Source organism: Prunus avium, chromosome 3, assembly GCF_965620075.1.
Source record: "Prunus avium chromosome 3, drPruAviu1.hap1.1, whole genome shotgun sequence".
NCBI lineage: Eukaryota > Viridiplantae > Streptophyta > Magnoliopsida > Rosales > Rosaceae > Prunus > Prunus avium.
In genome coordinates, this window is record NC_142286.1 from 8572499 (window position 1) to 8644050 (window position 71552).

Genomic DNA, 71552 nt, shown 5'->3' on the forward strand with positions numbered 1-71552 from the left:
GTCTTGAGGACACATCACATACCAAGTTGAGAAATAAAATTTGTTACATGGGGCATCGTCGTTATTTGAGAAAGAATCATCCGTGGCGTAAAAGTTGTGACTTTGATGGAAAGTATGAGATGCGTGATCAACCGAGGGTATTCTCTGGTGATGAGATATTACTTCAATTCAATCATCTCAGACCTTGTAAGCCTGGTAAGCACCCTGATAATTATGATAGAAAGAGGAAACGAATGCCCATGGAATTAAATTGGACAAAAAAGAGTATTTTCTTTGAATTGGAGTATTGGTCTAAGTTGAAAATAAGACATAATTTGGATGTAATGCACATTGAGAAAAATATATGTGACAACATTGTTGGGACACTATTGAGCATAGAAGGAAAGACAAAAGACACGATCAATGCACGTTTGGATATGATAGACATGAATATACGAAGAGCTTTGCACTTACATAGAGATGAAACTAACTTAGTTAAGAAGTACCCAGCAATCTACACGTTGTTACCACATCAACGTCAATCATTTTGTGAATTTTTGAAATCTGTAAAATTTCCAGATGGGTATGCAGCCAACATATCAAAGAATGTTAAAGAAGATGGGAAAATATCTGGTTTGAAGAGTCATGATTGTCATGTTTTGCTTCAACAACTTCTACCTGTTGGGATTCGTCCGTACTTGCCAAAAGAGGTGTGTGCACCTCTTATGGAATTGTCGAACTTCTTCCAACAAATTTGTGCAAAGACATTAAAAGTTGAAGATTTGGATAGGTTGGAGGTTGATATTGTGTTCATACTATGCAAACTTGAGAAAATATTTCCACCTGCTTTCTTCGATGTTATGGTTCATTTAGCTATCCATTTACCACGTGAGGCAAAACTTGCTGGCCCAGTAGCATATCGATGGATGTACCCGATAGAGAGGTATTGCTTCTTTTTTGTGCTATTTTATTAACTTTATCTTGAATTATTTTGTATTGTCTACATAATATATTATTATGTGGGATACAGAATGCTAGGGAAATTGAAAGGTTATGTACGTAATAGAGCTCGGCCTGAAGGATCCATTGTTGAGGGATACATTGCAAACGAATCATTAACTTTCTGTTCAATGTATCTCCGTAATGGTGAAATTTTTTCCTCTCATCATGAGCGAAATAATGATGGTGAAACCAATGCGAAGCTATCAGTTTTCATGCATAATGCACGCCCGTGTGGTGGCTACAAAATGGTTCAATGGTCAGAGTTGGAAATGGAATCAGCTTATTGGTATATCCTCAACAATTGTGATGAAGTTGAACCTTTCAAAAAGTGTGTAAGTCGATCCATGTTTAATGTGCTTGTTTTAATCTTTGGTTTCAATTTATTAACTAAGAATTTTAAATTGAATGTCATTCTACAGTGAGTTTCGCCAACTGTTAGAAATAGAAAGCCCAGATAACTTGGAACAGAGACAAAGGAAATTGTTTCCGCAATGGTTAAAGACTCGTGTCAAAACATTGAGCAAACAGGGATTGGGGGATGCAACTAACGAATTATATGCATTAGCATATGGTCCAGATAAAAGAGTTGGTATGTATACAGGGTGTGTTGTAAATGGAGTTCGGTGGCAAGTAAAGCATATAGAAGAAACACGCACAACTCAGAACAGTGGGGTTATGGTACCTGGGACACATGGTGATCAACAATCTAACTTTTATGGTAGATTGGTGAATGTTGTGAAGATAGGTTTTCAAGATGGGTATCATGTTATACTTTTCAAATGTGAGTGGTTTAATACTCAACCAAGATTTTTTAGGAAGAAAAAGATTCACCGGATTCGTCGTGATTATCATCTCACTTCAGTGAATACAACCAATGTATGGTATAAAGATGATCCGTATGTGCTTGCTAAACAAGCCCAACAAATATTTTATCTTGACGACCCTAAATTGGGTTCTAGTTGGAAAGTAATTCAGAAGATTCGACATAGACATGTGTGGGATGTTCCTGAAAATGAAGCCGCTCATGAAGTTGAAACAATCTATGATGAAGGAGTAGACCAAGATGGTGATGATATTGTGATAACAAGTCGAGATGAGAATGAATTACCAAGCACTTCACTTCGTAGAGATGATGCAGAACCTGAAATAGTTGAGGAGGAGATTAGTTTGGAACCAATAGGAGTTGATGATTATGAGGAAGTTTTTACTGATGATGATTCAATTGAAGAACAATTGTCAGGGGATGAGTCAAATAGTGTTCACAGTGATGATTATAGTGATTTGGATTGACATTTTTTTTAATACATGTTCAATTTATATATTTTTTTTATATGTACGAGTTTGATTCTTTTGGTAGTTGAAAGTATGAGTGGCACTCTTTCCTACCCCGGAGTTTTGTCCTACATGGTTTTCTCCGGGAGGTTTTAACGAGGCCACCTTTAACTTGTTGTTCCTCACTATGTATTGTTTCATGGTTTTTTAATGGAATTTATTTTTTTACTCCAAAGAACTTATCTTTTTGTTTTTAGTGGTAAGGTTTTTCATGTCCCCCAATTTGGTGTACTACAATTTTTAAATGAGAGATTGGTTTTTATTAATTTTATGTGCAGATCAAGAAGATGGTAGGTAAACATAAGAAGCAAAAATTTGCTAAACAACCACTTGCTCCACATTCATTAGCACAACCACCATCTAGTACACCACATCAGTCGCAACCACCACAACCTGATTCTTCACCGCCACGAGATCAATTAAGCATGTCAAGTACGTGACTGAAATATTTTTTTGTATATATATATATATATTTATAATTAAATTACTAAAATTTCTTGCCGGTTTCTTTTGTGTATAGGACATGGAAATTGTGTAGTACCTTCTTTGCAGAAGAAGAAAACATGTGATCCAATTATAGGTGAGAAGCAAAAATCAACCCAACAACTTGTACCACATCCACTAGCACAACCACCCAGTGCACCACATCAGTCACAACATGACTCTTCTTCACCACCATATCAGTCAAGCACAACAAATAAGTGATCGACTTTATGTTTATATTTATTTATTTAAAAGACTAAGTTTTTGTTGGGTTCTTTTGCTTTAGGGCATGAACATTGTGCAGGGCCTTCTTTAAAGAAGAAGAAAACTAGTGATCGAACTATAGGTCAGAAGCAAAAATTAGCTCAACCACCACTTCCACCATCTTCACTAGCACAACCACCATCTAGTGCACCCCATCAATCAGAACCACCACAACACGAGTCTTCTTCACGATCACCAGATCAATCGATCATAGCAAGTGAGTGATCGAAATATTTATGTTTATATTTTTTGTTGGTTTCTTTTGCTTATATGGCATGGAGATTGTGCAGGAACTTCTTTGCATAACAAGAAAACTCGTGGTCCAACAAAAGGTGCTGGCACTTACGACGTGGTTAATAAGTCCCAGGGGCAAATTCAGATTCGGTTGGATCCAGAGCAGAAATTAGTGGAGGGTATAAAGACTCACCCATTGTTTGTCAATGAGATTGGAATAATCACTCGTGCGAAAGCTCCACTGAATGTTCTAGGATTGAAGAAAGTTCCTAAAGAGGATAAGCAAGAATGGGCAGAGGCACTGAAGGTGAGTGAGCAATTCAATGCTGTGTAATTATGTTTATAGTCAATTAATATTAAGGTAAATATTTTTATTTTTTATTTTTGTAATTGTGGGTAGTTCAACTTTGATGTTGACCTCATGGATCCGGCTATGTGGAGGTTTATTGATGATCATATGTACTCCACTTATAAAGAGTGGAAATCGAAGCTCCATAAACACTTTAAGAAGTTTTATCCTGACATTGAGCTTGCACGGGCTACACCTCCCCCCAAAGAACTATTTGGTACGACACGAACAATAGAGGAATGGCATTGGCTTATTGATAACTTGTACACAAATGAGCAATACCAGGTACCGTAAACTTTGAATCAATTTGGTTGACTTGAAAATTTCCAATATTTCTCTCCAATATTTCCAATATACACATATGTATTAAATATATTATAATGTACATATAGACACTTATATACGCATATATTGTTGTTATAATATATCCATATATATTATATATTATAATATACATATATATAATTAATATATACCTATAATAGATCCTATTTTTTCTCGGCTATTGGTGTCCTACATAGATCCTAGCATTAATAATTGTACAAGGTTATGAGCTAATCTTCTAGTGTTACAATGACCTAATTGGAGATGACATGACAAATTTTTTTTGTGTCGGAACATGACACACCGTATACTTTGTTCTTTGTTGTAAATTTCAAATCCCAACCTCTATAATTGTTGTCGTCTGTCTTCCATGTTCATATATCGGACCTCAAACAGTTGAAATGAAAAATAAATTGACTTGATTTACAAAGTGGCTCCGTTGTTAATTTAATTAAATAGTAATAAGAAAAGAATTATTAATGTGATTGAATATGCAATTTTTATACATGCGCTCTTAATGCAGAGACGGTGCAAAGCAAATGCCAAAAACAGGCAAAATATAAAATTTAATCATACAGGGGGTTCACGTCCATTCCTGAAACATAAAGAACTTGCTGAAACGGTAATTTGTGTTCTTGGTTTAATGTTTTTCAGATATGTGGAAATACTCATTTTCTTTTTTATTGTTGAGAAAATGTAGAAAGGAGAACACCCTACTTATATCAGCAACTGGCAAGCCATGCATCAGTACAGAAAGAAGGGCGGCGTATACGTCAATGAGGTTGCTGAGGCAAAAGGGGTAAAGTTAAATTGTTAAATGTTCTATAAATTTAGTAATTCACAAGTTTATTATAGATACTTTTGACTTATGTCTAACATGTTAATTTTCTGCTTGCAGAAGAATATGGCAGCCGAATTGGAGAAAGTGAAAGAACAACTGGCCTCAAGTGCACCGAATGATACTCCACCATATCAGATCATGGTGCCTGAGAAGCTACAATTAGGGATCTTGTCTGCAGAACTTGGGGTTGGAAAGGACAAAAAGATACGTGGTGTGGGTTCTAGTCTTCGTGTGCAGGGTACTTCCTGTAGAATTTCTGAATCTAATGCCACCAACACCTCTTATGATTCAAAGCATAAAGTGGATGAGTTGTCAGGCAAAGTGGATGAATTACTTGGCGTCATCCGGAAGATGCAAGCCCATATCAAATACTTGCGTAAGAAAGGTAAAAAAAACCATGATAACGACGACGACGACGACGGCGACGACGACGACGACGACGACGACGGCGACGACGACGACGGCGACGACGACGGCGGCAACGATGACAGCGGCGGAGACGACGACGACGGCGGCGGCGACGACGACGACGGCGGCGACGACGACGACGGCGACGACGACGACGGCGACGACGACGACGGCGGCGACGACGACGACGGCGGCGGCGACGACGACGACGACGGCGACGACGACGACGACGACGACGATAGTGGTGATAATTTTGATGATGAGGATGGTGTCGAGGTTGGTCATGATTTTGATGATGAGTATGGTGATATTGGTGTGGCTAATTAGGTTATGTTTTTATCCTATGGTTGGTTGGATGTACCTGCTTTATTTGTTTTCTTTAATGCCTCTCCTAATGAAAGGGTCGATAAATATCTACAAACTCACACACAAGCATATGTGGGGGGTCAAGCCTAGGAATGCTACTGGGAAGATGCAAAGCCCCAACCACTACACGGTGGTGCCCATCCGGATATATGTGCTTAACTTAGAATTGAATTGGACTATGTTTTGCTCTTGGTTCCTATATTATTTGCTTATATTTGAAGGACTATATAAGGAATTATAAAACACGTCCGTGCTTATTCAAAAAGAAACCGTAAAACGTTTCCCAAACAAACCTTAAATATTATGTTTCTTCTTGAAAATATATATATATATATAACTTTTGTTTCTTTCCGTTTTAAAGTGAGAATCTTTCATCCACATGCCCTCTTAAATTACTGTAATATGCTCTAGTTTCTTCAAAGAATTTCGTTATTTTAAAAAAAAAAACACTTGAGAATTTCGTTACATAAAATAAATATTTTCACTTATTCTTTTTTAAGTATTTTTCTTTAAAAGATTTGTAGTCAAATTTACAGCCTACAGAAGTGGATTGGGCAATCAAATTGGAACTCCTTTACTTAGAGCCTAGCAGAAAAGAGAACAAACAGACATTTGTCATGACTCAAATAGAAAAATAATTAGGTTTCTAATTTTTGGCCAAATTGCATGAATCATCCTTTGCTTAGAATTCTTTTTTCTTTGAGTTTCATCCTTATATAGTTTCATTCGTTACTAAGACAAAAACCAACTAAATTTTATTTTTACAAAATGAAAATAAAATAATTACAGAAAATTAGCTAAATAAATAATAAATAATAAAAGCACCTTTGAATCAGAGTTGGTATGTGGCTGAGCACATTGCAGAGAATCTCTAGTATATGTTGCCGTAGCAGCAAGTGGTTGGCATTAATGAAGGATGATTTTGGGAAAGAGAGTGAGAAATAAAGGCCATGAGAAATCTGAAGAGGGACGAAGAGATAGTGGGTATATAAGTGATTGGCCAGCATCGTTGGAAGATTTCATTGCGAGCGTCCGTGGAGGACGGAGTTGAAGGCATCGATGGTGTGGAAGATGGAGAGAGTGGATACGAGAGAAGTAAATTGGGGGAAGTAACCGGTTAGGGAAATGTTTTTAATTTATAGTCTCCTAGAATCAGCCACCAAGCTATTTGGTCGGCAGCCCCCAAATAAGGAAAACGACACAGTTTTAATACTTTATATTCTTTTTTACAGGAACCGCGACCAAAACAATTGGTCGCCAAGTTTCACAAAATATTTGGGCGGCATCTCACAAAGTATTTTCGCGGCATCTCAAATTTAGAGACGACGCAAGCAATCTTAAAGACGAAATACTGTGGTTGCCAATAATTTTCAAGCTTAAAGGCGACCAATCTTAATATTGGTCGCCAATTCCTCCCCTAGCGACCAAATATTTTGGTCGCCATTCGGACATATTTTATGGTCAATTAGTTCATAAATCTGACGAAATTATTGGCGACGAATTAAAAAACTTCGTCTCCCATAACCCTGTTTGGCGACCAAATTTGGATTGGTCGCAAAAGATTTCGTCGTGAAAGACCTTTTTTCTTGTAGTGGTTTGATTCACGAATATGTCACCAGAGGAATTATAGGAAATCTGCAGACCTAAGAAAAAGGTGAGTTGCCCCATATCTTTCATTTCAAACACCTCACTTAAGTCTGTAACCACTTTTTGAATCAACTGATCACTAGAACCTGTTATAATGATGTCATCAACATACAATAGTAAAATGATAATGTCATTCCCAGTATGCTGCACAAACAGACTTGGATCAGAATGTGAAGATTTAAAACCAAGAGCAGGTAGGTAACCTATGAATTTGGCATTCCAAGCCCTTGGAGCCTGTTTAAGACCATACAAAGATTTTTTCAGTTTGCATACAAACTGTGGATGAGAAACATCTTCAAAACCAGGAGGTTGTTTCATAAAAACCTCTTCTCCAAGATCGCCATGTAGAAAGGCGTTCTTGACATCAAGTTGTCGTAGTTTCCACTGGTTTATAGCAGCTATGCTCAACACTAACCTCACAGTTGTTTGTCCAACAACTAGACTGAAGGTTTCCCCAAAGTCAAAACCAGGCTCTTGGCTGAACCCCTGAGCAACAAGTCTGGCCTTATACCTCCCAACTGTACCATCTGGATTTCTCTTTATTTTATAGACCCACTTACTTCCAATAATATTTTTATCACATGGATTAGGAACTAAGAGCCATGTGCCTTGCATATGAAGAGCATCAATCTCCTCTTTCATTGCTTGTCTCCACTCAGAAGAAAAAGAAGCCACCTTAAAACTAGAAGGCTTATCTAATTCAGGAATAGCATAAAGACAAGTAAAAATAACCTTGATAATCAGGAAACTGTTTGGTCTGAACTATACCATCTTTAGCCCGAGTAATCATGGGATGATTATTGATAGGCACCAATGAAACTGATGAGTCCTGAGTACTGATAGACGAGGAAGAAGCATCTGAGACCTCAAAAGGAAACATAACCTGTAACTGTTGGTCATTCAACATAGGTACAGAACTTACAGAAGCTGCTGGAGTGTCATTCAATGAAGCGTGATGTTGGATGTGAGATAAAGACCCATGAGTAGATGAGGTGGACTGAGACTGAGATGTGGATACTTGTGTATCAGAGGCGAGAGATGATGGAGGAACTTGAATAGGCATTGAAGGCAAAGAAACAATGACAGGAGCCACTGATGCAGGAGAAAGAGACTGAGAAGATTGCACACATATACCAGGGTTGATTTGCTTAAAAGGAAATACAGCTTCATCATGAAGCACATGCCGTGAGATCATGCATTTGGCAGTAATTCTATTGTAGCATAGAACCCCTTTGTATCCAGGTGCATATCCTAAGAACACACACTGAGTGGTTCGAGGTTGTAATTTATGCACATTATAATGTCTCAAATACGGATATACCGCAGTACCAAATATTCTCAAAGAAGCAAGATCAGGATGATGTCCAAATAAACGAAAATAAGGAGACTGATTATGTAAGACAGAACTAGGCATTCGATTTATAAGATACACAGCATGAGCAACGGAATGAAGCCAAAACTGACCTGGTAAGGCTGCTGCAGTTAACAATGTAATGGCTGTTTCAACAATATGCCTATTCTTCCGCTCTGCCAGTCCATTCTGCTGCGGAGTATATGGGCAAGACAAACGACGCACAATCCCTTTGGAAGCCAAGAAATCTATAAAACCTTTGCTAATAAACTCACCACCACCATCACTCTGAAAACACTTAATGGCAGCACTAAATTGATTTTGTATCAAAGCATGAAATTGTAGGAACTTGGAGAAAACTTCCGATTTATTAAAAAGTGGATAAAGCCACAAATATCCAGTACATTCATCAAGGAAGGAAACAAAATATCTGTAACCCTCAACAGATTTGTAATGGGAAGGTCCCTATACATCACTATGAACTATATGAAAAGGAATTTCAGACCTACTATGTCTAACGGGAAATGGAAGTCGATGCATCTTCCCTTGAAGACAAGCTGAACATAAGAGATTTGAATTGGAGGAATCACTTGCACACTGCAAACCAGAAGCTTTAAGCATTGATTGCACCACTTCATTTGTTGGATGGCCAAGTCTATGATGCCAAATGGAAGTTTTAACATGTTGACCAATCAAAGCCACCTTCTTGGACAGACAATGCAAGGATACATCACAGGGAATAGGATACAATCCGTTGTTACTCCGACCTTTTAGAAGGATTGTCTTGGTGACTCGATCCTGTATCACAAAACCAGAAGCATCAAAGCTGATAACACAATTATTATCTTTGCACAGCTGATGCACAGACAAGAGATTAGCAGATAACTGTGGAACATGAAATACAGATGGTAGTTTAAGAGAAGTAGAAGCACAGGCAATGGCAGTAGTGCCAATGTGTTTAATTTTCAAACCTTCTCCATTACCAACAATCACTTGCTCTGTAGATTCACAAGGAGCAACATGATTTAATGAGGAAATATCAGACACCATGTGATGTGAAGCTCCACTATCTGCAATCCAGACTTGATCAGGCACATAGGAAGTTTGTGCAGTCATAGCAGAGAGGTTGGAAGGAGGAGCTTGACCCTGATAAACATAGTTGGATCTATGGAAACAATCCAAAGCACCATGACCCCTCTTACCGCAGATTTGGCATTCAATAACCTGAGATCCATGCCTAGAAGAGCTTGCCTCATGAAGAAAATAACAGTTAGCAGATGTGTGACCCCGTTTGCTGCATATCTGACATTCAGGAACAATTGCAGATTTCTGAGAAAAATTGGAACCAAACCGATTTCCTGAGTACGATGGAGCTGAGGCTCTGCTTTGAAATTTGCCCCTTCCAGAACCAACATGATTAGGAAAACCAGAAACACCTCCATGCTGACTATTACCAATACCGTGATGCTGAGGATCATTAAAACGACTAAAACCACCATTGTTACCAAGAACAGGTCTTGAACCAAAATTACCATCCAATGAATTCAGAGCAGAACGATCATAAGACCCCATATAAGCAACTGGTAAAGAAGATGGAGAAGGCAATAAACCCATACCAGAATTAGACGGGCGGCCCATAGCATTCACAGAAGCATACGACGAAGGAGATGAATTCACGAACATCGCAGAGTGAGGAACCAATCGAGCTTCTACGGTTTGCTCTGCAGCCAACAATTGAGCACGAAAATCCTTCAAAGAAATTGAAGAATCCATAGCAATCAAGACAGTCTTGATCATATCATATTCAGAAGGCAGCCCACTAAGGGTAGCAATCATGAAATCGTCATCTGAGACCTTCACACTTGCTTGAGCAAGCTGATCTCGAACATGCTTTAAACGCAGAAGAAATCTTTCGATAGAATCCCCCCCTTTTTCAGCGATTTGAAGCTCAGTCTTCAAATGATTAATACGGGCTCGTGAAACTGAGGCATAGCGATCCACCAAATTGAGCCAAGCATCTCGAGTCGTCTTAGTCCCAATGACATATTCCAGGGCTTCATCGGACAAAGTGGCAATTAGCAGGCTGAGAAGTGCCTTGTCAGTCTTCAGCCATTCCTTGTAACCAGCGGTGACTTGAGATGTAACACCCTCTTCGTCCAAGATTGCAAATTTTGGTGGCTGGGAGATAGAGCCATCAAAATGCCCAAACAGCTCATACCCTGCAACACAGATTCCAATTGAAAACTCCACTTCAGGAAATTGTTGTCATCGAGACGAATGGTAACCATACTAAGCAGGCCATCAATTTTGATGGAGGGAGAAGAAGCCATTATGAAGCAGGAACGAACCCTAGAATTTGGGGAAGAACCCTAGAATTGAAATTGAAAGAAGAACAGGAGGAAATCAGGAAGAAAAAGAAAGGAGGCAAGAAGTGAAATGGCAGCCAGAGAAAGCGTAGAAGGATCGATTGATTATGTGAAAGCCACTGAGGGCTCTGATACCAAGTTAACAAGAAGAAGAGAATGAGATTTAAGAGAGAGAATGTAAGAAAGAATATAGCTTTGTATTTCTGTATTTCAGATTCTAATGAATTGAATAGGAATACACAGCTTTAATACAAATGCTTATCTCCTAATATCACGCTAACAGACTTAACAACTACAGCTACTCTCACTAACAGACTTAACAGAGAGCACGTGAGCTGCACATGATGAACTAACAAACTCATGGTTAACAGTATGCAAACAATAAAAACCATTAAGAATTCAAGAAATTATAAGCATGCCACCACTCATTTGAGAGAGAGAGAGAGAGAGAGAGAGAGAGAGGTGTTTCATAACGAAGAAGGTCACTACTTGTGCTGGCATTGGTGTGCCTTTTCCCAACCTTTTCGTGAAACGTTCTCACACGAATTCTAATGATAGGGCCCCAGACAGTTGAAAAATCTGCACTGGCGTGCGCTATATTTCAAAGACATAAGGATAATTAAAAACAGACTGTAACACAAGTAATTCAATCCTAATTTGGAATTTGTGAAAATCTTCATTAAGGAATTAAAAAATCAGCAGAGATTGGGATGGAATGATCATGATTGTAGGAGACAAGTAGATTGTTGGGAGGAGTTGGTTTTATTTTCCTTTTCCATTTAATTGCACTATAAGTAAATATCTTAAGAAGGATGGACAAAGGCATTGCTTACGTGTCCATTGGATTAATTGTTTGGTGGACTGCTCTTGAGGAGCCAAATTTATGTCCTTCATCCATTGTATCTTAATGAAAATGGATCTATATCTAAGAACCCCTAGAAAATATCGATCATACTGATGGCAGAATGAACAAGTTTAATTGTAAAACTTAAAACTAAAGTTTACAGTAATTAAATCCAATATTTTTTTTCATGTAATTTCCACTATTTAGTGTAGTCCACTACTACCAAAATCGATATTATCCCCAATTTAATCACCTACAAAGCCCAGTAAGAGTGGGATCACAAAATGCCCCAGTGATATTAGTAATGGAACCACTCATTGTCTGTTGTAATTATTTAGTCAAATTTCCGACGTAAGACTTTATATTCTTCAACAAACAACCGATCAAAGTATCTAAGCCTCAAGAAAATCTAACAAAGATGATAAGGGTTTGGTAGACATCAAATAGAAGAGAAATCGTTCAACAATATTGTACGTAATAACTTCTGTTTGTGGCTCTTGCCTTTAATGAAGCACCCTTTGGTCCAAAAAAAAATATTGTACGTAATAAGAGCTGGGTGGCAATAATGTCAAATGAAAGATTCAAGGTTATATAATTCGTTTCTGCAGGCAAACCCTCTTCCAAGAGAAGCATCTTTTTATAACACGAATTTTTAATAAAATAAAATAAAGAATTATTTGAAACTGTATTTGTACCAATGGTGGCCGCTATTAAGCTAAGTGGGTTATGAACTTATGATTATAACTAAAGTGATGTCTCTTGAGTCTTGGCTAGAGGCAGTTGGTTGGTCAAATGGGGTTAGCAAATCTATGACATTGATGAAGGTGGAACTTTTCTTTTTAGATATTTTTGTTTAAAGAAATGGATCATGATGTAATAGCAGTGACTCGTGGATAAGAGGGGAAAGCTTTATAGGGAGAATACCTCAACTTCATGACTTGGCTGGGATTTCACGAGGAGATGGAAAAACTACTTGTTTTTCTGTTTTCATTTCATATAGACAGACATAATAAGGTTTTTTTTTTGGGGGTTCAAAATAGACATAATAAGGTAGATGACATGCATCATGTCATGCATACTGAACCCCAAACAATACTGATATCATCACAATTAATCCAAAGCATAAGAAATGATGAGATTGATATGTACGTCATGACCCAGGGCCTCTTCCAAAAGAACCCATTTCATGAACTAAACAGGACCTTAGTTCGAGTTGACATTTAGCTTCTTAAGGCCATTGGAGGGGGCTAAACTCAAAATTTAGGATTTTAGCCCAAAAAAACTCCCCCAAAGCACGTACCAAATTATAACCTAGCTAAGTTTTGGGGCGAAATATGGGACCATTTTGCAGTCCGGGCAATAATTTTTTGGGGCCCGAACTGTGAGAATCTGTTTTTTTTAATTTATTTTTATTTTTTAACTATATATATTATTATGTTAAACATATTTATGGTTTATTAAGATGGTTTTTCCTTATTTAATATTTATTGTGGAGACCTATATGTTATTAATTTTAAGTCTAGTATGAGATTATTCCTTTAGGTGAAAGATGATACCATTCTTGTTTTCCATGTGTAGAGATTTGGAATTGGTCTGAATCAAATCATCATTGACATGCCACCTTGCATGCTAGTAACAAGACTCAAACTAAACACATGATTGCATAATTGTGATTAATATTATATATCTCCAAGAGGATGATATATATACAAGTACAAGTTGATTTTGAAGGAAGTTGAGGTTCCACCCAAAATCAATTGGCAATGGGGGAAGTAGCCTAACTCCTTATAAACCCAAGTTAGGTCCCTTAACTTTTCAGTGTGGGACAAATATTCTTAACACGCCCCCGCATGTGTGGCGAACTTTCAAGCATAACGCGTGGACAACACATATTGGGTGGCGTGAGAGCACGTGTGGCCGTTGGGCCCAACACGTGAAGCCTTGCTCTAATACCATGAAGGAAGTTGAGGTTCCACCCCAAAACCAATTGGCAATAGATGAAGTAGCCCAACTCCTTATAAACTCAGGCTAGGTCCCTTAACTTTTTAATGTGGGACAAATACTCTCAACAGATTTTTCCTACAAGGAAAAGTAATTAGCTAATTACAAGGAATCCTAACTAAGTAATTATTCTAATTAGGTAACATAAATTACACTAGGAAATCAAGGGATCATGGGACCCTTGAATTATGGTTCACGAAATCAGGGATCATGAGACCCCTAAATTATGGCTCATGCCAACACTCCCCCTCAAGTTGGTGTGTACATATCTCCTATACCCAACTTGTCAAGTGAATCATGAAAAACCTTGCGTTAAGACCTCTGCCAGCTATTCTTCTAACTTTACAAATGGTATATCGATTAGCTTATCTACCAACTTCTCCTTGATATCATGCCTATCCATTTTTTCTCCTATAAGGGTCTTCCCAACTGGGCTTCATCTTTTTTGCCCCTTGCTTTTGTGCTAAAATGAAGTTTTTTCTAAGCACAAGGTCCCCAAGTTGGAATTGTCTAACTTTGGCTCTTTTGTTGTAGTAGGACATCAACTGCTGATTATAAGTTGCAATGCGAACAATGGCCTTTTCTCCTTCTTCCTCAAGCAGGTCAAGGTTGACCTTCATCTGGTCGCAGTTCTGATCAATGCTGCCCACCTCAATACTCATGGATGGAATAGTGATATGAGGGAGAATATTTGTGAGAGATCTTCCACCCTTTGAGCTTCCTTCTTTTTCTTCTTCCTCGGTTCCTGTAAAATAGATTATAGTCAACAGACCATACCCAGGCGGTGTTGACGAAAGGTCCTTCGATGCCTAAGTCAGTTAGATGATCTTTAGGAAGATACGAAATTAACAGAAAGGTTGGAGTTTTCTCTTACGAAGAGAGCCGGATGGCCAAAGTCGTGTATGTGGTGGTGTGTGGCCGTGAACAGTGGCGGACGCACTTTGGGACAAGAGGGGTCGCGCAACCCCTTAGGATGCCGGAAATACGGTTGTGGGCTCCATGAGCGACCCTTTGTGTACACACAAGGTGCTCGATGAAAGTCCCCTGTGGGTAATGGAGAGAAAGAAAGTGATGGGGAGGGAGAGAAGAGAAGAAAAAATCAGAGAGAAGAAGAAGAAAGAAAGGGAAAAAAAATAGAAAAAAAGGGTGAAGATAGATGGGGATGGAGTGGCGACGGAGGTTGGGAAGAAAGAAACAGAGAGGAAGAAGAAGGAAAATAATAAATAGAGAGAGAGAGAGAGAGAGAGAGAGAGAGAGAGAGTAAAAAAAGAGGGGGAAATATTAAATAAAAGGAAAGAAATTGAGAATAGGAAAAATAAAAATAAAAATAAAGAAGATGGATACTATTTAATACAGTATGACACCAAACAAGATAAGAAATATGGAACCAATGTCGTGTTAAACAAAAATGGTATGATATGGTATCATACTATTTACTATGTAACACCGAACAACATGGTATGAGATTGGCACGGTTTGTTTTCGATATTGGTTTTCCGATTTTGATACCCAGCACTACTTGGGCAAACTACGTCGTTCGGTTCAGGGCTCACTCAATTTTTTTAAATTGACCTGGCCACAAAACTACGTCTTTTTGAGCCATGCTTTTGAAAAAACAAAAACAAAAGATCATCCTCCTCCCCTCTCATTTATCCAACTCCACAACACATCCCCAAATTAATATCTCACAACCCTAGGAGCCCCAACCTCCCCACTACCTCTTCACCAGCACTGACCACAATCGCCTTGTATCATCACTATCTTTCTATTTTTTTTGTGTTATTTTCTTTGTAGGAAAAATTTCGACACTTTTATACTAAGACCCCTTGGCCCGAGAATCCTGGATCTTCCACTAGCCGTGAAGAAGAGAGAGTGGCATGAGAAAGAGAGAGGAATTTATATTTATATTTATTTATTGTTGTTGTTATTTATTTATTAAATTAAATTAATTGTAAAGTATTGTTCATCCAACAGTACGTGCCCCAAGTTCTCACTCTCTCAGGCCATGAGCCATGCATGAGTATAAATTGAAGAAAGTAATGAACATGAACTTACGCAGAATACAGGATTAGTAAAAGGCGAAAAGAAGAAGGAGGTTCCCTGTGGTTTTATTAGAGTGTGTGTGATCTCACTTTTTGTTGGGTGTTCTTGCTAATATTATCATAAAGGAGATGTCTCATGCATCGTAGTCTGAATTATTAAAAAAATGACCGAATCATTCCAAAAAAGAAACAAACAAACAATTCAAAGCTATTCAAATTTCAAAGTGAGCTTTCCACCGAATAATTATTATAGTAGTAAGGGTATTTCTCAAAAAGAAAAAAAATACCCATATATAATAGGCCAACCCATGTGAAACACATAAATCTATGTCCACCCAAAAAGCAACCACAAGTATGCATAATCTAAAAAATTTCTCCTTTTTAATTGTCTTTTCTTTAATTACATACTCCCAAATTTTAAGATGTTGTATATGACAACATTGAATTTAATATATTTTAGGGCCATTGGTTGATTTCCAGTGAAGAGCATGAAGACCTCCTACGAGGAAAGAAGATGGTTTATAGCTTTTTTTTTTTTGTGAAAACCAAGGTATCCCCTGCGCGATTGCGGGGGCTAACCCTCGAGGTACTGTCGGGCGCAAAGCGGGAATCTCTCCCAACAAAGTCTGCTCTATTCGCAAGCGCCTGGGATCGAACCCAAGACCTCTTGTTTAAAGGATCCAAGCCCCTTCCACTTGGACCAACTCCACTTGGACCAACTCCTGTTGGTGGTTTATAGCTTTCTGAAAGCTTAGAAAAATGATTAAAAAAATAGCAGCATATGGGGGATTAGGTTTAGTGGGGCATTGGGACTATGAAACGGCATTACTTTTTTCCACACTCATAAAAAAAAACATATAAGATAAATGGAGAAATCAAAGGCAATTAATTTAATAATCACTTTTTGAGGTCTTCGGAAACCAAACCTCTGCTCTATTGAATGTTAGATGTAGCCTAACGGCTATAGGCATGCATGTTTTAAATCTACGTCGTGGGTTTGTGCTGTGCGGGTGTCTCTCTGAGAACTCTAAGCTGTTGTAACCACAAGAAAGCCAAGAGGTCCTACTTTTCTCTCCATTATAAAAGGAGAAGAAGAGTGTGATCCTCTTAAAACCTAAAGAAAAAAGAAGTAGAAAAAGGTGAAGAGATGGGGGAGAAGGTGACAGTTAGCATAAGGGAATCGAGCATGGTGAAGCCAGCCGAGGAGTCGACACCTCGGGGCTCCCTATGGCTCTCCAACTTGGACCTAGTGTTCCCGCCCTTTCACACGCCCAGTGTTTATTTTTACAGACCAAGCTGTGGTCATGAGCACAATTTCTTCGACCCGGAAGCGCTCAAGCAGGCACTCATCAAGGCCCTCGTGCCCTTCTACCCTATGGCCGGCCGCCTCAAGCTCAACGACCAGAATGGCCGTTTGGAGGTTGATTGCAATGCGGAGGGAGTGCTCTTTGTTGTAGCGGAGAGCTTCTCTACCGTCGATGATTTCGGCGATTTTGCACCCTCTCCCAATTTCCTTCCGCTAATCCCCCGCATTGATTATGCTGCGGGCATATCCTCATATCCCATTTTGGTGTTACAGGTAAGTAGATCAAAAGCCCATTTAAGTTTAAGTTTTATGCGAAGTAGAGGTTCGAAACCCTCAGCCATCCAATGAATGTTTATGTAAAGTTTATACACCATTTGACAAATGCAGGTGACCTACTTCAAATGTGGTGGAGTGTCACTTGGTGTTGCAATCGAACACCGCATTGCAGATGGAGTTTCTGGTCTCCATTTTGTAAATACATGGTCTAGTATTGCTCGTGGGGATCTCTCAAATATTACACCACCCTTTATGGACAGGACATTACTTCGTGCCCGTGACTCGCCTCAGCCTGAATTCCCCCACACCGAATACGATCCTTTTCCAGAAATGAAATCAGCTTCTGATGAGCATCTGCAAACCACAAGTAATATTACTACGTCCCTTTTTAGATTCACGCAGGAGCAGCTCAGTCTCTTGAAAGCCAAGTCTAAGGAAACCGGAGACGGCCAGAATACTAATACAGTCAACTATACAACATTTGAGATGTTGGCATGTCATATTTGGAGATGTGTTTGCAAGGCACGTAAACTTCCGGATGATCAAGACACCAAGCTATTCATTCCAATTGATGGACGGAACAGATTGCGACCCCCACTCCCACCTGGTTTCTTCGGCAACGCCCTTTTCAGAACCACACCAATAGCTGCAGCAGGAGATCTCCAATCGAAACCAGCTTGGTATGCTGCAAGCTGTGTTCGCAGTGCTTTGGTGCGGAGGGACGATGATTATCTTCGATCAGTCCTTGACTATCTTGAGCTTCATCTTCCTTGTAATCCCCAACTTGTTACGGGGGTTCCAACGATTCAGTGCCCAAATCTTTCGATAAACAGTTGGATCAAGCTGCCGATTCATGATGCTGATTTTGGTTGGGGTCAACCCATTTTCATGGGGCCTGGCCGCCCATTTGTGTTGGACGGGAGGTGTTGTTACCAAGTACAACTAATGATGGGAGTATATCAATTATCCTTTGTCTGCAATCTGAGCACATGAAATTATTTTCCAAATTGTTGTATGACATATAATTAGGAAATGAATCGCCTTCATCTTTAAGGTTGTTCAAATTTGAATTTGTGTATTAATTTGTGCACGTTGCTTCACTAAGTATCGCAAAACTTTGTTTCAAAATTCATCGATATGTAATATTGGTGCATGTACGGTTGCTCTGTTTCTCATCAAATAAAAAGAATATTGAATTCTTATGATGAGTTTCTGAAATGTTGTCATTCTGTTTTCACATATTTTTCGTGAGAGAAATGAAGTTGTTGTGCTCGCAGTCCCAGGTTGTGCTTAAGGCTTGACCATATGCTTCTATCATTAGTAGTTTTTTTTTTTTTGATCAAATAGAAAGATTCATTCAACCGTAGCACCAACCAATGATAACGTTTACAAATGAACGGAGAGCGTTAGTGTGGCCTCATTAACAAACAATGAATTACACCATAGCTATATCCTTATCTAAAAGAATGCTTAACCATGGAGGAGCACGGTCTTTCCAAAAAAGGCGAGATCTCACTCTCAACCCATGCTGAGCTAGACTATGTGCCACCCCATTACCCTGCCGGTGTTGGTAGAACACTCCAGCCACCTCTCGATCAACCATTAACCGACGAACATCCTCCACCACATTACCAATATTACTCCACCAATCCAAACCATCTTTAAGCATAGAAACAGCTTCTTGAGAATCAAGACCAATGGTAAACCGAGTAAAACCCATGTATCCCATCATCAATAACCCTTCCCGGACAGCCACTAACTCCGTGCCCAAAACATCCAAACCAGGTGGACCAAACGATGCAAAACCACAGATAAAGTTTCCGGCGTGGTCACGACAAACTCCCCCCAGACCCCGATCACCTTGCTCACGTCCCACAGCCCCATCACAGTTAAGGAGAAGAGTATTGACCCGTGGTTTCAACCAATGGACCTGCGGAGAGACGAGGGGGAGCTTGGACCGCTCCTCACAAGATTTAAACACTTCCAGCATTTCCATCGTGTTTTCCACCATATTATCCACCCGTGTAATCTGTTTCCCATGCAAAGAATCATTACGTAGTTTCCACGCACTCCACGCACAACAAGCAAAGCGCTCTAAGTCAGCTTTCGACAGCATTGAAGCCACAGCCTCAAAAGCATCAGCGAAGGTGCCCCCCGCCATATTAATTCGCCGGATGAAATGGGTACACTTCCATAGCTTTTGACTCATTTTACACGACCACAAAGCGTGGAAAGCATCTTCAGGATAGTTCCCACACCTTGAGCACACATGAGACGGAAGCACCCTTTTCTTAAATAAATTGACTGCAGTTGGCAGAATTTCAGTACATGCCCGCCACAGCAGCATCTTAATTTTGTTGGGGACAGCTAGCTTCCAAATTCGCTTCCAGAAGCCTTCTTGAGCACTCTGATCCGATCCTCCCACTCCAAAATCATCATCGCACTGCCTTACCGCCACACGATACCCAGTTTTAATGGAATATTTCCCGTTCTTTGAGAAAAACCAATATTTGCTGTCACCCAGCTGTGAAACTGATCCCAAAGCGATGCCAGAAATGATATCCCGATCTTCCAAGCTAAAATGTTGCTCTAACAGTGGCAAATTCCAAGAGCCAGAAGCCGTTAGAAGGTCAGAGACCATAGACGTCTGCTCCAGCCCTCTTGTCATCAATGGTTTAAACGTAAAAGGTTTTGGAATCCACTTATCTTGGAGAACACGGATAGAAGCTCCATTGCCCACCCTCCAAAGCAAGCCATCCTCAATAACCTCACGTCCCCACAGAATAGATCTCCATATCAGTGACGGCGAACTCCCCAAACTAGCCTGCATAAAATCATCCTCTGGAAAATATCGGGCTTTAAGCATCTTAGCCACCAGAGAGGTGGGGTTCTCTAAAATTCGCCAAGCCTGTTTTGCGACCATGGCTTTATTAAAAGTTTCAAAGTGTCTGAAACCAAGGCCTCCCAGCCATTTTGGTTTACACAATTTTCTCCAACCCAACCAATGAATTCCTTTCCTACCACTCTTCCCCCACCAGTACCTTGCAATCATAGCAGATAATTCCTGACACAAAGATTTTGGCAGCTGAAATACTCCCATTGTATAAGTAGGTAGTGCCTGACCAACCGCCTTAATTAAGACCTCCTTGCCCGCCGCTGACAGCAACTTCGTATCCCAAGTATTAAGCTTGCGCCACACTTGTTCTCGCACATGATTAAACATCCGGGATTTGCTGCGTTGAGCTAAGGTGGGCAGCCCAAGGTAGCGTTCATGACATGTAACAATCGGCACTCCAAGCATTTCAGCAATCAGTTGCTTCATCACCGGATCAGTGTTGGGGCTAAAACAAACTGCAGACTTATCAAAATTTATTTTCTGACCAGATGCTCTCTCATACATGCTGAGAATTTGAAGCAAATAAGCACAATCAGCAAGATGGGTGTTGTGTAGATACAGCTTCACCAAAATGGATTCAGTTGCATCCTCAACTTGTGATACTCGCAAGTGCACGAACCGTTCGGTAGTATAGCGTATGTAAGTGCGAGGTCGATCCCACGAGGATTGGTGATTGAATGATTCAATTCATTTTCCCTACACAAAACAGAAATGAAAAAGAAGGGAAATAAATAAAACAAGGAAGAAAGAAAATAACTAACTCAAGCAGATAAGTTCCCAAGTTCAATTAGATTAACGAATTGATTCTAGCTAATGTATGATTAAGCCATGGTGTGTGGTCATAACCTTGTGTTCCTAATTCCCTAATTTGATCATTTGTTGTCTAACCTAAAATTAAGCATTAGGAACCCATTAAGCATAGAAGAACAATTTAAACAACCAAGCATGTATCTAATCCCTGTTGTCGAATGTCCATACATACTCTTCCTATTCATAGTTCAATTCGAATTAAAGTATGGTGTCTACTCTTAATTCAAACCAAGATAGCTAACATGCAAGCCTAAATGGTGATCAATCATTCAAACTAGCATATTAACTTATAAGCATAATGAATAAGAACAAAAATCATAATTGAAACTTGGAAACTAATCAAACTTGAAACTAAAGAAAAGAATTTACATAACAATGAAAATTAAAGTAGAACTTGGAAAGACTTAAAGGAAAATTTCAGCACAAAGATCTCATTATAACAATTGAAAACTAGAAAGAGAAACTAAGAGAATTTGAGGGAGAGAAGGGAAGGGAGCTCTAGAGAAGTGTTTGAGAGCTCCCCCCCTTGGGGTGTGTTTACAAGCTTGGGAAACCTCACTATATATAGGCCTAAGGAAGCTGAAAATCTGAATTAATTATGGCTAATGCATACAACACTTGTTTTATAAAATCTGAAATGGTTGATGCACTTCACTAATGCATACAACACTTCCATTATAAAATCTGAAATGGTTGATGCACTTGTATTAGAAAATCTTGAATTGGTTGATGCACCAATAGATCCCACCAGCAGCCCTAGCTCATCTTCATGTCACCATGACCAAGCATCCAACCAGCACATGCTGAGGTCAGCATGACCAGCAACTTCAAGGGCTTACAACTTGGGCTTCTCTTAATCAAATTAGGACTTTAAGCACTCAAACCTGAAGTTCAGAATGTCTTCTTTCCAGCCATATATCATTTGGGCCAATCCAAGGTCGGAGGAGGAAGTTAAGGCCAAAACAAATTGCTAACTCATTTTGCGCGCTGATAAAATCCATCCTGAGCATGGCTCTGTGTTTGCTAGGTAACAGACTCTATATTTATCCAATGGGGCTGAATTTTGGATATGTTATATTACACACCCATTGGAACAACTTTCATGAAGAATGTGGCCTCATCCGAGCTATGTAGGTTGCTGAAACAAAGCTTGCAATATGACCTACGAAACTGGGCTGGCAGGGGACTGTAGCCAAAATTGAGTTTGTCTTTAAGCTCTTCATCCATTCATCCAAATTAGGCCCTAACATGCATGGATTGCATCATTTACTATCCAAAGCCATCATTATTACCTAAAGCTCAATGAACTGAAAGATAAACACAAAAAGGATTAAAAGCACAAGTTTAACTCAAAAACATAACCAAATCATAAGCTAGAAGGGTACAAAATGATATGTAAATATGCACCGATCAATGGGCATTACAAAAAAAATAGGCTATCATCTGCAAAAAATAAATGAGAAATAGTAGGTGCTCCCTGAGCCACGGAAATGCCGCTAATACGCTTGATTCTGAGTGCGTTAGAAAGCAAAGCAGACAGTCCCTCCGCACAAATTAAAAACAGATAAGGAGAGAGAGGATCTCCCAGACGCAGCCCCCTTGATGGCACAATCAGTCCCGACGCCACCCCCCGAACTTGAACAGAGTATGTAACAGTGGATATACAATCCATGATTAGCTCCACCCACCTATCGGTAAAGCCCAAACGCTTAAGCATAGCCTCAATAAATGTCCATTCCACCCTGTCATAAGCTTTAGACATATCCAGCTTTAGTACCATTTTCTTCAGCTTACTCCCACCACGCCGTTTAATAGCATGGATGCTTTCAAAAGCAGCAAGAATGTTGTCCGTAATCAGCCGTGTAGGGACAAACGCGCTCTGAAACTCGGAGATGATAAGCGGCATAATAGGCTTCAACCTGTTAACTATAGTCTTGGAAATCATCTTATAGATTACTGTACACAAACTAATCGGCCGAAACTCCGTAACTTTTACCGGATTGTCAACCTTAGGAATGAGCGTCAAAAGTGTGTGATTAATTGCTTTCACACTGGCACCCCCATTCAATACATTAAGGCAGTACCCTACCACATCATTGCCTACCACCCCCCAATACTTCTGATAAAACAGTGCCGACATACCATCCACTCCTGGAGACTTAGTAGGAAACATTTGACCCAAAGAAGTTTCGATCTCCTCCCTTAAGAAAACTTGGTTGAGGCGCAAATTTTGAGATTGAGTGAGTATCGGTTTGACCACCTCAGTGACTGCCCCTGCCTCATGAAGTCCATTTGAAGCAAACAAGCCTTGAAAATAATCACAAAAAACAATGCCAATACTTTCCGTAGATGTACGCCATATCCCCTGATCATCTACAATAGTCTTAATTAGGTTCCGTCGTCCCCGCATTTTTGCATGTTCATGGAAAAATCTAGTATTTTTGTCCCCATATTTCATCCATGAGACCCGCGATCTCTGCCTCCACAACATCTCTTCTCGTTCCAGTAACACATCCATTTCCCTACAAATATCTCTCTGTTGAGCCTCAACTATTGGAGAAGACCTTCTGCTTTGGGTGTCATCTAACTTCCGTTGCAGACTTCGGAGCTTTGTGGGTATTCGGCCTACATGGTCATTATTCCACGTTCGCAGAGGCCCTTGACATGCCTTCAATTTCTCTACGACAGTTCCAGTCTCAGACTCCCAAGCATGCGTAATGACATCTTGGCAACCCTCAACAGTAGTCCACATTTCCTCGAACAAAAACCGCTTATGCGTCCGTGCCCAAGTACTTGGTCTCAAATATGACAACAAAGGGAGATGGTCAGACACCATAGAATTCAGATGATGCGTTGTGACCTCAGGAAAGGTCCTAACAAAGTCACCATTAGCCACCATTCTATCCAGCCGAAGCTTTACATTCCCATCACCTTGCCACCGGTTAGACCATGTAAACTTATACCCCTGAAACCGAATAGTTGTCAAACCACACTCCTCCAAAGCTTCCCGAAAGGCCCTCATTTGTGACATTGGTCGGAAACGGCGACCCAAGTACTCATGAGCCTCAAGTATTTCATTGAAATCCCCACCTACAAGCCATGGCCCTTGAACAGTCCCTGCAATTCGTCGTAGCAAATCCCAAGAGTGCCGTCGTAACCTCGTTTCAGGATTACCATAAAACCCAGTAAAGCGGAAAGTCTCCATATCCACACCCTTTAAAATAGCGTCAATATGCCCTGGAGAAGAAGAAAGAATAGATACTTCCACTCCGTGTTGCCATAACAAAGCTAAACCCCCCGCCCTTCCTTCTCTTCCCACACTGAAGCACCCCATCATACCCAACTGCCGTTGCACACACTCCATATGGCGCACCGTCTTTTTGGTCTCCGACAAAAAGATGATACGAGGCTTTTTATCTCTGAGAAGGAATCTCAGAGCTCGGAATGTTCGTGGGTTGCCCAGACCCCGAACATTCCAGCATAAGATTGTCATTGCTCGTGATGGGCCCGACCCCCGGGACCCATCACGGGTGTGCGCTTAGCACCAGATGTATTATCAGTCATCACCGGACTCCCCCGAGGCCTGGCACGGCCTCGCTGAAAGCCACGTCGTATACTACCTTTGCAGAATGAGGTTGGCGGCCCCAAGATAGCAGAAGCCGCAGTGATATCTTCCCCCAAACTGTTTTGCCCTTGTCCAAACGCCTTGGAGCAGTATGAAGAATCTGTGAGATATCCTCATCCAGCCGCAGGGGACCCATATCCGACCTCGCAGCCTCAGTGACCCCTTGGTTCAGATGCACCCTACCTTCCATGTGGCCCATCACATCACCATCGGCCCCTTGTGAGGAGACCGTGACCTCCTTTTCCTTGTGCACTCGACGCCTTTTAAAGACTTGCGCCAAGGGGCAATCCATCCCATTATCCATCTCCATCATTCCTTGCCCGTCAAAGGCCTCGTCGAAGGATCGAACCACCCCCGTACTCTTGGACGGCATCGAAGCCGTGTCATCCTTTTGAGGTTCGTCATCAAACAAACCTAGCCGCTGGCCTGTTAACTGATTCTCTGCCCGAATACTATACACATCCTTCATTATCGTTTTCCATCGTCTGTATTGTTCAACTTCAATAGCCCCTGAGGCCTTGACACTGCATGCAGCACCCACGTGGTCCAGTCGCCCACAATATAAACAGAAATACGGGAGCCGCTCATATTCGATTTCATACTGTTTTGCCAGTTCATCTGCCGACAAACGCAGTGTGACACATCGTTTCAGCGGCTCATTGATTTTCAAACCCACCCTGATACGTAGAAAGCTCCCCAAGAAGTCTCCATTTAAGCCACGATCCACCATGTAGAACGTACCCAAAAAATTACCTAGTTTTTCTCCCATGGCCGGGGTCAGAAAAATCGGCGGAATACGGCGCACACGCACCCAAAAACTTTGCGAATCCACCGAAACGGACATAGGATCCACTTCACCATCAGTGCTCGCCAGTAGCAACAGCGCCCTATCAAAAGTCCAAGGGGAGCCCCTCATCACCTTCTTCCTATCGAAATCTGTTTTGAAAGAGAACAAGAACCTCTTGGGGTCGTCCAGAGACACCGCAGTGAACTCCTCCCTGGTATGCCAAATCCTCTTCAACGTGCCAAATAAAGCCTCCTTATGAAACGCCTTTGAAGTGAGCAATTTCCCAACAAGCAAGAACCGTTCAGCCTTCAAGTTTCCCAGATCCTCTAACCCGACAACCTCCACTGATTCAAATTCTGAAATTGCCAAGGAAGAGGTGAGACCTGATACCAGTTCATCAACAGCCGCCATCATCCACTCAATGCTTCCCTGTGTAAGCCGAAGGCAACACCCAAACCCCGCTTGAACAAAAGTGCTTCCCTCTGTACGCCAAAGGCAACACCCAAAACCCGCTTGAACAATAGTTCCGCCGTATTCCACACTGTACGTGTGATGAAACAGACACCGTTGAAAGCAGCCGTGAACCACAAGCAATCACTTAGAAACCCTAACCAACCTGTACTGGAGACTGGCGGCACTAAAACCCTAACCTAGGAGGAAGGGACTTTCTGACACACAAAGACTGGCGGCACTAAAACCCTAACCTAATTTCTATCATTAGTAGTTGTGCTCGCATGTTATGTTGCGTTGCTTTTTAATATTAAATTCCCTCTCTCAAGATTTTAAAATGAAGTTCACTTTAAATATTAAATCAAACAAAGAATAATGTCTCTGCAAATGTGACTATTTTTTCATACAATAATGTGTCTTTTTTTTCTTCTTAAAAAAATGTGCCTATCAAGACCAAAAAAAAAGTGCCTATTTTTATCTTAAATAATGTACCTATTTCTTTCTTTTACATGTTAGTGTAGAGGAAATAAGTCTCTCTCTAGCATCTTTGCATGTTAGAAAACCCTAATATGTGTGTTTTCATCATTGTACACATAAGTGTTGAAGTGAGTCTCCTAATTAATCAAGGAGATTTATTTCCTTGATTAATTAAGGGATTTACTTTCCTATTTTTATATAGTTGTTAAATCATTGTATAATTAGGAGATACTTTCCTAATCCTTTACTATATCTAATTCCTTGTAAGGCACTCATGTAAACTTTTATATATACCTCCTTATGGAGAAGAATAAAATAAGAACCTAACATATTCAAAATCATATTCATATTTTAGCATGGTATCAGAGCAATCGATCCTCGGTTGTCTCTAAATTTTCATATCAAAATTTCTCATCCCCTCCTCTTCAAGGGGGGGAGGGGGAGTGAAAAATGATCTGTTTATCTTTCACATGGAGATTTTGCCTCTTTCTTGACTCTGACATATCCTTCTCTTCAGGGGGAGAAGAGGATTGAAGAGAAGTTTCTATGTTTTTAAGCCGTGTTCACAGGGTTTCTGTGTCATTTAACCGAATTCATAGGGTTTCTGTGTTCTTAGCCGTGTTCACAGGGTTTCTATGTTCTTTACATTCCTCATATTGTATTCCTCGTACCCAAAATCACATTCCTCGTATCGTATTCCTCATATCCTCGTATCGTATCCTCGTATCGTATTCCTCATACCGCCTTGTTCAGATTCAGATCTTCATACACACATCCTCATCTACTCTTATCCCGAAACCCTAAACACATCTTTTTTCTCTTATTCTTAAATCCTTCCGCTGCCATGGATATCGTTTCCCAACCTGAATCCGAATCCAAATCCAAATCCATATCCAAATCCCTCAAATCTAAAGTCCTCAAATGCCTTATCTCAAATTTCTCATACTCAAATCAAATTCCTCAAATCTTATACACACACCTCTCAAATCTAATTCCTACATCAAATTCATACATCAAACTCCTCAAATCAAATTCCTAAATCAAACGGTCGGTCGCCAATGGAAAGCGACCGGCCCCCCTTAGTTCTTCGAACACGGAGAATCTGCTTCAAAACTACCAGTCACTAGTGGAAAGCGACTGGTAGTCAGAGAAGCTGTTTCAAACTGACTAGTTGCCAAAATCCAGCGACCGGTCACCAAAGGAAAATGATCAGTTTTCTCCACGCTGTCAAAATCAGGAGGAGGAAATTGAACCGTCTTAGGAGATTTTGCCCGCTTCAGCTCCAATACCACACCAATCACCTGCTGAGGAAGTCATTTAGTGTGCCGGTTGACACACCCCTTGAGATGAATCACAAGTTGTGTGAAGACATGGACCAAGAACCAACCAATAAGGAACAGTATCAAACGCCTTGTTGGAAGGTTGATATACCTGGCACACACAAGACCAGATAGTGCATATGCTGTGAGTGTGGTTAGTCAGTTTATGCATTCACCCAGTGTTTCTCATATGAATGCTGTTGATCGAATCTTAAGATACTTAAAGTTAGCCCTTGGAAAGGTTTTAATGTTCTCAAAACATGAAGATCTTGAAGTTTTCGGATATACATATGCTGATTGGGCAGAGTATTTCATGACTCACTTACCAAGTTGGGCATTTGTGACGTATATGCACCAACTTGAGGAGGAGTGTTGAAGTAAGTCTCCTAATTAATCAAGGAGATTTATTTCCTTGATTAATTAAGGGATTTACTTTCCTATTTTTATATAGTTGTCAAATCATTGTATAATTAGGAGATACTTTCCTAATCCTTTATTATATCTAATTCATTGTAAAGCACTCATATAAACTCTTATATATACCTCCTTATGGAGAAGAATAAAATAAGAACCTAACATATTCAAAATCATATTCATATTTTAGCAATAAGATGGGTATGTGCACTATTATAAGCAGAGATATTATTTGTTTTCTAGTGAAATATGTAATCAATTACCATCCATCACGTTAATAAAATAGAAAACTACTTCTCTTTATTTGACCAAGAAGATTGTTTCTAAATATTATTCATTAAACCCAAATAATTCATATGTCACATGGACTGTACCATATGGCCTACATAGAATACTATATAAATATTCTTACATGTTATACTCAAAAGGGATTGAACAGACCAAAAAAAGTCCTTCATATCTCTTGAGAACTTTGTATATTAATTGGCCAAAAGTATTTAAATATTAATTGGGGTTACTAATGTGGTTACATATTAATTAGGCTTACTAATATAATTGGATATGAATGAATAAGTAAACTTAACATACTCGGCAGTGTTTGGTTTCGACCGATTTTTCCAACACAAGAACCGGAATGGGAACCGATCTGTAACGGCCTAGTTCAGTTTTTTAGCCTAAGTTGACTTCTTTTGTCAACACGATTTTTTTGGACTCGAATTGGATTGGTTGCCCAATTCATCGGTTCAAATGCCTACCCCTATTTAAAACTGGTATTATGATTAAGTTGTTTATATTAGTACCAGCTGAGGTTTTTGATGTTTTTATAAAACCCCCGAGGTTTTGAAAATTACACTAACATCATCTGGAGTGTCAAATTGTTTTCACAAAAATCTGCAGTGAAGGAATTGAATAAATTGACTACAAAAGGACTGCTCTATTTATATGAAGAACCCTTTCCAAAAAAAAAAAATTTGAAAAGGCAATCAATGTATCACTTCGATAAACAATTGCATTGGCACCTTTTTCTGAAAATCCAAAAAGGACCACCATTGTCCACTGGTTTCCGATAGGGTTGCAAAAAAATCTGAAAAGTTGTCACTTGTATTTTATAAAGGGCATCCGTTCCTTCAGTTGGGCTCATTACCAGAAACCTCCAAAAGTTGGGCCATTTAAATAACACAATGGTCATAACCCAATGAACTAATAATTCTTAACCCAATGGTGTTTACTAATTTCTATTCAAATAAGAAAATTAATACTAAATTTCTCAGAAAAAAATTTGAACCGAACCATCCGCATTTGTTTAGTTTGGAGGGTTTGAACTAGGGATGGCAACGGGCCGGGTAGGGGCCGGGTATGACAATACCATCCCCGTCCCCGCCCCCATCCCCGAACCAATCCCCGTTTAATAGGTTTCGGGGAATCCCCGTCCCCGTCCCCGTCGGGGGACTATCCCCCATACCCGGCCCGAATCCCCGATTTTTTTTGCATAAAAAATATTTATCATACATTTTAACATTAAGTTTCATATTAAATTATCATTCAACACATTCAAATTAACTATAAAGTTCAACTCAACTATTCAAAATCACATCAATATGAAAATCCAGAGAAGATTAGGAAGAATTAGGAGAGGGAGGTTTACTTAGGGTTAAACATAAATATTGTAATTATATATTTATTTATTTAAATATAAATATATATATTTTCGGGTCGGGTTCGGGGATGGGGACGCCAATACCATCCCCTCCCCATACCCGTTGGAGATTTTTCAAGTTCGGGGATCCCCGTACCCGATACCCGTTTGGCCCTGAAATCTCCCCCCATTAGGGTCGGGGACCCGTCCCCGCGGGGATTTTTGCCATCCCTAGTTTGAACAGAGTGAGCAAACCCAAGATAGATAAATTGAAACCCAGAATCTAGCAAGACAAGTGCTACAATATCATATATAGGACCTACACAACAAGATAGAACGAAGAGGCCCAAACCATTAACCCTTCTTTGGATGGCATTAGCAAATCCTTGAGGCCTGGTTTTCATCAAACATAAAATAATATTACCAAAAGTAGAATTAAATATCAAATGCTTCATGCCAATCAAAGTTTCAAGTGCCTTGTCTTCAGTTTTCTGCCAAACCAGAACTTGTCTGGATTCGTTCCCTTCCTCCAGCATTTGTCATTTCTTCTTCCAAACACTCTAGCAAATTTCCACAAAATTTCTTCTGCATGATTGAAAATATTACCATAAGAATTTTATTTTGAAAAGAAAAAAGGAAGAGAGAACATAGGGGGTGATCCCCTCCTCACCTGACCAAATTACTCATTAACTAGAATCAAGCATGTCCATGAGAGAGAGAGAGAGAGCAGTTATACCAAATCCAAAATTGTGACTCATTGAATTTGCCATGTATTGTTCCTGCATTCTATTATAACTGCCTTTAAACAATGATAGTATGTTTTGGCCTTGTTGCATTTGAACACTTCACAACCTGCTTTAAGCCTTTCAAAGCACTCTGGGGTATAAATTATACCATATTAAGAGGAAGAAAGAACAGGAAGGGAAAAAGGAAAAGAAGGAAGAGAGGGAGATGGAGAAGGAGAGGGAGGGTCGCTTGCAGAAAACTAACTGCAACTACAATCAAAATCAATGTACTTATAATGGGTGGTCTGATACTATATATGTAGCCACCCATAAGTGTTAATTAATACCTACTCTTGTTCTCTTCTCTAAGGATTTTCGTTTTGGTAAGCTTATTGCAAATCATACATTTATAAATAGCTGATCTAAAACCTTAACTATCCATTAGGTTTTCAAGATTTCAAGCGAAAAAAGAAAAGACTATATTCAACATAGGCAAGAAACAGACTATATTCAAAAGACTTATTTATCTTACAATCAATTTTCATTTGAAAGGGTTTTTTTTAGTATCTTTCATATTGAGAGGGACGATAATATACTAAACTCACACACACTACACGGATGTTAGGACTTAAACCAGGGACCTTTCCTAGAGGGAGCAATTGCTCCAAACCACTAGTGGATCCTTTGCATTTGAAAGGTAATTTTAGTTGGACCAATTTAAGTTGATTTAATAGTAATAACTCTTGGTGGATGTCTGAATGAAGTGACTTGGTACTTGTAATGGTTCATGGAGTCATGGTTCTGGTCCCAATTCGACTCGGTACTTTGTTCTACCAAATCCAAGTCCTAGTATCTTATCTTCTTCACCCACCGCTCCACCTATCTCAGTTTCTTCTTCAACATGTCATGAGACTTGTCAACTGTGCCTGCAATTTGGGCATACTGCTCCAAATTGTCCACATCGCCACAATTATTCCTATCAAGGCTCGCCTCCTTCACCAGCTCTCACTGCTCTTACTGCCACTTCTACTAGTCAATTTACTGATCCTAATATTTGGTTGACAGACAGTGGGGCAACCAATCACATGACATCTGATCTACGACTTCTTTCTAATGTTACACCTTCAACCAACAAGGATAATGTCACCATAGGTAATGGTAGTTCTTTTCTTGTGTTTGGTAATCAAGTCTATACTTTGCCTGAGGTTTTACATGTTCCAAACCTTGCTACTAATCTCCTATCTGTGCATCATTTTTGTCTTGACAATAATTGCCAACTTCTTTATAATGCCTTCTGGTTCCAAATACAGGATTTGAAGGGGAGAATTATGTATCACGGAAAGTGTCTTAATGGCCTTTATCTTCTCCCGACAAGGACACTTTCTACCTTACCACCTATGGTTGCTTTTCACGGACAGAAAGTTAGCAATACCCTTTGGCATTATCGACTAGGCCATTCATCTAATGAAATAACTAGCTCTATGTTAGCTAAGATTCATATACCTCTATCCTCTAGTTCTTCTCAAGTTTGTAGTTACTGCTTGCAAGGCAAGATGTGTAAACAACCTTTTTCTTCTACTCATATTGTATCTCAAATTCCTTTTGAGGTGATACACTCCGATGTCTGGGGTCCTACTCCTTATCCATCTCTTCATGGTCATAAATACTATGTCATATTTCTTGATGAGTGTACCAAATTTTGTTGGTTGTTTCCATTAATAAAGAAGTCAGATTGCTTCTCTTCCTTTGTTCATTTTGTTGCTTATGTTGAGACTCAATTTGCTGCAACTATTAAGCATTTTCAGAGTAATGGTGGGGGTGAATATGTAAGCAAGGAGTTCTAGACTTATCTTAGTTCCAAGGGTATTGTCCACCATAAATCATGTCCATATACCCCTGAACAAAATGGTAGGGCAGAAAAAAAAGCATCGACATTTAGTGGAGACTGCCATTACTCTCTTAACTATTGCTGCTCTCCCTTCTAAGTATTTGTTTCATGCTTTAGCTACCTCAAACTATCTTATTAATAGAATGCCTTGCAAAGCTCTCAATATGGAATCTCCATTTTCTAAGCTTTTTCATAAGGAACCAAATCTTACAAACTTGAAGGTCTTTGGGTGTGCCTGTTATCCTCTTTTACGTCCTTACAATCAATTTAAGGTGCAATCTAGGTCTGAACAGTGTGTGCTTTTGGGGTATGCTTTAGATTACAAGGGGTATCTATGTCTTCAGCCTCATAATGATCGCATTTATATATCTAGCCATGTTATTTTTTATGAGGATTATTTTCCTTTCAGAACAACTTCTTTTCATCCTCCACCAACTGATTTAACTTCATCTCGGTCTGTTCTTTCATCTAGACCTCTAGTATCTCAGTTTCCATCTCGACTTGATGACTCACAAGTATCCCCTGCTCTTTCTATTTCTCTACACAGTCCAGTATCACATACCAGGGACGCTACTAGCTCTTCTCCTATAGCTGTTACTAATGGTTCTATTGAGCATGTGCACGATTAGCTTCAGGGTGAACAATCTTCTTGGTCTCCTGGTTCTATTGAGCATGTACAATATCAAATTCCGGAAGAACACTCTTCACAGTCTCCAGCATCTTCATCTACTGCATCAGTGTCATCATTAGTGGATCTTGTTGTTGATATCTCTGGGCCATCTACTAATGTTCACCCTATGCAAACTCATTCCAAGTCTGGTATACTTAAACCTCGTAAGGGTTTCTTAGCTGCCAAGACATCATGTGCTCCTTCTTTGATAGAGCCTCATTCTTATTCTCAGGCAGCAAAGATTCCTGAATGGACTCAAGGCATGGTTGAAGAGTTTCAGGCTCTTGAGAAATAGAAGACTTGGACTCTAGTTCCTTATCAACCTTCTATGAATGTAGTTGGCTGTAAATGGGTTAAGTTGAAAAGGAATGCTGATGGATCTGTTTCTCGCCACAAGGCTCGGCTTGTTGCTAAGGGATTTCATCATGAGGCTGGTTTAGACTATGATGAAACATTCAGTCCCGTTGTCAAGCATTCTACTGTTCGCTTGGTACTTGCTTTAGCTGCTCAATTTCATTGGACTATTAAGCAATTGGATGTCAAGAATGCTTTTCTTCATGGCATTCTTCATGAAGAAGTTTACATGCAACAACCACCTGGTTTTATAAATTCCACACATCCACACCATGTTTGTCGCTTGTTGAAATCTTTATATGGTCTCAAACAAGCTCCTTGAGCCTGGAATGAAAGATTCACCACTCATCTTCTCACACTAGGGTTTGTTCAGTCCTTCGCAAATACATCCTTGTTTGTTCGAGCATCTGGCAGTGATCTTATCATCCTTCTTTTATACGTAGATGATATTATCTTGACTGGGAACAATGCTCTTTTGATTCAGCAAACTATTACAGCTCTTGGTCATGAGTTTGATATGAAAGACCTTGGCAAATTAACCTACTTTTTGGGCCTTTAAGTGCAATATACTTCTTCTGGTATTCACGTGAATCAATCTAAATATGCTACTGATCTTCTAGCTAAAGCTGGCATGACACACTGCAAACCCTGTCCTATTCCTTGTTTACCTACTACAAAATTTCTCAAGTTTGATGGTGTTCATCTCTCCGATCCTACCCTTTATCGAAGTCTAGTTGGAGGGCTTCAGTATCTAACTTTCAGCATACCTGATATTGCTTTCCCAGTAAACACTCTCTATCAATTTATGCACACTCCCACTGAGCCCCATTTTGCTACTGTGAAGCATGTTCTACGTTATCTTGCCGGTACCCTCACTCATGGGATTCATTTCACTTATGGTGATGTTCATCTTCAAGCCTATTCTAATGTTGACTGGGTCGGTGATGTGAATGATAGGCATTCCACAACTGGATATGTTGCTTTTCTGGGCAATAATCCCATCTCTTGGTGTGCCAAGAAACAAAGCACCGTGTCTCGTTCTTCGACAAAGGCAGAATATCAAGCTCTTGCTACTACTGCAATTGAGATGTCCTGGCTTCGATGAGTTCTCCTAGCATTAGCTTAAGGGGGGATGTTAGCCTACATCTCAAACCACCTGATTAAAGCTCTTATGCCTATGTGCTATAAGTTGTATAACCATGTGCTGTTAGTTGTATATTGTGAGCTGGCAAGTTAGTTACGATTACTAGTTAGTTAGTAGTCTGTTAAGTTAATCAGCTGGTTAGTGTTAATTAAGCTGAATTGATCTACATGCATATATATAAGCTGGTACTATTACTTTGAGAAATAATGAAAAACATTACTTCAATATCAAATATCTCTCTCGAACTCTCTCTTCTACCTTCTGTGATTTCTAAGCTTGATTGAGCTCTTTAATGGAGTCCTAGAGAAAAGCCTTCACTTATGTCTCCTGTGTTGTGCGCAGCGGAAGCGGATTGCACTGTGGTGGTTGATATGAAACCATTGAAACAACAAGAGCAAACTATGAAATACAGAAATCCATTCGACACAAGGATTTATACTGGTTCGGCCCGTGTGTAGCCTACATCCAGTTCGAAGACAGCGAGAAATTCCACTAGTATCCCAAAAGAGATTACAACCAAAGGAGATTAACCCTCTCACCTACCCTAGGAATTACAGAGTTTAACTCTCACAACCCAAATCCCAAATACACCCAAGTCACTCACACACCGATACTAAAAGAGAGAACAAATAGTGCCACACCCAAAGACCAGTAGAGAAATGGATTTTTCTCTCACTGATCAGACAAGCAAACGTCTTCAAATGTGCAGCCACAACAAAGAGGAGCAGCAGCTCCTTTATCTCCCTCTCTCACATGGTGCAAACGGCACCTCCAAGATGGTGCGACACACTGCCCACACACACCTCACTTGCATGATTCCTTTCTCCCTTTTATAAACCCATGCAGCAACTCTCCAAATGAGAGAGAAACCGCATGCCGAAGAAAGCCACGTGATGGTCAGTCAAAGAAGCCTTGAGACATGCACCATTAGCAGCCCATAAATATGCCTCGAGCCATGCACCTCGTTTCCTCTATTTGACAAAAGACCATCCCTTTAACAGCATGCCCACGTGAGTTGCTCCATTCCAATTGCTTTAGGTGCAGACCCCACTTCATCTCCTTGTCTCTAGCCTTTCAACAAAGATGGCATGTGCCATCATTTCCCATTTGAAAAACCACGGCATGACAAATGAAGAAAGCTAGCAAACAACAATAAAGTGGCCCTTACACAATTAATTAATCAATACAATTTGGGCCAATTTTTAACAATCTCCACCTTGGCACAAATTTACCAAGCCACAATAGAACTTTCATCGCTCATCTTCCTCTTACCAAATCAAGCTCAAGCACTCCTTGAACTTGCAATAAAAAATGTGTGCTTCGATCGAACCGGATGACCCCAACAGAAGAACCTCTTCTATCATCCTCATAACCAAGCCACACCAGCTGAATGTACGTGCATAAACCGCACAAAACCTTAAACGCTTGAACCTCAAGCTTCTTCCGCTACGATACACGCATAGCCCGGGCGACCAAGTAGCAGAACGAACAATTTCAGCTGTCATAGGAGGGAATCATCCTCCCGAAAGATAACCCCTTACAATCAAAACCCTCACTTGAAAATCTAATGATCGAAAGAAAAAAAAAAAAAAAAACCCATGTAGCCATAAACAATGCTACCCAAAGTACATAGAGAAAATCAAAGCAACAAACTACACACTACCCACAAGGAACACCCACGAAAACTCTTGAAACTCCACCGTAAAGAAAATTTCAAAAGTCACCAAAGACAAGTAAAAAATCACACCCCAAGCACGGCACACCGGAATCATCGATCATAGGAGGAACATAAATTTTATCCTCCCTACGACATCCACAAAAGCACCTGCAAGAGGAATTATTAGACTCTTTTTCTTTCTTTAACTGATGGGCAATCAAATCTCAAATGCCCGTCCTTGTGGCAAAGTTGCATTTGTCCTCCTGAACATTCACCTTGGAACGCGATTTTCCTCCATTACTGTCTGATCCTTATCATCCTATTTTCATATTCATGACCTACACATTCATGAAATCTTATTGAACTCAACAAGATAGTTTTGACTAAGTGTACCTTCCGCCATACCACTGAGTGTACAATCGTTGTTTGGCATACAACCGATTGGAAATGATTTGGTCATATATGTATTCTCCACCATTTCAGCCATAGCCCAGCATGTGCAGTCTCATCGGCAACCTCACGAAGAACACCGTCCGCTAACTGCAATCCAATCGCAGTGAGTGCCCGATTCAAGACATCATCCTTCTCCATCGTTGGAACACGTTGCTGGCCATGCTTAGATACCCTTTAGCACCTTTTGAGCAGCCCCTGTTGCAATAACAAGGCTCTCATCTTCAACACCAAAGTCTGGAATTTTTCTCCTGTCAAAATAATTTCATATTTTCTCAACAAGTCTCCTGATTTCATCATCACAAACACAAAACTCCACCAGATCGAAAAAACTGGAGCTCTGATACCACTTGTTGTGCGCAGCGGAAGCGGATTGCACTGTGGTGGTTGATATGAAACCATTGAAACAACAAGAGCAAACTATGAAATACAGAAATCCATTCGACACAAGGATTTATACTGGTTCGGCCCGTGTGTAGCCTACATCCAGTTCGAAGACAGCGAGAAATTCCACTAGTATCCCAAAAGAGATTACAACCAAAGGAGATTAACCCTCTCACCTACCCTAGGAATTACAGAGTTTAACTCTCACAACCCAAATCCCAAATACACCCAAGTCACTCACACACCGATACTAAAAGAGAGAACAAATAGTGCCACACCCAAAGACCAGTAGAGAAATGGATTTTTCTCTCACTGATCAGACAAGCAAACGTCTTCAAATGTGCAGCCACAACAAAGAGGAGCAGCAGCTCCTTTATCTCCCTCTCTCACATGGTGCAAACGGCACCTCCAAGATGGTGCGACACACTGCCCACACACACCTCACTTGCATGATTCCTTTCTCCCTTTTATAAACCCATGCAGCAACTCTCCAAATGAGAGAGAAACCGCATGCCGAAGAAAGCCACGTGATGGTCAGTCAAAGAAGCCTTGAGACATGCACCATTAGCAGCCCATAAATATGCCTCGAGCCATGCACCTCGTTTCCTCTATTTGACAAAAGACCATCCCTTTAACAGCATGCCCACGTGAGTTGCTCCATTCCAATTGCTTTAGGTGCAGACCCCACTTCATCTCCTTGTCTCTAGCCTTTCAACAAAGATGGCATGTGCCATCATTTCCCATTTGAAAAACCACGGCATGACAAATGAAGAAAGCTAGCAAACAACAATAAAGTGGCCCTTACACAATTAATTAATCAATACAATTTGGGCCAATTTTTAACAATCTCCACCTTGGCACAAATTTACCAAGCCACAATAGAACTTTCATCGCTCATCTTCCTCTTACCAAATCAAGCTCAAGCACTCCTTGAACTTGCAATAAAAAATGTGTGCTTCGATCGAACCGGATGACCCCAACAGAAGAACCTCTTCTATCATCCTCATAACCAAGCCACACCAGCTGAATGTACGTGCATAAACCGCACAAAACCTTAAACGCTTGAACCTCAAGCTTCTTCCGCTACGATACACGCATAGCCCGGGCGACCAAGTAGCAGAACGAACAATTTCAGCTGTCATAGGAGGGAATCATCCTCCCGAAAGATAACCCCTTACAATCAAAACCCTCACTTGAAAATCTAATGATCGAAAGAAAAAAAAAAAAAAAAAACCCATGTAGCCATAAACAATGCTACCCAAAGTACATAGAGAAAATCAAAGCAACAAACTACACACTACCCACAAGGAACACCCACGAAAACTCTTGAAACTCCACCGTAAAGAAAATTTCAAAAGTCACCAAAGACAAGTAAAAAATCACACCCCAAGCACGGCACACCGGAATCATCGATCATAGGAGGAACATAAATTTTATCCTCCCTACGACATCCACAAAAGCACCTGCAAGAGGAATTATTAGACTCTTTTTCTTTCTTTAACTGATGGGCAATCAAATCTCAAATGCCCGTCCTTGTGGCAAAGTTGCATTTGTCCTCCTGAACATTCACCTTGGAACGCGATTTTCCTCCATTACTGTCTGATCCTTATCATCCTATTTTCATATTCATGACCTACACATTCATGAAATCTTATTGAACTCAACAAGATAGTTTTGACTAAGTGTACCTTCCGCCATACCACTGAGTGTACAATCGTTGTTTGGCATACAACCGATTGGAAATGATTTGGTCATATATGTATTCTCCACCATTTCAGCCATAGCCCAGCATGTGCAGTCTCATCGGCAACCTCACGAAGAACACCGTCCGCTAACTGCAATCCAATCGCAGTGAGTGCCCGATTCAAGACATCATCCTTCTCCATCGTTGGAACACGTTGCTGGCCATGCTTAGATACCCTTTAGCACCTTTTGAGCAGCCCCTGTTGCAATAACAAGGCTCTCATCTTCAACACCAAAGTCTGGAATTTTTCTCCTGTCAAAATAATTTCATATTTTCTCAACAAGTCTCCTGATTTCATCATCACAAACACAAAACTCCACCAGATCGAAAAAACTGGAGCTCTGATACCACTTGTTGTGCGCAGCGGAAGCGGATTGCACTGTGGTGGTTGATATGAAACCATTGAAACAACAAGAGCAAACTATGAAATACAGAAATCCATTCGACACAAGGATTTATACTGGTTCGGCCCGTGTGTAGCCTACATCCAGTTCGAAGACAGCGAGAAATTCCACTAGTATCCCAAAAGAGATTACAACCAAAGGAGATTAACCCTCTCACCTACCCTAGGAATTACAGAGTTTAACTCTCACAACCCAAATCCCAAATACACCCAAGTCACTCACACACCGATACTAAAAGAGAGAACAAATAATGCCACACCCAAAGACCAGTAGAGAAATGGATTTTTCTCTCACTGATCAGACAAGCAAACGTCTTCAAATGTGCAGCCACAACAAAGAGGAGCAGCAGCTCCTTTATCTCCCTCTCTCACATGGTGCAAACGGCACCTCCAAGATGGTGCGACACACTGCCCACACACACCTCACTTGCATGATTCCTTTCTCCCTTTTATAAACCCATGCAGCAACTCTCCAAATGAGAGAGAAACCGCATGCCGAAGAAAGCCACGTGATGGTCAGTCAAAGAAGCCTTGAGACATGCACCATTAGCAGCCCATAAATATGCCTCGAGCCATGCACCTCGTTTCCTCTATTTGACAAAAGACCATCCCTTTAACAGCATGCCCACGTGAGTTGCTCCATTCCAATTGCTTTAGGTGCAGACCCCACTTCATCTCCTTGTCTCTAGCCTTTCAACAAAGATGGCATGTGCCATCATTTCCCATTTGAAAAACCACGGCATGACAAATGAAGAAAGCTAGCAAACAACAATAAAGTGGCCCTTACACAATTAATTAATCAATACAATTTGGGCCAATTTTTAACATCCTGGATAGTTCAAATGTATTTTGTGATCATTATATAATTAATTAGGCAACCATGTGATTACTGATTTTCTGAAGTCAACGCTCCTTTTTTTTTTTTTTTGTCATTTTCTTTTTCAAAAGTTTAATATTTCCTTCTTTCTCTTTTTTTTCTGAAATTTCCAAGTACAGAAGTACCGAGTATCTATTGGTTTCATGGTATTTTTCTTCATATATTATGGGCTTATTTATTGAAATGCCTCATGTGCTTTCTAAATAGTCTCATATTGTCCCCTGATATTTTTTTTTTTTTTTTGGTCTAAATCATGAGGTGGTCCTGGATGGGCCCCAACTATGGGTGGCACCTTTAAGCCTTAACCACAACCCAGACTAATCCCCACTCACACCGGGTCGGCCCGTAAGGGGTAAAGTGTTAGCCAAAGTGGTGACTCCATACGAGAGCAAGGATCGAACCCCTGACCTCTCTTAAGGAATGAGAGTGCCGAACCACTCATAGCAACCACCTTGGTTGTCCCCTGACATTTCAATTGACTCAATTTCCCCCTAAACTTCCATTATGTGAAAAGTTCTCATTCGTCAGTTTTCAAATAAAAATTTTAGTTAATGTTAATTACTTTTATAAAAATTCAAAATTCAAAATAAATATCCCTCGATCATCAATCCCCACCACCTTCTCCCTCCTCTCAACCAGCCTCACCGCCCAACCAACCCCAGCAACCCTTCATCCTCTTTCTCTCCCTCCCACCACCCACCCCCCCTCCTCTCTCTCTCTCTGGAGCAGCCAAAAACCCAACTCGCCCTCCACCTTCTCCTCCTTCTCTCTTCAACATCATCAAACCCTAACCAACAATTCACCCTCTGTCTCTCTCCTCCCAATTCTCTCTCTTTCTTTGGCAACCATCGAGGGAGATTTGAACTGCCATAGATGCGAAATATGAAGTCAATTTTGTGATTCTGTTTGTGGGTTTGTGCCTTTTGACAATTGAGGAGAGAGAGAGAGAGAGAGAGAGAGAGAGGGTAGAAGGCGGGGTGGGCGTTGGGGCTAGTTGAGATGAGGGAGAAGGTGGTGGGGGCTGACGATAGGGAGAAAAAATAAGGAGACATTTTTATCTTTATTTTTTAAAATCATTTCAAATAATTTTCATATTTAATTTAGATTTTTTTTAATTTTTAATAGTTTAATTTACCAAAATACCCAGGCTACTTCAACTGATTTAACGATTTTTAATTGAAAAGTAACGAAATGGGGCAACCTTTGTCACAAAATGGAAGTTCAAGTGGGTGATTGAGTCATTTGAAACGTCAAGGGGCAAATTGAGAGTATTTAAAAACCACATGGGGCATTTCAACAAATAAGCCTATATCATGGAGTAATTACACCATGCAGTCAACAGTTCAATATATTTTTAATAAACTAAAAGAGGAAAAAGGATGAGGGTTCCCAAAGAACTTCAGACAAACACAGAAACCTGAACACGGGAAGAATGTATTAACTAAAGGGTTAGGATCTCTACACTACCCTCGGTTCTTTCGTGTATGAAAAAACAAATTAATGTCCGCATTCACTTCCAGAAGCGGTCAAGGTAAATCCTTTTTTTATACTTACACTTTCAGTCTGTCAACCTAAAATACAGTTAGGAACTTAGGATCAAGGAGTTGAATCTTATTCAGCTAAATACCGCTGATGATCTTGATGCCGCATAATTAGAGAAACTGAATTTTCGTATACGTTTGAATCTGCTCAGCTCGTTCGGTATAAAACCTCAGAGCTCGGGTTGTCTCCAAATGGTAGATTTAAATCAGGTAGCGAAAAGGCAGCATCCCGGCTCCCAGCCTCTTCTACCTTGCAAGAAACATTTGGTGGACAGGAGCTTTGGGAAGCGCCAAGATTACTGCAATGAACAATTGTTGGCATGATTTTTGTAGGGACACCAACCGCATTTACTTGCTCAAGTTGGTACGAAATGGATTCACCAGGCACAACAGAAGTTGTAGCTTTCTTCGTTGTCTGGGGCAACTGCAAATCAAGCTGTAATTGAACATAAAACCGCTATTAAAATCCATGTCATACCTGTCTATAATACATTCTTCTTTAAGTAGCTGATAATCACGAAAATATAGAAGGAAAAATCCCATACTTAATAAACACTAAGGTGTCAGCGGCATAAATTATGTGACAGGAAAGACTAAAAATAGTTTCATATTACATTTCTACTATAGCGACACTCCTCAAAATTTGGTAATTTGTTCAAAATTTGATGTCACCTATTGCCTAATATAAATTTTTTTTACGTAGCTTGTGAACATTCAGTTTCCTTTTTTCACCCTTCTTGAAAGCTAAAGTAACACATAGTTGAATGCAGGAAGCATCCTTAGTGGAGGAAACAGAGAACCAGAAGAGTAGGCCACTGTTGAAATGAAAGTGACCTTGAAGTCTTGAGACAACGTGTGTAATCGTCTGCTGATGCATACCATAGTGTGCCCATTATGTATTAGAAGACCACATATGACATCCCCTACCCAAGCATAAAAAATTTAACCTCAAGAAAAGATGAAGCACTGGATCATGCAGCAGGGCTGGTTCAAAACATATGCATAGTGTCCACATGAAAATATTCCGAGACTGGGGTGGACTTCTTACTTAAGCGCATTTTCTGAAAGTTCTAATGAGGGATGAGAAAATTTCTGCACTGATGTTGAGATGTTCTGATGCTTGATTTGTACCAAGATCGCTACTCTAAGCAGATGGAACTACAAGTCTACAACTTTCAACACACGCCCTTAAACGATGCAACAAAGGACCCAATGCAGAGGTCAATCACTCATCCAAGCAAGACGACAAAAAGTTCTAGAATCATGTAAAACAGAGAAATATCCCCAAGAGGAAAGAAAATCAGCACATTTGAGGCACACAAATTATCCTATAAGTGAAGTTGATTTTCTAATCCAATAAAGAACTTATAAACAGCTTTTGATGTGCAAGCATCAAATCTTCACAAAAATAACTTGGAAGCCATTATTTTATAATAGCTAGAATCTCTCCCAGCTATAATCTTTCCAATCCAATAATATCTTTTAGTTTTAGAATAAAGAAATCAAAGGTGAAACTTTAAGTTTTCGAATAAAGCCATTATTTGCAAACAAAACTGAATCCGTTATGAGGTTTCAAACTGCAAGTTTCATGAAAATTCAAATATATCCAAGTTCAATTTAAATGCATACATATAACATAAAGAGTCTAGAGAATAGTAGCAGCATGTTCACCTTTATTTTTCTCAAGCTTTCATTTGTGGCCCTCTGTTTTTCAACAGTGACGCGTAGTGTTGCCAGTTGCTGCTCAAAGGATGCATTAAAGAAATCAATATTCAGAAATCTCCACTTAGACATATTATGAAATAAAAAAGGAGGATGAATTAAAGACATACATTTTTCAAGTTTCGTCTTTCCTTCAACAGAAAACTCTCCTCCTCTTTTAGTTCAGCTAGCGTCTGCACACAGCCACGAGAAATTATTACTACACTATGAGATATGAATCTAACAAGTATTCCACTCACCACCACAAACAAACCAAAGAAAGAACATGGGAGATGCATAGCCTTAAAATACTTCTTCATCAAGAAAATGGCAAGGTGATGGCATTACTGTTTTTCATATATTCGACCCCGAAGATAGTTTTACAGATGAAATCAAGTACTAGTTTTTCTGCTTCATTCATATGTTGCTAATTAATGTCGAGATAAGTACTCCCATTTAATTTTTCGAAAACACATTTCACCGGCAGACATTAGAATTAGGCTAGTTGTATCGTTCATTACTTAACTAGACCTCCCATTTATTGCAAGGGTATTTACGCAGTAAATGAAAGAGCTCCCAAGTTTAAGCCCTATCAAGGACACTTCTACCTAACTTTCTTGTGATCTGCTCAGCAAAGATATTCTCTATGTTCTATGCACTCTCCACACAAAAATTAGTTGTGGTATAGGACATAAACGTTCCATGAATATCTTCTTTACCTTCTTCTTTCTTGGTCTCTTGAAGATGGCTGCTTCACTTCTAACAGCAACCTACACAACCCAATTAATCACCAAATCATTTTTCAGCAAGTTTCACACTAAAAAAATAACAATACAAATGAGAGTTTGCCGGCTCAACGGATATGGGAAAGGCCCCCAAACAACTTGGAAGGGAAAAATATAAGACACTTTGCATCCAATCAAGTACACATATTACATGCGGCGGTGATGGAAAATCACTGCATGGACCACGCCACAATAAATCCATAAATTCTCAACCGCTCCAAGGCCTCAAAACTTCAAAAGGGTCTCTCATAACTTTCTCGTGACAATGTGCGTTTCACTTATGCATTCAAATTGTGACCATTTCAAATTGGCAGCCCACAAATAGTGTGAAGCTCGATTATCTTCTTTTCTTTTTTCTTTTTTCTTCTTTTTTTTAGCAATTAAGCTCTCAGCTTTCAACCACAATGCATAATGCAACCTACCCCAAAAACAAAATTACAAAAAAATACAACCACAAAAATAAGTCTTGAGGGCCCTATGTTTGCTGAAAAGTCTATGAGTTTGGCAGGCACCAAAGAGGAAGCAAGACAGCTTATAACAATTTGGGGGGCACTGTGACCTTCCCACCCAAGGAGCCACTTCTTCTACAGTGAATCTCCCAATTTGATACCCAAAAAGAAAGCACTTTGTCGCATTGAAATTGTTTTCAACTCTCAACCCTGAACCCACCCATATATTATTTTATCTCTTCTTGGACCCCACCAAAACATTGAAAAGGTTAACATGCCAGGCTGTCACATAAGATAGAGTAACAGCCTGATCAGAAATAACATTTTACCCATTTGACTGTTCCCGTTGGATCCAAGCTTTGACCTCGTCTTTCCATAAAAAGAAGTGACTTGCCGATCAAGCTGTCACGCAAATACGGTAACAGACAAATATTTTTCTCTTGTCGTATTTTAATAATACACCCTCTCCCTGCCTGCCTATGGTCTCTGGCGTAAAAACAACGTCGCAGGACTGGGGGACTCGATTTGGTTGGACTTTTACCATGCGCCTGCAGGAAACGCCACACTGTGGCCGACCGCACCCAATCATTCCCCCTCCTCACTGCACAACTACTACCCTACCAGCACCACACCAAACCACACGTAGACCTATTTTTTGCCACGAAGACACGCCACCGATAAAGGAGGTGACGATGTTTTTTACTCTTCCTAAATGCCCTCGAACTTTAAGTACGGTTTGACTTTTGCAGGGTCGTTTACGTCATTTCGCGAAAAACTTAAGCTGCCAAATGCCAGTTGGGGTATGGTTGTTGACTCCGACACAAAGGAGTTGGGAGTTGGGGGGGAGTGTTGTGCTGCACAGTTTCTGGGGTTGGCCGAGGATTTGTGAAGTGGCGAAAATAGCCCTAACCAGAAGGGTATTTTGGGGTTTTCAGCAGAATAAGCGTGACAAGAGCGGAAAGGAAATGAATGAGAGAAGAAAAAAAGCTTGAAAGTGTCATGGAGTTCTCTGACTCTATGCGTTGAACGGAAGTCACCGATTTTCTCTGAAAATTAAAAAATTCTAGAAAAAGAGAAAAAGAGAAAGTCATCGTACTCGGAAAGAGGAGGGCATTTCGGTCCACACGATGTTGACAATGGTAAAACGACAACGTCCAGTCCAAATGACCGGCGGGTTTAGAAACCGGTCGGGCGTACGAAATGAGCGAATTGGCCTGGGCGGTCACGAGACATCCCCATGCACATAGGGGCATAATGGTCAATAGAAAAAAGGATCAGTTGGAAGCCCTCTCTCCAACCAGGTTGCAAAAGAAAGAGACTCTGACAGGTGCCCAAAGCCAGACAATCTATCCTATCTGACTACTGAACCACCCCAGGTAAATACCCCACCTTCCCAGGGGTACTTTCGTCAATTAAGATAGATAGGTAAAAAAAATTGAAAAAAAGAAAAAGAAAAGCCACCGAATCAAAACCCGACCCGACCCGAAGGACTGACAGAGACAGAGACACACAGACCTTAGATCTCGCGGCATCGGTCGGCTTGGGGGGCCTGCTGGACTCTTCGGAGCCGTCGAGGGCGCCGCCGCTGACCGAAGTGGCGCCGCTCCAGGAGAGCGGCGTAGTGGGGCTGGCTCTGGCGGCGCTCGACTCGCCCTTCTTCTTATCCTTACCCTCAACGACGACGAGGTCGCTGGCATGGTGATGACGTGGCACGTTCTTGGAACGGCGCTGCCTAACGCTCCACCGGAGAGACGGAAGGTCACGGCTGGTCTTGGACTGCGGCGGCGGCTGGGCGTGCCTGAGGAGGAGAAGAACGTCAACGACCGCCGCCTCGTCGTTCATGGCCAGGTTGACCCAGCCGTCGTCGTCAGTAGCAGCAACAGCCATAGTGTCGTCAGTGTCGTTTTTATCTTTTTTCCTTGTTTTTGTAGAGAGAGAGAGAGGGGAAGAAGAGGGTGGCGAGAGAAAATCTCTCTTTTATTTAGGTGGGTTTTGTGTTGTGTTGTTGTGTTGTTGTGTGTGTGCAGAGAGAGAGAGAGAGAGAGAGAAGAAGAAGAAGAGGAAAGAAAGAATAATGAGGGGAGGGTTTTATATGTGGTGGATTTGCTTTGTTTTGTTGCTTGCTTGCTTGCTTTTTTTTTTCTTGTGTTTCTCAACAAACAACTCTTCCACTTCCTTCCTCCTCTTTTGCGTGGATTTTTCCCTTTTCTTTTTTCTTTTTCTATTTCCGATCTTTTTCTTCTCATTTTCTGTGGGCCACCACACAGGAAACACGTGGCAGTGTTGGACCAAGCTCGCGTGGCTTTTGCCCTTTTTCTTTTTTTGTTTTGTTTTGTTTTGTTTTTCGGTTATGGGTTTTTGATGGATGACACTAATTTATTTATAGACAGGTTTATAGGTGTAGATTGGTTGAGAGATGTGAGCTGGACGCGCTCTCAAGGTGAGTGAGTGAGTGAGTGAGTGAGTGAAGATGGAGAATTGGGGCAGATGTGGAAGATGGTGATGTTTGTCAGTTAATGATGCGGCACGTTTCGCTTAGGATATGGTGGCCATTTCTTTTTCTTTTTTAATTTTCCTTTTTGTTTCATTTTCCCATTATTTATTTATTTAATTTTTTTCTATATAGTTATTATAGTAGGAAATGGAAAAAAGAAGCTAGAACCCTAGTTTACTTGGCTGGTTTTATTTTATAATTTAGTTTTAGGAAGTGCAGTACGGCGCTAGACTTGCCATCTCTTTGATTACTTGTAGAATATTTGGAGTTTGGCAATGCGGCAAGGCAGCGTCAACCTTGCCATCTTTAATTACTTGAATATTTCGAGTATGGCATCTTCCTTCACATATTGTCTAATAAATATGACGGATAGAGCTCTTTTTAGAGCTCCAAAAGAATATCGGGACTCTAAAAATATCTTTCCCACAATAACGGTAGGTTCTATATTTACGCTCTAAATTTTGCTTATCACTTTCATTTCCTGGTTTCTTTTTTATCACAATATGACTTCAAAATGGACAATAAAATAATTTAAGTTATTATCAACTTAACGTCGGCAGTTATCCAACACTCCATACTCATCATCTTACACGCATCTTTTGGTGTGCCATCTTCATAGATATATCATCGAGTAATCATCAATAATGTCGGATAAGGCAAAGCTTGGAAACATTATTATTTGCTATAAGTTACACCCAATAAATATAGTGCTTTATTACATTCATATGTCAGCTTTTTGGTTTTTTATCACATTATTATCTATACACGAAATTACTTTAAATTAACATGACAAAAATTAGACAAAATAGAGGACCCATGCGAAGGAAGAGGGGACTGCTTCCTCTTCTTTCACTTCAAATTTCTCTACTTCTACAAGCATTGTAAACTCCTTTTATTATATTACTCATCACTACCAGATCAATAGAAATATATCTTTAAATCCACTTTGGTGTTCTTCTACATCTCAATCTCACTCACACTTTCATCATCATTGTTTGTGCAAATAATCCCGTGGAAAAATATTCGCAAAAGATTCCCCCACCCTTTGAACTTCTTCTTCTTCGCTCCCTGCAAAATAAATTTAGGTCAACGGACCACACCCGGGGGTGTTGGCACATGGCTGTGTGTGGTGACGCATGGGCGTGTGTGTGTGTGTGTGAGAGAGAGAGAGAGAGAGAGAGAGAGAGAGAGAGTAACTTGCCTTTATATAGTTTCCTTGCTTGGCTAGGGTTTGTAGAATAATTACATATTTAATTGGGATTATTCTTACCCATAAAATTTATCAAGAAGATTTGGTGGAAATCCTCATCCTTGATTCGGGAGATATCCCTATCTTAAATCAAAGATAATTACCTAATTAAATAGGATTAATTAGAACAATTAGTTGACTTAAGTAATATTTCCTCTTCCAAATGTCACCTTTTTATTGGTTGTTGAAAATATATGCTCTCACAATCACCCCTCTAGGTTTACATTGACCGTTGGTTTTACACATGTCAAAAAAATTCTTACTTCCAGATAGCGTACATAAATTTTTCCAATGCTGATGGAAATTTGAATACAAGGTGCGATCTCACAATGCCACGACTGCAAAAATTAATTTGCTTTCCAAATGACAAAAAGAGAAGAAGAAAACAAGAAAGTGCAAAAGAAAGGGAAAACCATTTGGTGCGTATACTTGGCATGTTATGAAAAGATCCTTGTGGTAGGTAATAATTGATTGCAATCATGCATTTTTCTCATTCAAGTGGATATGATTCAATTTAATGAAACCTAACAACAGATCATGGTAGAATACGTTTTCATTGCACATTGCAAGTCCTCAAAAACTTGGTAGTTCGAGCGTAACTATTTGGTATCCAATCAGTTGGTGATGAGGGGCAACTATGAAGGAGTGCAAACTAAGGGCACAGGGCCCCAATTTCAAGAGGGCCTTAAATTTGAGGGACACCCTTTAGGGTACTATATGAGTTTTTTTTCTAACGATCCAAACTATCTATTTTTTTAAGTATACATATATAGATCATTCTTGGAAAAACTTAGACAAATCGGAAACTATTTCGACATCCAATTGTGTCCTATAAAATCTATGAACACGGTACTTCAAGAAAGTACTAAAATTTCAATAACACAATTGAGTGGTCAAACAATATCAGATTCAAGTGATTTTTTTGTAGAGATAATCTTTGAATGAGTATCTACAAAATAGACGGTTTGGATTAGTGAAATACAATACGAAGTGGGCCCTTCAAGGGTGTTCTTCAAATAAGCTTATTTGAGGGATCCCTCAACTAAAGCTCCCTGTATATATGAATACACTGGCGGATCATGAATTTTTTTATAGTAAAAGTGCAATTTTGAAAGGTTAAGAGCTTTATATAATAATTAAAAAAAAATTAACAACCAAATATCCATATATAAAAAATTGAACTACCCGAATTATTCTAAGGAGGATTTAGACATTTTCTCTTAAATTACAGTTCCATAACTATATAACAAATAAGGATTTTAGGTCTATGATTAATTTGACTACAGTTTATATAGTATATCAATTAATATGGAAATTAATATCAAGCCATCAATTAATCTAACGAAAATCAATATCAAATAATCTAATGAAAATCAATATCAAATTATCAATTAAATAAATAAAGCATAATTGATCATACCTCGAGTTGTGTGTCACATAGCCTCTTCCTCCTCAAGTTTGCTACTGAATATTAATCAAAAGAGCCAAATTAGAAAAAGAAAAAAAAGAAACAGATACACAAAAGAAAAAAAGAAAAAAAAAGAAGAAACAAATTGGCTTTTGGTAAGAAGAAAAAAAAAGGCTTAAATTTTTTTGGATTGGCTATGCTCAAGAAGAAAAAAAACGCAGCATTTAGATTGTACAATACTGTAGGGCGGCACCAGATGTCAATCTCTATATAAAAGAGTTGATTTCCTTTTTTCAAAAAGGAAAATGCTAGAGGCACCAACTCTCTAATAAAGCGTGGGACCCGTTGTATTGGCGGGCTCCACCTCTATTAGAGAGTTGGTGTCCAAAGTTGGTGCCTCTAGCACCACTCTTCTAAAAATTCTTTTGTAATCCTTATTTAAATAAGAAAGAAAACTGAGAATACCTGTAGGATGACTAAAAATGCCTAGAGGGGGGTGAATAGGCTAATTCGAGTTTATTAGCAATAAATAACAATAGACTTTCGAAGCAGGATTGATATGGGTTATCAATCCTAAGATGTGCAGAGCTGAAAGTAAAAGAACACGCATATATTTATTTTACATGGTAAAACCTCACCTCTGGGGAAAATCCACGGGACTCCTTAGTCCAGAACAAATCCACTATAGAATTGAAATTACAAGAGGTACTCACACACTTATTCTAGACTCAATCTAGATAAAGTTTACCGACTTATGTGTAATTCAACTTTTGTCACGGGATGATCTTCAACACTCCTTACGTTGAACGCAATACTGGTCACGATTGCTTCAAGCTCACCGGAGGATAAACGCCACAATGATTTTGGTGCCCTCAACCATATGAGTCACCGACATGCATATGTATGCAATTATGAATGATGAAAGGATTCAATAAATCACCAAGCAACAAAACAGCACTTGATGATTTACTGAAGAAAATAAACACAGTAGCTTTTGCACAAACATATCCAATATGCTCTAAAGATTAAAACGTCAAAAGCCACTAAATGAAAGGAGCCAATCGTGCTTTTATTCAAAACAGGTTTCTCTCCCTAAAGAGAAACCCATGTATCCACAAGTGCTGTGCAACTACAACTCTAAAACATATTCAAACTAAAACACCTAAGCCTGATGCACAAAGGTCCCTTCCTTCAGACGCCAAAACAGCAGCCAACCAATTATTCAATTATCAATATGAGTTCTAATTCCCTTCTAAAACAATATCTACATAAACAAATTAATTAGACCAATCAAGTAGAAAATAATATCAAGAGATAAAGTCTAATCCTATTAAAAATAGGATTAACATGAAAATACTGTGTGACAATAATGCCAACTAGGAGTCCTATAATGAATGCATGATTATGTCATGATTTACCTGTTGTCAAGTTTCTCATATGGTCAAGTTATGCCTCGGAAGTATGTGGTTGAAAGAGTTGAGCTAAAACGTCCAGTGACAATTCTTCACAACTAATTTTCATCCTATGCTAAAGTTTAGGAAATGCCAATACAAATTTTCGTACTAACAATCTCCCCCTTTGGCATTTCCTGGACAAAACACTAGATTACATATCAACCATGTTTACAAGAAAACCTACACAACCTAGTTTACTTTGTCAAACAGATATTCAGTTCTTGTAACGTCTGCACACCAACAAACAGACTACCAATGAAGCATAATAGAATTGAAATAAGAATAACCAAAACTTGACACAGTTAAACAGCAATATTTCATATGTCAGGAGATTAAGCAGAGTACTACAAGTTCTGATCCCATAGACAAATAAAAGTTATCTCCCCCTAAAGGTCATGTTTCTACTTTCAACAGTTACTCCCCCTAAGTCTCATATGTAACATAAAATATTCTCCCCCTTTTTGTTTAGGAAATCCAAAGGAACACAGAGAGAACTTCAAAAAAGAACAAATCCAAAAGCAGAACAGATGAACCTTAGATGCTGCGAGCCCGAGGAGAACGAGGAGGATCAGTGGGCTGAATGTGCCCAGCAAGTGACAGCAATATCACACGCACAACCAGTCCAGACAGAGCAACAGAGGTAGTGGAGACATCGGGGAAATTTGCATAAAACTCATGAACAATCTGGAAATTTGGCAGGGGCAACCCACGAACCAAAGGCAAGAGGCGATGTCTCATGAGAAAATCGACAAATGAGGGGCCAAAGCTTGAGAGGTCGAAGTCCTCTTCGATTAAGATGAGACAATGACAGACCACGTCTGTATATCTGGTAGAGCATGCCTGAGAAACGAAGTGAGAGACCGATGGATGAGAAGACACACGAGAAGTAGTACTGGAGCGCGAGCGCCGAGAGGAAGAAGGCGGTGATGGGGATTTAGTTGGCGTGTCTCCTGAAGAAGGAGAAGCAGCAGTTCGGCGGCGCACGGAGCGGGAGGGACTGTGATCAGTGGCAACGGAGGAGGAAGCATGACGACTCCGTGTGGTGACCATGGTGATGCGACAGAGTAAAAGAACACGCAGATATTTATTTTACGTGGTAAAACCCCACCTCTGGGGAAAATCCACGGGACTCCTTAGTCCAGAACAAATCCACTATAGAATTGAAATTACAAGAGATACTCAGACACTTATTCTAAACTCAATCTAGATAAAGTTTACCGACTTATGTGTAATTCAACTTTTGTCACGGGATGATCTTCAACACTCCTTACGTTGAACGCAATACTGGTCGCGATTGCTTCAAGCTCACCGGAGGATAAACGCCACAACGATTTTGGTGCCCTCAACCATATGAGTCACCGACATGCATATGTATGCAATTATGAATGATGAAAGGATTCAATAAATCACCAAGCAACAAAAGAGCACTTGATGATTTACTGAAGAAAATAAACACAACAGCTTTTGCACAAACATATCCAATATGCTCTAAAGATTAAAACGTCAAAAGCCACTAAATGAAAGGAGCCAATCGTGGTTTTATTCAAAACAGGTTCTCCCCCTAGAGAGAAACCCATGTGTCCACAAGTGCTGTGCAACTACAACTCTAAAACATATTCAAACTAAAACACCTAAGCCTAATGCACAAAGGTCCCTTCCTTCAGACGCCAAAACAGCAGCCAACCAATTATTCAATTATCAATATGAATTCTAATTCCCTTCTAAAACAATATCTACCTAAACAAATTAATTAGACCAATCAAGTAGAAAATAATATCAAGAGATAAAGTCTAATCCTATTAAAAATATGATTAACATGAAAATACTGTGTGACAATAATGCCAACTAGGAGTCCTATAATGAATGCATGATTATGTCATGATTTACCTATTGTCAAGTTTCTCATATGGTCAAGTCATGCCTCGGAAGTATGTGGTTGAAAGAGTTGAGCCAAAATGTCCAGTGACAATTCTTCACAACTAATTTTCAACCTACGCTAAAGTCTATGAAATGCCAATACAAATTTTCGTACTAACAAAAACCTCAGACCAAAAAAATAATAAAAAAGAAAGAAAACAAAGCCCACAAAATGCAGCAAACCTTGTTGAAAGCCCATGACTTGTTGTATGTCCGTTTCCTTCTTCTTCTTCTTCCTTTTTTTTCCCTAGCCCAAAACAACGTCATTTTGGCTAGGCCTTCTAAAAAAATTTAAGTCGCGTTGCGCAACCTGCACGCAGGCTAGCATCGCAACAAACCTTCTTTCGCTTAGGCAAATGGTTGAACACCTAGAGTGCACCACCAGACTCCACCACCAGGTAGCTTGAGCAAAGGTGCAATTTGAAGCATGGTGACTGGTTTTTCCGGCAAGAGGAGGTGCACGCCTTAATAGGTTCGTCACTATATATATATATATATATATATTATTTTATATATGTCATATATTTGTTCTAATATCCATCTCCTTTAAAAAAAAAAAATTAAAAAAAAAATCAAAAGTTCCAATATCCATCTCTGAAAAATGGAAATATTTTTGCTCATCACTTCAACCCAAGGTGTACCCTCACAACTATTTTCAATACTTGACATGTGCCCATAGGCATAATCATAGTTAGCTATTTGCTTTGTATTTGTGGAACCATGGTTATGAGGGTACATCTTAGGTTAAAATGATTAGCAAAAATGCAGTCTCAAAAAATACCCACCATTTCCATTAAGTGGGTCCCACCAATTAGGTTTTTATTTTATTTATTTATTTTTATATTAGTAATTGAATTTAACACCAAGAAAGAGAAAATAGGAGCCATATTCTCTTTTTAAATTAAAAAAAAATATATAAATAGTTTTAATTTACTATATTACCTTCATTTAATGAATATGCTCATTTCTGAATCTTTTCTTTAACTAAGGGAATATTTTGGTATTTTGAATGTTTTATCATTTTTCTGCCTCTGCCTTTATATATATATATATGAATATATTCTTTAACTAAGGACATATTTTGGTATTTTGAATGTTTTATTATTCTCTGACTTTGCCTTTATATATATAGATAACATATAAGGAGCTCTTGTCATAGGTTTATTATTATTATTTTTTTGCTCACAAATAAGAAAACTTCATTGGTTAGAGGATATCTTTTATATGCTATTGTCTTTTATTGGTCAATTATAATTAATAATTTGATGAATCATGGTATTTTGATTTTAAGCTCTTTGTTGAATTAGTTGTTTAACAATTCTTTTTAATATTAAAAAAATATATATATGTTGATGAGTTTTAGTTTTGTATAAAGCTCCTAAAATCTCAGAATCGTGATGGTCATCGATCATGTGCTATTAATACTAATTTTTTCGCACGCGCTTTCGTTCTTGCGAGAGACTTTTTAAAAAAAAATTTTAATTTATTTTAGAATTAAAAAAGATAATTGGTAGTTGTGTTCCATAAAAGTAGGATACATTATCTGATTTTTCTTTTAATTTTAATTTTTTTTAAAAAATGAAAAAGTGTGAATTTACCATATTATCCTCATTTAATTAATAATTTCAATTTTTGATGTTTGTATTAACTAAGGGCTTTTTCTAATATTTTGAATGTTTTACCATTTTCTCTAGACTTTTTCAATTGCATCGAATTATGTATCTTTGCTACACTCATTTGGCCAACTTGCATATAAGCCAAGAGAATTGTAATCCATAGTAAAGGGTAATTTTGAAAAGTAGCTAAAGTTTGGATGTTAAACACTTTAGCCAAGTTTAAGAAAATGTTGATAGAGTATTGTCCTTAACGTGTTTAAGAAAATGTTAATACATGTTTCAATCATCATTAACAAAATTTGCAGTTTCGATTGATCTATACTGATCTATTTGTACTCGAATCAACCTAAAGACCACTTCCATGAAGCCAAACCCGGTCCAACCCCAAAAGAACCCGGTTCCTAAAACCCAAGTATCTTCTAAACCCCCACATTTCTTCTCCACGGTCGTCTTCCCCAAAATTCCAAAACCTAAGGCCATCAATTTCGACAACCATGACTCTCCAACTGAGAGCCAGACACCGAACTCTAACAAAACCACCTCTCACTCACCTCTTCTCCACCACCTCCTCCTCAGACCCATCCGACCCAAAAGACCCAACAGACCCAAATCCCCAATCTCACTCTTCCTCGCTCACCTCCTATTTCAGCGATGTCAAAGCCAGCCTCAAACAACAACAACAACAACCACAACAACCACAACAACAGAGAAGACCCATTTCTCAAAATCCCTCATTTTCGAACCATCCTCTGTCCAGGACCTCCGGAGTGGCTTCCTTGGAAGAAATCCGTAAAAACCTCTCGGAGTTTCGGCTGCGATCCGCTGTGCCGGAACCCACAGACTCAAACGCTGCACCTTCACAGCAATCTTCAACAGCTCAAGGTTCTGCACAGCAAATCTCTTTTCAAGATCTTTATAAGAGAAATGTGCTTGGCAAGTCTGAGGACCCCAATGCCAATAAGGGTGGCAAGCTCTCTTTCGATGCGATCCGAGACAGCTTGAAGAAGATAAAGTCGAATACCAATGTGCAAAGTGATAGGAAGAGTGTGGACCCTATGTCCTTATCGGCATTTACCAATAGTTTGAAGCTCAAGCCGAATGTGATCGGCGGGACTGACACTTTGCCGATGTCGATTTTTGGGAAGGAGAAGATAAAGGGGAGAAATGAAGAAGAGGGCTCGAATGCAATGAAGACAGATTTTGTGAAGTTGTATGACCATGCAGAGCTGGGGGAGAAGTTGAGGAGGTTGAGGCCGGAGGCCGAGGGGGACAGCTGGTTTTCATTGAAGGAGTTAAATGAGAGGTTGATGAAGTTGAGGGAGATGGAAGAGAAGGAGACTCAGGCGGCTATGAGCGGCGTTTCGTTTAGGGATTTGAGGGATAGCTTGGTGAAATTGAAGATTTCGGATGAGGAGAAGGGGAAGAAAACTTCGAGTAAGTTAGCAGTTTTGTGCTGTTTTTGTTGAGTTTATATTAAATTTCTTATGTTATGAATGATATATATTTGTAGAGTTAAACAGTTCGGTTGTTTACTGAGAAAATGTAGTCGATGAAATAGGAAGAAAAATGAGACCAAAAGTAAACAAGTTCCTTCATAGAACAGTTGATAAGGTAAGATGGAGAAGATGCAAAGTGAGTCTGTTGAGCAAATAGTTATGTTTGTTGGTCAGAAGAATGTTTACATTTGTGTTTGCTCTTTGTGAAATTAAGGGAAAGAGGAGAGTTCATGACTTTGCACTTTGACATTGAGGGTTTTTAGTGAGGTTTTCATTTTGAACTTCTATAAGAAGCCCTTCCATTTGTTGTTAAAACCCTTTCTAATTTATCGACAATTATGAGAAGGCCTAGAAGTAGCGATTATATTTTTGTTCTTCTTGTTGCACAATTTTGAATATTTGCTGATTGAAGATTTCAATATTTGCTTGCTGAAAAATTGTGGAGACGGAAAAGGAAGCAGTGTTAAAACTCAAGTTTTAACATTGTTTTTACCCAATAGAGATTATGAGAAGGTGCAAAATTCATTTACTGAATAACTCTTGTGCTACTTCCTGTATAGGAGCCATATCTCTATACTGCTAGAGAAATATTAACTTCCAAACTTGAATTTTACGACAATTCAGGCTATGTATATATATATATATATTTTATTATAAAAGCTTACAGAAGTTATAAGTTTAATGTTTGTCTTAAATTTACCAACTAAACATTTTGATTTGTGTAGAAAGTTAGATATGCTACAGATATAGTTATCTTCCCTAAGTGGAATATATACGCTCCTTTTCCCAGTTTAGATTAAACTTTGAAAATATGGCCTAGGCATCTAACATAAATTAGTTCGAGTTCTATCTTGTGGGATTATATTCTGGTTTCTACCAAAGAAAACTCCTGGGTTCATCACAAGGTAGAGTATGAAAGGGAATTATCAAATTTGAGTTTGTTGGTTTGTACTTTTAATTTACAAGTATATTATAAGCAAAACTTTATGCTGATTGAGCTCGATTGGTTTTTTCAATTTATTAATTGATTTTATTGTTGCAGTCCAGAGGCTTGATATCTTGGGCCAGTTTGGCCGAACGCCTAGCTTTATGCTGCAACCTCCCAAGGAATACTTGGTTGAAAAGGCAAGTATATATTTTCTGTTAACTTTATGCATCATTTGGGAATTTTCACAAGATTCATGATTTAAGACGCTAAATTACCCATACCCCACCATTTTCTATGTTATCCTCCTCTCTGTCGAGAGCATGCGTTCTTCTCAGATAAATTTTGCTTTGCACTTATAGATGCTTGAGTTGTTGTAACTCTCGCATGAAGTAATACTAATTTTGTTAATGTTGATCAGTAGTTTGGTGCGTAATATGTTTAATGAAATATTTGATGCAGTATTTCCATCCAGATAACATGTCTTCTGCAGAAAAACTGAAAATTGAGCTTGCCAAAGTTAGAGAAGAATTTAAAATGTCAGAGTCAGATTGTGGTTCTGCACGAGTTCAAGGTATGGGTTATGATTTTGGTTTCATTACACTTTTTTTTATTTGTATGCATTTTTATGATTTTATTTTCCATTATACAAGTGTTCTTTACCTTTGGCACGCACATTTTACTGATCATTTAATTGGGCAGAAATTTAATTCCACTTTTTGTCTGGTTCTTTCAGTTGCCTTGCAAACAGTCTTTTAATCTACTTTCATAAGTAACATTTACGAGGGCTGTTTAATTGTTATTTGTTATTTTTTCAAAGTTTCTTTTCTATATTATATTCTTCATTGTTATACCTTTCAATGCTGTTGGAAGAGAAGAGAAGGGTGAGAAAGGTTATACTCTGCAAAAGGATGTTCAAATCTATAATATAAATTGACATTGGTTTATAGTGCAGAGTTTTGTCGGCCAAGTCCTTTTAGTGGGTGATATCCCCTTTTTACTTTGTTTTCAGTTAGTTATTATGATAATTACAGATCAAGAACTATAAAGAAACATATCTAGGAAACTTTTAATGGTGTTATTGATCAATATAGCTAACCATAGAGAAACCGAGGAATAGAAAAAAATGAAAAAGATTGCGTTTTCCAAACTTTTAAGTAGTGAAGATTGAAAATTTCTGGAGATGTGCTTAGATGGTCTGTGGGTTCAATAAGGGTGTTTGAAGTTTGTAGTTTCTACAGCAATGTTAAAGGTTCTCGTGAGTACCATTTGGTGAACTAGAGTACTGCTTAAGGTGACTTTCTTTCTTTGTTTGGTCTTTGTTGTAGGGTAGAATCCTCACCTTTGATGATTTCAGGAAGAGGAGGATCATCTTAGTTAAAAAATATTTTATATGTTAAAAAATGCCAAGGAATCAGTTGACCAACTTCTGCTATACTACAGGTGGCTTAAGAGTTGTGGTCTACTTTCCTCTATTATTAGGAGGTTCAGTTGGTTATATCCGGCTCATTGAATGATTTCCTGTGGCCAAGGGGATATAGAGTTAGTAGAGTTTAGTGATTGTTGGTGGAAGGCTCCTTTGTGTATATGAAGGGAAAGAAACAGTAGATGTTTTGAGAATATGGTTCCAATTGGGGGTCCTTAAGCATTCCAAGCTGCAGACCCAAATTGTCTTTTTCACTTACAGAAGGGCCTCTATAATCTATTTTGATGCTCTTCTGGTGTTTTGGAGCAACCTTATACTGTAGTTCTCTAGGAATTGACGTTGTTAAGGTCTCCATTGAAGTTGAAGTTTGAACTTGATATTTGATCTTGTTCTTCTTGATTTTTTGTGTGAATAAAATTGTCTTGCTTATTAAAAAATGGGGAAAAAAAAAAAAAAACAAGGTGGAACAGGGAATTTGATTTTATGCAGGAAACTGAGTTACAACAAAGAATCCAAAAACCGAGTTAAAAGAGAAAAAAAATTCCTGCCCCACTCCCCTTTCTGGGGAAAAATAAAGGGTTCAATGTGCTGAAATTAGCATGGGCATAGCATGTCTCCTTCTGATTCTTGCTTTGAAGGTTTATTAACCATTTGTTTTCCTGATTGTTCTGCAGTGGCGCAGCTCACAACCAAGATCAAACATCTAGCTTCAGTTTTACACAAAAAGGTGACAATGGAACCAATAATCTCCTCCTGTTTCATGCTTTTGTTTTCATACTTCAAATATTGTTGGTCATGCTACTATTCCAGGTAGTAGTTTAACTCTTCCCTGTTTTTTGTGCACAATTGACATGGTACAGCTCCACTTGTGGGTTTTGAGATAGCTTTGTGAAGTCTTAATAGTCCCAAGTAATTAGAGATAAAATTAACGGAGGGGCATGTTCATTGGATTAACACAATGTTAGCTTACCCTAGCTGTTACTCGTGAAGGTTCACCTTGAAAACAAACATTGGCACTAGTTGTGTGCAAGTATTGAGGTGCTGGTGTATTTGTATTTGCACTTCATAATTTTCTGGTGATTATGTTTACCAAAAGCCAGATTGTCCTTGTGAACATTACTGCATTGTTGATTGAGAATACACCTCAAAGAGTGAGATCCCATATATCTCTGCAAGGACATGCATACACATATGCCACCCACTGATCACTCTTTTGCTGTTATTCTTCTCCTGTTACACTTTTTATTTACGTCAAGTGGTAAACTTTGAACCACACTGACGCATAAATACTCAGGCTTACTTGATACATGTGGTTTGTGAGTGATTGCACCCAAATTTGCTTAAGGCCATGGAGTTTTCCTTGTTACCGAAAAGAAAAAAAAGCAATGTGCTGATGTTGACTTGTTAAGCATATGTGCATTACATGGGTCTATTTAACATTTTAATTTAGTCACAAGTTTCTATTACTCTACGTAACAGTTTGTTTATTTATTTTTTGTAGGATAAGCATTCCCGTAAGGGTCTTCAAGCGATGTTGCAGAGAAGGAAGAGGTTATTGAAGTATCTTCGAAAAACTGACTGGGATTCTTACTGCTTTGTTCTCTCTAAACTTGGTCTCCGGGACAAGCCAGAGTTTCTCTCTAAACTTGGTCTCCGGTACAAGGCAGATAACAAAACTTAGACCAGTCGACATTGTTTGTCTGTTTCTTCAGCATTTTGATTTGTATCTGGTCAGCTATAACTTTTTTCAATTTTGTAGGGAAGAAAAGTGAAATTGAGGGCCCATACTAGTTTCATTTCGTTTCATTTCGTTTTTCTTTTTCACTTGTTTTGAATAAGTATGTTGCTTATCTGTTCTTCTACTAAGACACGTTTGGTAAACTATTCTAGTTATACAACATCCGACTAACACAAGCATTGCTGTATTTGGTTCCAATGGGTTGCGTTAGTAAAGACTTATCAGTTGTAAATTCATCTTTACAGTTCATTTCCTTTTGTTTGTTATTAAAACCCAAATCGAATTCATGTTTCTGGTCTTCTCAATGGTTTAATCCAACTTTTTGGGAAGAATTCGGAATTGTAGTTTTTTTCTTTGTTCTCTTGTTTCTTTTCTCATTTTCTACAGCATTGTTGTAATTTTATGTTTCAGTTGAGATAGGGGTTCCACAAAACTCCCTTTGATGGAGTTCATTGCCAAGAAAAGATGAGTTCCAGACCTCCCTTTGCTGCCACTCACAGAGCACACCGAATATAAGTTCCATTCTAGGCATAATTGACCGGATTGGATTAGATTGAGAAATCAATGGTTGAGCTAGCATTAACACAGATACTCTGAGTTCACTTGCCCTACCGTGCCTTTTTTGTATTTATCTTTATGGAAACCTTAACTAGTTTGTCTAAATCTACTTGCAGTTGAGCCATTTCTTGCAATTGAACGCAATTTCATTGCAGCCATTTCTTGCAACTGAACACAATTTCTAACCCTGGATTCCTTACGTGTTAATAAACGCCAAGAACGTCAGAAATTGGAACAATTCCAATACCCATTCCAACTATAAGCAATGAATATAGGTCTTAATGACAATGTGTCGTTATGTAAGATTCAAGATACAATTAACACCAGCATCAGAAAGCATCCTCTACAATTGCTATTGGCTGTGAACAGAGTTGCTACATAATAAATTGAGTTTAACAATATAAGAAAGACAAACATCCAAATGCAATCTTCACATATTTTTATTCAAAAAAGACTTTGTGCAAGAGAATACTTCATCACCTGTAAAGTTCATTCAAAGGCACCCCCCTCATACACCACACACCCATGACGCAAGAAAAGGTTCCTTTGTCTTTCAGTAAGAACAAAACGACTAGGAGGAACTATTTTCTTCAGTGATGGTCTTGAAAACACCATCCAAGGAACAATATCAGCACTGAACTTATTACACCACTTCAAATTTATCTCCTTCAATTCTTTGCAGTTTTCCACCACTTCCTTCACCCCCTTTGATGTCAAACTCAAGCAGCCTGCCAAGTCCAATTTCAGTAGCCCGCAACATCTTTTACCAATCATAGCCAACGCATCATCATCGATTCCAGAAAACATTAGAGACAACACCTTCAACTTGGGAAGTTCAAACTCAAGGTGTAAAAAAGAATTCGTCATCCCTCGAATGTGGTTTGCCTCCAATTGTCTAATCTCAGAGCATCTCTTCAATACTTCTACTATGCCTTCTTCTGTAATTCCCTTACATTTGCTCAAATTGAGCACTTCCAATTTGGGGCAAATAGATGCAAAACTTGTTATAAAGTTATTGCCCAATGAATTATTTGCCAAGTTTAAAGATTTGATTCCATGGCTTGCCTTAAAGTCAGTCTCAATGTTTTCCTCCCCAATACTTGTTGCTACCATTTCCAACTTATCCAAAACCAGACAGTTTTTTATGAGGGTGTAGAAGGTGATACAAGTCAACCCATAGCAATGACTAAGGTTTATATGATTGATACTATGGAGGAACCTGGATAGCTCAGCTATGTCCTTGTCCCTAAGAAAATATGCTGCTTCAAGATTTAAGTACTCAAGAGATTGGTACTCATTCAACAAAACCGAAATTCCAGAAAAACTATAGTTTGCGCATCTAGAAAGAGTGAGCTTCTTCAGAGGAAAACGTGCTTCAGCAACTGCATACAGAAATTCATCCGAAATATCGGAATCCGAAAGAGCAATAGCCGATAAAGCTTTCGGGCTTAGGAATGGTACTTTGAATGCTGCATTAACAGAAGGATTCCCAATTCCATGAACCGAAATAGAATTCAAGTGAGAACAGCCATGGATGAGCTTGGATATACCATTCAGTGATATAAAGTTACAAAAGTGAAGCACAACTTGGCTTAACAACAAACAGTTGGTAGACAAAAACACAAGGGACTTATCAGTAATGAAGCTATTACCAGAAAGGTTGATCGTCCTCAGGCTCTTGAGCTTCAATGACAATGAAAAGATGCCCAAATCGGATATGGGCTTCGACCCAATTGTGGAATAACTGTTTTCATCCGCATGATAGCTGATGTCAAGCTCTTCAAGGCATGGAAATGACTCTGCAATCACAGTCAGGTCAGAATCCCCAAAGAACCCCATCTTGGAGCAGTTCAAACTCTTCAAATCCATCATTTTGGATCCCAACGCTCTTAAACCAACCACTGGTAAAGTTGGTTGCTTGGAAACGTTCAGCGATTCTAGATTCAACCCAGATAGCGCAATTTGATGAAGAATTGAGTTCATGTCACCTTGAAATCCAGTGAATTCTATCTGTTTGATCCGACGGAACCTTTGAAGAAGACGAGGCAGAAGGGCTTGAACTGTTGGATCAGAGAGATTGAGACTAAACAAAAGTCTATTGGTGATTGACAGGAATTGCTTGCAGACCAAAGAGAGTGAATTGAAGTGAGAGGGGTGGTCTAGCAGTTTGATTATCAGTTCCCAGCATTCCTCTGGCAAATCTACAGCTTTTTCAGCCATCTACGTCTTCAAGGTTTGCAAGAACTGATGCGGTAGTTTTGTTGCGGGCTTTGCTTTGATCTGGCAAGGACGTCCAAGTTTGGAAGGCTGTTGGGCTATCCCCAATGGGGTCTCTACTTGGGGTCTCAAGTTTGGAAGACTGATGGCCAACCTCATTTTATGAGTTCTCTTGAAATTCCGCCGCGAGTTAGATCATGCTCTTTATTTTTATTTTTTTTGGTTAAAATTTAACTAAAAACATACAAAAACTATTTTAAAAACTACTTAAACTAGTTTAGGAAAGAATTCAAAATTTAAATTCTGTAATTCAATTACAAGGAAATAATACATTAAATTTAGATTTTCAATGTGTTTTCCTTATTTAACTCAAAGGGTAAAATCGAAACAACAAAAAGAGTAATAAATGTTAAAAGACCTACATCTAAAATAAAAAACGTGAGAACTAAACCCAATGACAGCTAACCGTTTTGGACCTAGATCTAAAGAAGTCCTAAAAATTTTGGGCTAACATGTTTATAGGTAGAAGAACCAAAGAATGGAACTAACAAAACTATCATTAGCAGAGAGTAAGGTATGCATAATAGTCTCATATTTTTATTCTTTCATAATATTAGTAAGTGATTGTACATGTCTTCTTATTAAAGGGAATTTGTAAGGTAAGGGTACAATGGAAAAGAGAAAGAACAAAAACGAACAAAAATGATTAAAAAGTATTAAAAAGTAAAAGAGAGTGTAAGTGAAGAAAAAGGGAGTGAGAAAATCACCTTCCTAAAATAAAGGAGTTCAGTTTTCCTATTACCCTTTTCCCTATGCCTCCCTGTTATCCTTCTAATTTATTGACACATGTCCATATACTTAACTTCTAACATAATAGTGTTAACTCTTTTAATAAAAATAAAACAAAAACAAAGCTAATTATTAAATAAAAAACAAAAAACAACAGCCATTACAGCCCCATCGACCCACACAACCTCAGCCAAACCCCCCCACCCATCCAACCTGGTCAGCCACCCCATCTCGTCGGTGGCAACCCTAAAATTGGTACTTAGGTGACGAGGGGTAAATTTTACGACACTTAAACAAAACGCAACAATCTTCACACACTTTAAACCTTGACCAAATACACTTATGACTAGTCAACTGCTAGTCATGAACAACCACAATCAAGAATACACATAGAGCATGCCACAATGTACCTGCAACCCTAGAAAATTACTAGTGACAACCTAGGCACTCAGAAGGACCCGTCAATTTAGGCATCCCCTATGCTAGCAACAACTATGATGAAAGTGTGAAATCATCATAATCAAGTAAACACCAAACATCAGATAATGATGACTAGTCAACTACAAAGACACAAACCCAGAATTCATACGATGACTAGTCAACCACCAAGAACACAAACCCAGAATTCATACGATGACTAGTCAACCATCAAGAACACAAACCCAGAATTCATGCGATGACTAGTCAACCACCAAGAACACAAAACCAGAATTCATACGATGACTAGTCAACCGTCAAGAACACAAACCCAGAAAATTCAGATATGCAAACCAGAAATTTGTTCACCCAGAAATCCACCATTGGGAAAAACTGGGGGTTATCAACCGACCAGGCAATCCACTAAGTAGAAAAAGATTCTTACAAAGGAACACACTGAAACCAAAATTTGGATTCAAAGGAGAATGACCAATTTCTTCAAGAAACCATACTCTTGAAGAAATCAGTCTTGAATCTGACCTAGATATAAATGAGAGAGTGTTTTAATTAGCTAGATGCAGATATTCATTTTTCAAATGCAGTTTTCAAAAAGAAACAATTTGGAAAACTCAAGGATGAAAAATATGAAGGTTACTCTAGAGGAAGAAGCGAAAGTTTTCAAAGAAACTTTCCAAAACTTGACTCCCAAAGTCACAGCTGCCAAAAGAGGAATACAAAGGTTTTTACACCAAATTCCTTAGGTCAGAATCGACACATGGCAGCAGAGAGGGAATGGAGAATAGGACAAAAAAGTTGGTTATCCAGCTGGAAATCCTATAGAGCAAGGATGACTAGTCATCATTTTATGAAATCAATTTAATGTAATGTGATGCAATGCACAATTTACCTTTGTTAATTTGCTTGAACCTCCATAGGATAGTTGTTAGTTAAGAACACCTAGAGAAGCTATTCTTAATCTAAACTTGAGCTTGATAAAAACAATAAAAATCCTATTACAAAATTTTCAAGGGAAGCCAAAAGAAATACTCAAAATTCATACATTAACAAACTCTCTCCTCCTTGCTGCCAAAAACACCTTATTATCTCAATATCTCTTTTCTCTCTCTTTCTTTTCATACTTTACCATTTTCTTCCCCAAACTCAAAACCCTAACAACATAGTCAATCTCATCTGTTAAAGCCTCGAACAAGAATAACATTAAAGGGCTTCAAAATTGTAGGATGTTTTGTACAATCAACCATAGTGTGTTGTGGCCTCAACATCCCTTCACCTTCAAACCTCTGCTGCAGCTAAGCCTATGAAATTATGAGAGATGATATCCATATCTGGATCTACTAGATCTAGCATTTGATGTTGCCATGATATTCCCCCCCCCCCCCCCCCCTGAGGACATAGAAGAGAAGAGGGGCTGCTTCAGGTAGCGGCTGGGAGAGGGGTTGTCCCTGGCGAGGTGGGCTGGCTGGCCTGGATGGATGGGTGGGTTGGTTGTCCAGGTTGGGTGGTCTGCCGGTGGGTGGGTGTGGTTATAGTGGTGGCTGTTGTTTTTTTCTCTTTTTAATAATTATCTTTGTTTTTGTTTTATTTTTATTAAAAGAGTTAACACTGTTATGTTAGAAGTTAAGTATAAGGACATGTGTCAATAAATTAGGAGAGTAACAGGGAGGCACATGGAAAAGGGTAACAGGAAAACTAGACTCAAAATAAAGCAGCATTAAATTATAGGGAGCCATTATAAGTCTTTTCTCTCTCCTTAGATTTAGGAGTTCCTAGAAGTCTCCCTATTTTAGGAGGTGGATAGGGAGCATGGTTGAAATTATATTTTTTCAAATCCCCACTAAAATTTATCTAAGTAGGTGGTTTAAAGAGCCCATTATGGATACTCTAAGTATGGGTTAAGTATTTGTGGCAGAATTTAAGAAAGGGGTGAGCTACAATATCAGGGTTAAAAGGAGGTGAGTGAAAATGAACTCATTAATTATCAGTTAATTTAACTATTAGATATTAGTTAGGATTTGTTATAGTTTTCATGATCGAGTGTTTCAGTTGGCCTTGTATGTATACACTCAATAGAATGCAAGCATTTTTACTCTGTTTTGCTCTAACGACGACATCGTTTCGTCAGTAAATCAGTTATATGCTGAAAATGTGAGAGAATAGAATCTGTGGCATCCAAATTCTCCAAAACATTGATACATTACAAAACAAAACACAATTCACATTTTGGTACGTAGCAATTATTTTCATCTAGACTGAAGAAGCATAAGAACCAAAGAAAACAATTTAATTAATTAGTTCTTAACTATAAGAGGGAGGTGAATCAAACGCCGGTGGAAGCTGATCAACAGGAGGCAGAAAAGGGATTTCTGGGGGTGACAATGGCTCATTGAAATCCATATCTGGTGCTGGTGGCGTGGACCCAAATGGAAATGGCTCCTGTGGATTTTGGGGCACTTCAGGAATTGGAGGTGGCAGAAAGATTTCTGGTGACTGAGGAATGGGCAAAGATGGTGGCTGATCAATCACACCAGGGTCTGGTGCAGTTGGGGTTGATATAATTGGTGGTACAAATGGAAATGGCCCCTGTGGATTTTGGGGCACTTCAGGAATTGGAGGTGGAAGAAAGATTTCTGGTGACTGAGGAATGGGCAAAGATGGTGGCTGAGTAATCACACCAGGCTCTGGTGCAGTTGGGGTTGATATAGTTGGTGGTGCAAATGAAAATGGAGGAGAGTCTTCAGCAGGTGGTGGTAAGTCTGCTGTAGGTGGAGGAAGATCAAAGGCTGGTTGCTCTGGTGTAGGTACTAATGGGGGAGGTGTTAGCCATGGAAGGGTGGGTGGTTGTATCATTTCTGGTGGTGGATATACAATTGGGATGGGTGGGGGGAGGAATTCTGGTGGTGGTGGTGGACTAGGAGATGGTGGAGGTGGTGATGGAACTAATGGTGGTGGAGGAGGTGGGGAAGGTGGTGGCGGCGAGGGCAAAGGCGGTGGTGGCGAGGGCAAAGGCGGCGGTGGCAAAGGCGGCGGTGGCAAGGGCAAAGGAGGCGGTGATGATGGCGGTGGAGCAGCAGCTAAAGGTGGGGGTGCTAGTGGTGGTGGAGATAGTACTAATGGGGGTGGGGAGAGCACTAATGGGGGTGGAGATAGTACTACTGGGGGTGGAGATGGAAGTGAAGGAGGGAAGGGGAGTGTGGGAGGAGAAGGCAGGATACGTGGCGGTCGAGGAGAGGGTCGAGGTGTTGGGTCAAAAGGGTTGCTTGGGGAAGGGTTTATAGGGAAAGGCCATTGGCCACAGGTTCCAAACAGGTATTGAAACAATGGATCACAGTTTGATCTTGTTCTTCCTCCATTGCTGCTGCCTCTTCTACTTCTACTTCTGCTTCTGCTTCTGCTTCTTGTGCTGCTTCTAGTGCTTCTTGATCTCTTTTCTTCTTCTACTTCTTTGTGCGTGGGATTGTGCTGAGCTTCTGTGATTGTTTGAGTGATCAGTAGCAGAGCTAAAGTAGTCACAATGAGTGCTGTGTTTGCTTTCATTTTCTAGTTCATGTTTCTCTCTACACTCGAGGATTGTTCTAATATAAGGAGTGAACAAAAAGAAGTCTTTCCTTTCCTCACTAATTTTGGATTTAATTTTGATATTAGCCACATAATTTTTTTGTCAATCATGTCTTTAATTGGTTCCTTATGAGGTGAAGTGTGCAAAGTCAACTGCCAAATCTGTAAGATGCTTAAATCCACAGCACAAGGTGCATTAATGTGCTGCAATTACTATGCATCAGATAAGGCCTCAGGCTCACAGATATGGATGCTAGTTTCAACAATATGGATGAACTCTCTCCCTCTCTCTCTCTCTCTCTCTCTCTCTCTCTCTCTCAGCTGAGATTGAGGAAGGTTGGAACTCAAAATGTGGGCAGAATGGGCGGGTTGCCTAGTTTGAAGTGCCAAGGTTGACAACAATAACTAACAAAACCAATAAATGAGATGGAAAATATAGTTGAGTCCTGCTTCCCTATGTGCATGTTATTCAATACATACATGCTTTCCTTAATTTTTCCAGTTTCACTTCACTGCGCTTGCCAAAGAACATACAGATTTTACAGGAGAGAGAACCAAAATGTCTTTACCATATTGGCAAATAGACTAAAGCTTGGGCTTGGGAGAATTTCTCTGATTTACAAGCTTCTTTTGTTGCCGATCTAGTCCATTTAAGAAAACAGACTCTTAAGGAAGGAGTTGCGCATTGAAAAAGGCCAGGGCCCATTATTGTCTTTAAATGTTATCTTTTTTGTTTGGTGACATTGGAGAGCGATCGAACCCTTCCTACCTCATTATCTCATTCTCCCTTGCAACTTAGGTTTCAAGGGCTTGTTCTTGAATTTAGGCTTTCTTTGATGCATTAAAAAGAAATGCATCTCATCACTCTTCCTTTTCCTCCAAATTTGTGGTGTGTTTTGCATCATATGAGTGCTAGTGATGTGTGTGAAGTGAGAGGAGGCCTTGGTCCACTTGAGGAATAAGCAGACTGACATTTCTTTATCCCACTGAGGTTACCAAACATTATTTGGACTAGTTTTATATGTGAGGGCCCTAGATTTTGACGCATGTGCACAATGTATGACTATCTTTTGGACGGAGGTGACACATTTGGTATTTTGAAAAGTAAAGATGATATGTGTTTTTTAAGTCATCAAATGAAACTCGTGTATAATTTCAAATGACATTTCTAAAATTTTATATTTGTCACGATTAGAAGAGGGGCTAGACTCACTCCTCTCGGCCATACAAAGTGATGTATCCTTTTATTAATCTTTTGGACAAGAAGAAGCAAATTTAATAAGCTAACTAATATTTGACACATGAAAGTTTGTAGCAAGGACAAATAATTGTACTCAATAACTATAGCAGAAAAGTCAAAAAGATATATATCTAATAAATTCTTTATCAGTTTTTGTGGCTGAATTCAACAGTTTCATTAAAGGAAAAATTTGTATAACATTGTGCCGATATTGGAATGATGAGTGGTGCAGTGCTCTTCCATCAAAGAGAACCTCAAGATCACATCAACTCACTCTCCTCCGCCACCAAGAACTCCCCACTTCCAGATTCCAACTCGACCCCTTAGCCCCCGCTCCCTCCTTTCCGATCAGACTCTTATAAAGAACATGAAAAAATTGTTTCGCTCCTAATAGATGCAAAACGTGAGAAATCTGACGGTAGGATTAACCGTGCCACATCAAGTTGAAGAACTAAAGATCCAAATTAAATGACCAAAATGTAAGTCGTATACAATTAGTCCTATAAATTTCTAGCCACTAGTTTACTAAATTGGTTAGATGAGAGAAGTTGCCAATGAATTTCTTCAAAAACTTCACTAAAAAAGGGGAAAAGTAGAAACTGTTATTAGAACTCCAAAAAATTCATTATCTACTCCTCCGTTATAAAAGTATCATAAAGAAATTGCACTTGGAAATGAGATTTTTGAAGTTTCAAGTAACAGCTAAAAAAGACCTTACTATTAAACAGATATGGACTCCACTTTGCACCCTAGTTCAAATCCTCCTCCCCACCATTTATATTAGATTAAAATAAAATATCGCTTGTATATAAAAATAAAAACCTTACTGAAAATGACTGAACTTGTGACCCAAATGCACTTGTTTGTCATGCAATGGCACAAGTGCTCTGTTTTTTGTTTTGGTTGCTGAAGGGGGCTCAAGGGACCAAACCGAGAGCATGAGTTTCTCACTTTCTAATAATTAGAAACTATTTCAGACATCAGCTTAAAGCGACATGAAGGAGTGTGATGAAGGGAACCTTGATTCAATTCCCTTTTGTAATGAAAACAAAAAACTATTTCTGACAGTTGATATGATTTCAAATATTTATTAATTATATGACAGCATAAATATTTAAATGTTATTAACTAATGTTGATTGTGTTATTTTTATTTTTATTTTCAAAGAGATGAATGATTGGATTTGAGATCTCCTCCCAACAAGGGAAAATGAATACCACAAAACCAATACTTAAGATTTATCATATAGATTCTTAATTTTGAGATATATTATGAGTTTGTGTTGTTTGAATGTATTTATTAATTTCAAACTCATGATGGTTTTAGGCATTTCATTTTTAGGTTTTATGGTTTTAAATCAAATGTATATTTTACAGTATAGAGATAAAAAATGAAGAAAAAAGATAAAGCATTAAGTTTAATCTCGACTTGTTTAAGGAAACGGATAAACTACTCCATCCATAATTATTATCAAGATTGTCAAAGAGGGTTTTCATTATCCTCCATGTTCATTCTTGTATCATCTTTTTGATTGATGGAAACTCATTCTTTTTGTGGTGTTTATAAATCTATTATAGCAACAATGATCTAGCCGTCCTGTTTTGTTCGTTTTGTTCCCCGCACTGTTAATGGGGTTGCAGATCGTCTTGTGTGATACAGTCTTAGTTAGGAGGACTTGTTCTTTTGGTTTGCTGACCCACCCCCTTGGTTGAGGGGATTGTCTTTGTGAGGATTGTCCTGATAGTTTTGTTGATGTTTGACTTTCTTTGACTCTCTTGTAGTCTATTGACATGTATGGTACTCTTACCTCCTCAGGGGTTTTATCCCTCTGTGTTTTCGTCAAAAATGTTTTAATGAGGCCACCTGTAACATGTTGTTGCATCTTGTAAAGATTTGATTATCTAATGAAGTCTCCTCTTCTAAAAAATAAAATTACCCTCATACTCACATAAAAACTTTGACTCTCTCTATTTCATCATAAATAAAAAAGAAAAAGAAAAGAAAAAACTAAATCTTTAGTAAAAAAATAATAAATAAAATTGTTACATTCCATAAACCCATCACTAATCATTTTACGGAAGTATGAATAACTCTGGTGTGTTTGGATGAGGGAAATAAACTTGGGATTTTGACAAAATTCAGAATTTTTAAATTGACATGAACCAATTCCCGTGTTTGGATAAAAAAACATAGAAATTTAGAAATTCCGCGTGGGAAAAAACATGGAATTTGGAGATCATAAATCCCAACTTTAAATTCTATCTAAAAGTTGTCATTTCTAAAATCCAAAGGGAGATTGAGTTTTAAAAAAAGATAACTTCACAAATAAAGGTTAAATTCCGTGTTTTAAAGCCGTCACCCAAACAAGAAACTTTACAAATTCTAGAACATTAATTTCCGTCATTTATGAAATCCTTTGTACATTTAAATT

At 39.0% G+C, this 71552-nt stretch overlaps 6 protein-coding genes, 1 long non-coding RNA gene and 1 pseudogene across 8 annotated transcripts in view; 3 read left to right on the top strand and 5 right to left on the bottom strand.

Annotated features, from left to right (window-relative positions):
• LOC148295561 (uncharacterized) overlaps positions 1–2271 on the top strand; it is a 3625-nt gene extending 1354 nt beyond the window's left edge. The window contains exons 1-3 of the mRNA XM_088250519.1: positions 1–922; positions 1010–1309; positions 1401–2271. The exon at positions 1–922 is cut by the window's left edge and continues 1354 nt beyond it. Of these exons, the coding sequence (XP_088106645.1) occupies positions 1–922; positions 1010–1309; positions 1401–2271 (2093 nt within the window). The remainder of the gene's footprint in view (positions 923–1009; positions 1310–1400) is intronic.
• Positions 2272–16980: 14709 nt separating this feature from the next.
• Positions 16981–18440, top strand: LOC110751652 (shikimate O-hydroxycinnamoyltransferase-like; annotated as a pseudogene).
• Positions 18441–18850: 410 nt separating this feature from the next.
• LOC148295562 (uncharacterized) lies at positions 18851–24614 on the bottom strand. The gene is made up of 2 exons (XM_088250520.1): positions 22810–24614; positions 18851–20816 (listed from the first exon to the last, which is right to left on the bottom strand). The coding sequence occupies exons 1-2, from the start codon at positions 24612–24614 to the stop codon at positions 18851–18853; spliced, it is 3771 nt and encodes a 1256-aa protein (XP_088106646.1).
• A 10392-nt stretch (positions 24615–35006) lies between these two features.
• LOC110769366 (uncharacterized) lies at positions 35007–40068 on the bottom strand. The gene is made up of 2 exons (XR_015834755.1): positions 38790–40068; positions 35007–38564 (listed from the first exon to the last, which is right to left on the bottom strand). It is a non-coding gene; the product is annotated as an uncharacterized LOC110769366 (long non-coding RNA).
• A 1328-nt stretch (positions 40069–41396) lies between these two features.
• LOC110751619 (uncharacterized) lies at positions 41397–46759 on the bottom strand. The gene is made up of 5 exons (XM_021952119.2): positions 46117–46759; positions 44087–44137; positions 43499–43561; positions 43338–43406; positions 41397–42102 (listed from the first exon to the last, which is right to left on the bottom strand). Exons 1-5 carry the CDS (start codon positions 46486–46488, stop codon positions 41815–41817), a joined length of 843 nt encoding a protein of 280 aa, XP_021807811.1. The 5' UTR covers positions 46489–46759; the 3' UTR covers positions 41397–41814.
• Positions 46760–55082: 8323 nt separating this feature from the next.
• On the top strand, positions 55083–60560 carry LOC110751635 (S15/NS1, RNA-binding protein). Its single transcript, XM_021952135.2, has 5 exons — positions 55083–56173; positions 57278–57360; positions 57623–57734; positions 59261–59313; positions 60088–60560. The coding sequence occupies exons 1-5, from the start codon at positions 55234–55236 to the stop codon at positions 60265–60267; spliced, it is 1368 nt and encodes a 455-aa protein (XP_021807827.1). The 5' UTR covers positions 55083–55233; the 3' UTR covers positions 60268–60560.
• A 544-nt stretch (positions 60561–61104) lies between these two features.
• Positions 61105–63256, bottom strand: LOC110751634 (RNI-like superfamily protein). Of its 2 annotated transcripts, XM_088250441.1 has the most exons (2): positions 62535–63256; positions 61105–62351 (listed from the first exon to the last, which is right to left on the bottom strand). In XM_088250441.1, the coding sequence occupies exons 1-2, from the start codon at positions 63100–63102 to the stop codon at positions 61372–61374; spliced, it is 1548 nt and encodes a 515-aa protein (XP_088106567.1). In that variant the 5' UTR covers positions 63103–63256; the 3' UTR covers positions 61105–61371. The 2 variants fall into 2 exon arrangements, with proteins under 2 accessions (XP_088106567.1, XP_021807826.1); XM_021952134.2 differs by having other exon boundaries at positions 61105–63256.
• A 3231-nt stretch (positions 63257–66487) lies between these two features.
• LOC110751628 (uncharacterized) lies at positions 66488–67898 on the bottom strand. The gene has a single exon (XM_088251063.1). The coding sequence runs from the start codon at positions 67858–67860 to the stop codon at positions 66622–66624; it is 1239 nt and encodes a 412-aa protein (XP_088107189.1). The 5' UTR covers positions 67861–67898; the 3' UTR covers positions 66488–66621.
• Between the last annotated feature and the right edge of the window lie 3654 nt (positions 67899–71552).

What these genes read in the sequence shown, in the direction of transcription:
- LOC148295562 (XM_088250520.1), bottom strand. Translation starts at nt 24,614, where the DNA reads ATGACAATCTTATGCTGGAATGTTCGGGGTCTGGGCAACCCACGAACA. An exon ending in CGTTTGGGCTTTACCGATAG is followed by an intron (nt 20,817 to 22,809) that starts GTGGGTGGAGCT and finishes TCAAATTCTCAG; the next exon opens with CATGTATGAGAGAGCATCTG.
- LOC110751619 (XM_021952119.2), bottom strand. Translation starts at nt 46,488, where the DNA reads ATGGCTGTTGCTGCTACTGACGACGACGGCTGGGTCAACCTGGCCATG. An exon ending in CCGATGCCGCGAGATCTAAG is followed by an intron (nt 44,138 to 46,116) that starts GTCTGTGTGTCT and finishes TGGGTTGTGTAG; the next exon opens with GTTGCTGTTAGAAGTGAAGC. An exon ending in AGAGACCAAGAAAGAAGAAG is followed by an intron (nt 43,562 to 44,086) that starts GTAAAGAAGATA and finishes GGCTGTGTGCAG; the next exon opens with ACGCTAGCTGAACTAAAAGA.
- LOC110751635 (XM_021952135.2), top strand. Translation starts at nt 55,234, where the DNA reads ATGACTCTCCAACTGAGAGCCAGACACCGAACTCTAACAAAACCACCT. An exon ending in GAAGGGGAAGAAAACTTCGA is followed by an intron (nt 56,174 to 57,277) that starts GTAAGTTAGCAG and finishes TTATTGTTGCAG; the next exon opens with TCCAGAGGCTTGATATCTTG. An exon ending in AGGAATACTTGGTTGAAAAG is followed by an intron (nt 57,361 to 57,622) that starts GCAAGTATATAT and finishes TATTTGATGCAG; the next exon opens with TATTTCCATCCAGATAACAT.
- LOC110751634 (XM_021952134.2), bottom strand. Translation starts at nt 63,102, where the DNA reads ATGGCTGAAAAAGCTGTAGATTTGCCAGAGGAATGCTGGGAACTGATA.
- LOC110751628 (XM_088251063.1), bottom strand. Translation starts at nt 67,860, where the DNA reads ATGAAAGCAAACACAGCACTCATTGTGACTACTTTAGCTCTGCTACTG.